The sequence below is a fragment of the Macrobrachium rosenbergii genome, chromosome 56 (genome assembly GCF_040412425.1).
Source record: "Macrobrachium rosenbergii isolate ZJJX-2024 chromosome 56, ASM4041242v1, whole genome shotgun sequence".
NCBI classification, from domain to species: domain Eukaryota; kingdom Metazoa; phylum Arthropoda; class Malacostraca; order Decapoda; family Palaemonidae; genus Macrobrachium; species Macrobrachium rosenbergii.
Genome location: NC_089796.1, coordinates 27171859 through 27243947, shown reverse-complemented (window position 1 = coordinate 27243947; position 72089 = coordinate 27171859). Strand labels below are relative to the sequence as shown.

Below are 72089 nucleotides of genomic sequence, written 5' to 3'. Positions count from 1 at the left end.
CTCATGCTAACTGTATGCTGTAAAACTAATTTGTTTATCTGGCCAAGCATACTGCTTTATCTAGCCCAGGTTACTACAAGTCACTTTTAAGGCTATAGACTACATAACAAAGTACAGTAGTAGTAGTAGTAGTAGTAGTAGTAGTAGTAGTAGTTGTAGTAGTAGTAAAATTAGTAGTAGTAGTAGAAGTCAATTACTAAATTATAAAATTATTATATGTTTTTGCCTTAAAAGCAACTCCTGAATGTTATGCCACTCAAGCTAACTGTATTCAATAAAACTCATTTGTTTATCCAGCCTAGGGTAATGCTTTATCTAGCCTAGGCTACTACAAATCACTTTTAAGGCTATAGGCTACATAAAGTAGTAGTAGTAATTTGTTATTATATTGTAAAAATCAGTTTTTAAAAGTAAATTGTATTTTTCCTAACCATACAAACTAACGGTCCTTTACATTAGGAATTGCTTACGGCGAAGCTGGACACGGCCGTTAAACTCTTGAGCAAGGTGGTTAGGCAGTAACTACCGCCAGGTAGGCAGGAATACCTGCCTGCCCGGATGCAAACACTCCAGTTTGCCTTTCGGCTAAGGTTCAGATTGAGGGGTGGCATGAGGCGGGCATAAAAATGTAATGTAAAGGACCTCAGGTTTGTATAGTTAGGAAAAATACAATTTAATTTTAAAAATTGTGATTTGTTCCGACATGATATACAAACCATCGGTCCTTTACATTAGGAAGACTCACTGGTTGGAGGGAGGAATCTGAGTGAGTCTCTTAAACTGACTGGAGTTCTGCACATCTGGGCTACTCCTCCCAGTTGAAAGAGCGAGGAGGAGTATCGTGCCTCTGGCATATTGATCGGAGTGTAGGAACTGCAAGATCAAATGTCAGATACTGGACCTTTTCGCATGAGTGAGGATACGTAACTCATACGAAACAGGCTGGGAAGAATCTAAGAGTCGGAGGCAGTAAGGAAAACCTGAGATAGGGTTTTCCTTATTGCCAGTCTCTTCTTCCTCCCCTTCCTAGAGGAAGGAGCGGAATTGCTTCTATGATTCTAGAAGAAAAATAGAACGGGTGCTCGATGTGTAGTCTTACCACATCAGACGCCAGATCCAGCAAGTGTCGGTTCGAGTCCTATTCTCACCCTGGAGGAGAAGTAGGAGGACGAGGAAGGAGGAGGACGAGAAGAGGCCAGTCACTCTCGGTACCCTTCTCACTTCCAACCAACACCTTAGGCGAGATGCTACTTGTCCTCTTGAAGGAGCTAGGTAAGAAAACACAACTTGTTGAGCAGCCACCACAGGACCAAGAAAAAAAGGTTTCAAGGGCCTGTGGGCAAGACCGAAGAACGAAGACAAGAGTGTGGTCTATGAGACCATATCTTGTTTCCAGACTGACAGAAACTTCCGGAATGCGAGGGATGGACCAAGCCATTGACTTAGTGAGCTGTCGGGTGGAGAGTACCAGTATTGTCGTCACCAGCTGCCAAGTACCTTCTTCGATCGCTTCACGAAGCCAGGAGATAGATGTGTCCTAGACACTTCTTCCTTGGGAGAGATAGTACAGTACTAGTGAAAACGTCAACGACATCCAGGTTAGGAATGTGGAGCCTTTTCGGAAAGTACCGCAGCTCCCTAATAGGACAAGGTAACAGCTGATCTAGATAATTGATACAAAGTCCAAGGAGGAATGGAACAAGAAGGACTCGAACCCAACAAAAGATGCCGATGGATTCAGAGTCCAATTATGACATCCAAGGAGTCGAGGTACTGATCCCCTTCACCTGTTCTTCCATCTTCTACGCCAAGGACAGAACAAGATGAGAGATGGTCCTAAGAGGGTACATCTGTCTGATGACTCACACAAGGGCGTGCAGAGCATGGGACAGTAACCCTAAACAAGAGTCACATGCCACCCAGGGAACAGTTCCCTGGGACAGCAAGACCGAAGAAGTTTCTCATGAGTAGCTAAATCTTGACTGAGGAGAAAAAGGCTACTTCAGATAGAAGACTAGGTCGCAAGGGCCTACGTTGTTCACAACTGAAACGGAAAGAAGCAACCCTCAGCAGAGAAGATGAGGAAGTCCAGACTTGAAGAGTCCAGACTTGAAGAGCAACTCTGACCCAAGAAGAAGTTCCGTCAACAACACCAACCAGCAAAGACGGATCCAGTCCCTGGAACAATGTTGCAGTGGACTTCAAGAGATATTCAGCTATATCCGTTGCCATTCAGCAAGAAAGCCTAAGCTTGCAAGGAAAGCTGGAAAGTCTCCCAGTCCTGAACACAGAGGGATGTACTGCCTGAAGAACTGCTTCTTGTGTAGCTGCTACAGGAGGCTGGGTCAAGGAGAACTCTTCTCGATGCCTTGGAAGTAGAGCTATCAGGTCAGATGAAAGGCGAAGTCTTCCAGCATTTGTCTGTAGCTCGCAATGCTTGTGAAACCCTAGCGAAACCGACAAATAAGGAGGGAAAAACGTAGATATCAGTTTCCCAACAGACAGCATGCCTCACCATAGCGGCCCATGGGTCTGGTACAAAGGAGCGAGAAAACTACTGACTTTGTTGTGCCAGGAGGGAAACAGAAAGACAGTAGGGATCTCTCATTCAAGCAGTCTCTTCGTGAATCTTTGTGAAGAAAAGAGTGAAGAGCACGTTCCATCCCAATCACTCAAACCCAAGGCCGAGGTCACCTACCAATACATTCCCACCCGGAATGTATCTGGCTAATTGAGCTACCGAGTGCGCTATAGAACACTCGAGTACCTGCAAATGTTGACACATGAAACAGGAGGAAAAAACAATTCCCTCTTGTTTGTTGACGTATGCCACTACTGTGGTTTTGTTGTTCAACAAAACCACTGAGTGTCACAAATCTCATCCTGAATTCTCTGAAGGCCAAAAGGCTGCCTTGAGTTCAGGATGTTGATGAGAAGGTACTAATCATCTCGGTCACACACCTTCAAGGCAAAGTCTTACCAGTGTGCACCTATTCTAACATTGGTGAATCTAGGAGTAGACACACGACGTGAGGAGAATATGCAAACACATTCGAAGGTTCCTTCTATCAAGCATTAGCCTAACTCTTTCCTCATACTTTGAAGAGGAAAGAAGGATGGAGGAATGGAAGCAGACCTCCTTCATTCTCCAACATGGGGAAGCGTCTGCAAGATGACAGGATACCAAGACGATTAGCTCTAGCCGGGCTGGCATTCCCGAATCGGGTGCACAGGAGAGGGAGCGGGACTGAAGTTTGACGAAAAGAATTGCCGAGACCCAAGGGAAATAGATACTTCTCCAGAAGGAATCCATTCCCAGGTCTTGGCAATGTCGCTGCCAGGTTCAGAGACTCGACAAGTATCATTTCATCCAGGTATCTGCAGTAGGAGAACTTCTGCCCAGTCCATACTTCTTTCTCTTCCCTTCTGCCCTCCTTCCTTATAGGAAAGAGGGTGGAAAGAAAAAGTGTTATGCTCACTTTACTAGAAGGGAAGCAGGGGGCTATGCATTTCCGCAATCTTCTTCCGAAGCCTGGGACTTCTTAGGAACTGAGGAGGGCTGGCTGGAACTTAAGGTCGAGCTGAGATGACTAAGACCCAAAGGTCTTGGCCATTGTCCAAAGGACAAGGCAGTGCCCTGGTACAAATCTTCATTACTGCGGTATCTGGCTAATCTCTGAAAGATAAAGGCAGAACCAAGTAAAGGTTCATTCCTAAGGGTCAAGCCAACTTGGGGCTTACGAAACCAGAGATCCAAATTAGGACAAAGTCCTTCTTGGAACCAGAATTGGCCACAGATTGCCGCCTGGTGTAGGAAGAACCTCCCCCGGACAGGACCAGTCTCTAGAAGGCAGGGTTCTCTCCAAGAATGGTCGTATCCGAGGAGAGAAAGCCTAAAAGTGAAGGATCGTGGATCCATCAAGAGACTGTCTGGAGGAAACCAGCAGGTGTCCTCCAAGATCACCGCCTCTCGTTGCGGAAGAGAATACCCTTCACGGCAAGGAGAAGCAGAGAGAACCCAGTCTGGATGAAGCAGAGTCAGAACAACCTGCAGTCAGCAAGACCCCTCCGAGGCAAGAAGAATTCATACTCTGTCAAGGCAGGGGAGGAGCTTGGTGTCTCGACCTGAATGAACTCCTTGTCCGAAGAAAAGTATTCATCTGGTCGAGAACACTCTCGCAAGCAAGCAGTGGCCCCCGAAACTCTCTGCCCCTTCAGGAACTGCAAGGGTTGCAAGTGATTAAGATTATTCATGGGGGAGCCACAGTCCTGTCCCGGGGATCCTAGCGCCGACAAATTGGCACTGAGTTCTCTGAGAAACGAGGGCAATCGCAACTTGAAGAGGAAGACCCTTGCTGCTTCCCAAACGTGAAACTCCTGTGCCTCTCTCTCCCTGGAGGGAGACCTTGACACATCCCAGGAAACCCTCCCCGGCTACCTGGTTGTACTAAAAGACAATCGACGGACCGACATCAAAAGCACACAAGGCAGCCAAACTCTGAAGAAAGACAAATTCATCAAAGCTCTCTCTGTTCGTCTTGTGCCTCTTGGAACAACCGAGAGGAAAAGAGAACAGGTCAGGAGAAAGAGTACCCCAATCTGTCCTGCCGGTAAGACCAGCAGGAGAGGCGGACCGTGAGCGATAATCAATCGTAGACTATTGCCACACGGGGGAAGAGCGCTTGTGCTGTAACTTTCCTGGGAAGAGCAGGAAGTTCACTCGAACAGTGCCAAGAACCCAATTTGGAAAAACTGAGTGGGGCCGAGCCAAGCGATCACGCCAACTCGATGCAGACTGGGTGGTAAGCAGGGAGGCAAGCAGGGCAGGGTGAGCCAAACCAGTCTCGTGAACGCGACCAGGGGCTGGGCGGAGCGAGCAAGCCAAGCCAAGCCGATCGAGCGAACACAATCACAACTGGATAGGGCAGAACTCGTCTGCTGCGAACTAGTGCTAATTTCCCGAACTCTAAACTTCTTCGAGAAGAAGGTTCAAAGGGGAATTCTGTGTCTGCTATCCTGCATGCTCGAACCCTAAGGTTCAAGACACGAGGATGAAACCTGGCCAAGCAACCAAAGCAGCTGGCAGGCAGTATCGAGACACCTGGGCGTCTCGGCACCGAGACACCCAGGTCTCAGCACTTTCTCTTGTCCTGTGCCTCTTGCTAGGAGAGCGCTCATGATTCATAGAATTCCAGTGCCCTATGAGACTCCCAAAAATTGGGAGCGGCTGCTTTCGGTTTCCCAAGAAATTGAAAAGAGCCAGGCACAGAACCAGTCTTAGATGCAGACTTCTAAGACTGGCAACGACGGCATGGCACTCTTGAGGCCGCACTCTCACGGTCCCCGAAATGCCAGACCCTGGAGAAAGCAAATCGGTTCCTGCTTGAGGCAGAAAGAGCCAACAAGAGAAATCTGCCTTCCAGAAGAGAGGCAGTCCCTTGGAAATCACGCAGGACTCCCGAAGGGAACCTCTTCTCTGCTTCTTCTGGTGTTCAAACTGATAGGATTGAGACACCAGGCTGGGAACCCGACTGAGCCCTGGTAAGCACTCGGGGAGTGCTTGAAGCGCTGGCAGGAAGAGCTGAGACATCTGGGTGCCTTGGCCCTTTCTCTAGCGCTGCTCCTGAACTGGGTCGGGGAAAGTACTCCCCAGACCAGATCGGGATACTTGATATTCCACAGAATCTCAAGCACTTGGAGCGGCTCGCAAACAAGCGCCCGAAGTAGCACCTGTCTTAGAGGCAGAACCTCCCGAAACACAAAACCCAGGTGTATGCAAATCGGTTCCCGAACCCAAAGGTCAGGAAAAGCCAACAGGAGAGCCACTGCTTCCTCAGAAGGAGGCAGTCTCTAGACATCCAAAGGACATCAAATGAGAAGAAGCAGCCTTCCTTTCCTTTGGCCGACAGAGATCTATCTGATTTCCCGGGATCCCCTCGAACCTAAGGAGAGGAAGGGAAGAGGTAGCAGAAGATGAAATCGAAGATAAGCTGAAGAACATGGCAGCTACCTCCACAGGGCGACTTCCTTCACCTTCACTCCGACATCTTCTACATGATGGTGGACACGAAACATCGTAACCTCCAGGGAAGCTAGGCAGGATCACATTGGAAGTGGCCCAGGACATGGCCACCAAGAGAAGCAGGAGGCATGATCAGGACAGCTGATGCAGGAGCTACGGAAGGAGTTTGGTAGGCAGGAGCTACGGCAATGGCCAGTAACGTCACATGAACGTCACCATCAGCGACAGGAACAATCAGGACAGCTGTAGCAGGAGACCATGAAGGGACACCCAGAAACTTGTTGTCAAGTCAACAGGAGTAATATCACAGGAAACACAGCAGGAGCAGACAGGCCACAGATACACCAGAGGCAATGCCACAGCATACATGAAGGCCAGCAATGACAGCGATAGATCTACATTGGCGGGAACAGAGTCAGAACAATCCCGATGTGGATCTACTGTACGCCATTCCAACCAGGTACTGTGGTCGATCCCGAAGCAAACACTGTATGAATGTCGGGACTCCTTCAGGCAAAGATATCCCAACTGAGATATCCAGCCAACTACTGCTATGCCTATGATGCTCAATGTCAACCTGAAAGAAAAAGCAAAGATGATTAGGAGAGGGAGACTCCTTTCGCTCCAAGAGGAACTGCCCTACGCAGCGAGAGGAGGCCCCTGAGAAGAGGTCACCCAACCACCCGCGCCCACCCCTACCTTGAGGTCTTCGCCCAATAAGCGAGTGAAGAGAGCAAAGGAGCCAAAGGAGAGATAAAAAAAGAACTTACAGATGAGAGAAGGAAGGAGGGGAGGCCTCCAAGGGTGCCATGGAAGTGAAACTTACCGACGACGCCTGCAACCTCACCCACCCCAACTCTCTATAGTGCATGCGGCAAAAACAACACTCAGCACAAGTAGAAAGGAAGTGGTCATGCCCTTGTACATGGAGGGCGGGAGCCTAAGAAGGGGAGTGAACTTGTTACGTCCCAATCAATGAAGGGGAGCGAAGATATTACGTCCCAATCTAATATATCCAAAAGTACAGGGGAACACCTTCATTATCTAAATAAAGGGCTACTGGAAGAGAAGCATTACCACTCAGTTACGCCCCTCTAAATATGCCCTTGGGAAAACGACCTATGCAAGGCTATCACAAATCGTGGGTTTGTATACTAATAAATATCAAACACATGTAACATATACACAAAAATACAGAAAGATCCCACCAGGATAATAAAGAGCTTAACGACAGTTAGGCTAGGAGATCAGAAAACATGTCTGCAATGCATGACGGCCAAAAGCAAACTGGAATGTTTACGTCCAGGCAGGTGGGTATTCCCGCCTACCTGACGGTAGTTACAGCCTAACCACCTTGTTCAAGAGTTTAATGGCCATGTCCAGCTTCGCCGTAAATAATTCCTAATGTAACGGACCTATGGTTTGTACATCGTGTTGGAACAAATAAGCATGTGAAATCTTCGTAAAATAAGTGTTCACGGCAATTTTGAATCCAATATGGCGTCCCCCAAAATGCTGATGCACCCTGAACAGCACTTGGACACTTCCTACCCAGCGCTCATTTAAGGGTGCACTGAACACTAACTGCATGTATATGTAATGTTTATTGACATTACTCAAGATTTTACTTATAATCGGCACAATAAAATAACAATTTTTAAAGTAAATTGTATTTTTCCTAACTACTGTATACAAACCCGAGGTCCTTTACATTAGGGATTACTTTCAGGCGTAGGCTGGAAATGGCCGTTGAACTTCAAACAAGGTGGTTAGGCAGTTAACTACTGTCCGGGAGGCGGGAGTACCGCCTGCCCGGATGTAAACATTCCAATTTGCCTTTCGGCCCAGGTATCAGATTGAGGGTGGCATGAGGTGGGCATAAAGTGTAAAGGACCTCAGGTTTGTATAGTTAGGAAAAATACAATTTACTTTAAAAATTATTTGTTCCGACACAATATACAAACCCTCGGTCCTTTACATTAGGAGACTCACTGATTGGAGAGAGGAATCTGAAAAAGTCTCTCTGAACTGACTGGAGTTCACCACCTTGTCTTCCCTTCCTGGTCGTGAGAGCGAGGAAGGGAAAAACTGCCTCTGACAAAAGATCGGGTTGTAAGAAACAAAGGATTAGTTGTCAGACTTCTGGGTCCCTTTGCATGAAAGAGGAAACGTCAGTTCATGCAAAGTAGGCTAGGAAGAATTTGACGTCGGATGACAATAAGGCAAATACAAGCATTGGGTTTGTCTCACAGTCATGGTCTCCTTCCTCCCCTTGCAAGAGGAAGGAGTGGGGTTGCTTCTATTAACCTGAACGGAAAAAAGAACGGGAGCTCCCGTTATGTGCTTACCTGCCTCAATCGCCCGGTCCAGCTTGTAACGGCGTGTACGCTCCCTGCCCGTGAGAAGAGAGCCAGGATGGGGAGAAAGAAGAGAGGCCAGTCACTCAACATTCAATCTCCCAATCACAACCGTACAACATGGGCGAGATGCAACCTGTCCCGTTAGAGGAGCTGGATAAGCTACACAACTTGTTGAGCAGCCACCACAGGACCCAAGGAAAAAGTGTCAAAGGACTTGTGTGCAACATCCCAGAGGTAGAAGGAGGTGAAGGTAGTCTGTTGGGACCACACACCCGCCTTCAGCACCTGTGATACTGACATATTCTTCCGGAATGCAAGGGACGGACCAATGCTGCGGACCTCGTGAACTCTCGGACGAAGCGTACCAGTGTCATCTTCTCCTGCAGCAGAGTACGCTCTCCTTATCATCTCACGAAGCCAGAAAGAGATGGTGTTCTTGGACACTTCTTTCTTGGTCGAGCCAGTGCTAACGAAGAGTCGTTGACACTCAGGCCGGAGGTGCCGAGTCCTCTTCAGATAGCGCCGCAGCACTCTAACAGGACACAGTAGCATCTCGTCTGGTTCATTACCTACAAAGTCCTCTAGGGAGGGGATCGTGAAGGACTCGAACCGTGCGTCAGGGACTGAAGGGTTCTGAGTCTTCGCTACGAAATCCGGGATGAAATCGAGCGTAACTGATCCCCCATCCCCTCGAGTGTTTAACATCAAAGGAAAGTCCGTGAAGCTCGCCAACTCTCTTCGCTGATGCCAGGGCAAGCAAGAAGACGGTCTTGAGGGTCAGATCCCTGTCTGACGACTCTCATAAAGGCTCGTACAGTGCACGAGTCAGGCTCCTTAAGACGAGAGTCACATCCCACGCAGGGGGCCTGAGATCCCTGGGTGGGCAAGACCATTCGAAGCTTCTCATGAGTAGAGAAATCTCAAAGGAGGAGGAGATGTCTACTCCTTTCAGCCATAAGACTAGGCCAAGTGCGGCGCGGTAGCCTTTTACAGCTGAAACGGAGACAAGCTTCTCTCGGCGAAGGAAGACGAGGAAGTCCGCGACCTGCTGAACAGTAGCTCCTACCGGAGAGATACCCCTTCAACGACACCAACCACAGAAGACGGACCACTTTCCCTGGTATACCGCTGCGGAGGATCTTCTGAGGTATCCTGCCATCTCTGTTGCTGCACAGCGCGAAAAGCCTCTCGCTGGCAAGAGATGGTGGATAACCTCCAGCCGTGAAGACACAGGGAATGCACTGCCAGGTGGAATTGCTCTGCGTGAGATTGACGCAGAAGGTTGGGCCAGGGGGGGATCTCTCTCGGTGCCTCGGAGAGGAGAGCTAGCAGGTCCAGGTACCAAACGGCCTGGGGCCATTTGGGTGCCACCAGAGCCATTCTGAGATTCGGGATCATCATGACCACCCGCGAATCAGACAGAATGGGGAAAGGCGTACGCGTCGAGATTGTCCCACGGGTGTTGGAACGCGTCCTCCGCAGCGGCCCATGGGTCTGGCACGACAGAACAGAAGACCTGGAGCTTTCTGTTGTGCCGGGTGGCGAACAGATTGATTGCTGGACACCCCCACAGGTCGAACAGCCTTTCCGCTACTTCCTGATGGAGGGACCATTCGGTCCCTACCACCTGGCTCTGGCGGCTGAGCTTGTCTGCCACGACATTCCTCTTGCCTGGAATGTACCTGGCTGACAGCTCTACCGAGTGAGCCATGGCCCACTCGTGCACCTGCATCGTCAACTGATGAAGCTGGTGGGACACCAGTCCCCCCTGCTTGTTGACGTATGCCACTACCGTGGTATTGTCGCTCATCAGCACCATGGAGTATCCCATCACTCGATCCCGAACTCCTGGAGGGCCAGGAAGGCCGCCTTGAGTTCCAGGATGTTGATGTGAAGGTGCTTGTCGTCTCGGTGCCACATTCCCGAAGTCAGCAACTCCTCCGAGAGTGAGGAGGAGCGTCCGAGAACAGAAGCATGCAGGGGGGAGTATGCATACTCCTATCAAGAGGTTCCTGTCGTCCAACCACCAGTGAATGTCCTTTCTCACCTCCTCGGAAAGAGGAATGAGGAAGGACTGGGGGTCTTGGGACTGGGACCAGACTCCTTTAGTCTCCACTGGAGAGACCGCAGGTGAAGACGCCCGTGAGGTACTAGTTTCTCCAAAGACGACAGGTGACTGATGACAACTTGCCATTACCGAGCTGGTTGCTCCTGCCGTGACAAGAACAGCTGTGCTGCCTGCCTGAACTTGCTGATACGAGAGTCCGAGGGAAAGACTTTCGCTGCCACCGCGTCTATCAGCATGCCCAGGTACTTTGTCCTCTGCTTGGGGATGAGATCTGACTTCTCCAGATTTACCATGATCCCTAGATCCCGGCAAAACTCGAGGAGACCATCCCTGTCCTGTAGCAACTGCGAGCGAGAGCTTGCCAGGACTAGCCAGTCGTCGAGATACCTCAGAAGACGTATCCCGTGCGAGTGGGCCCAAGCTGACATGAGAGAGAATACTCTCGTGAACACCTGGGGAGCGGTTGAGAGCCCGAAGCAAAGTGCCCTGAATTGGAAGACCAACTCCCCGAGGACAAAGCGGAGGTACTTGCGAGAGGACGGATGGATGGGTATCTGGAAATACGCATCCTTCAAGTCCACCGTAAGCATGAAGTCGTTCTCCCTGATGGAGGCCAGCACAGTTTGCGCTGTTTCCATCGTGAACCAAGTCTGGCGAACGAAACAGTTCAAGGGAGAGAGGTCTATGACCGGTCTCCATCCCCCTGAGGCATTCTCTACGAGAAAGACGCGGCTGTAAAAGCCTGGAGAATGGTCCGACACGACTTCTACAGCACCCTTGCTCAGCATGGCTTGCACTTCTTGCTGTAGTGCGATGTCCTTCGACGAACCTGAAAGATATGTTTGGAGATGGACCGGAGAGTAGGTGAGGGGAGGCCGAGACTCAAAGGGTAGTAGATATCCCTCCCGAAGGACATCCACTATCCAGGTCTCGGCTCCGTGTCGCTGCCATGTTGCCCAATGGCTCGACAGGCAACCCCCCCACCTTCGGCAGCTTTTGGGGGGGAACGCCGCCCCTAGCGTTTCCCCTTCTTCTTACCCTTGCCCCCTTTACCGGCTTGGAAAGTGGGCTGAAAAGGGCGGGAGGGACCCCCCTTCTCGGGGCAGAAGAAGGCTGGGTGTTTCCTCGGGACCCCTTCAAGACTGGGACTTCTTAGGGGCCGAGGAAGAGTGCCAGCCTGGCCCGAAGACCTGGCTGCAGTGGGGTGCGAAGACCCGGAGGTCTTGGCCACTGCCTGATGAACAAGCCGGTCGCTGTCATCGGCACGGCGCTTGTCCACCGCGGCATCCACCAACTCTCTAGGGAAGAGAGAGGAGGAACCCAGCAACGGTCCATTCCAAAGGGCTATAGCTAACTCGGGACCTACAGACCTGGCAAAGCGAGAGAGAACGGCATCCATCCGCTTTAGAACAAGGTTCGCCCACAGGTTTGCAGTCTGGTGGGCGAGGTAGGAAATAGCCCTACCTCCAGACTGGCACAGTCTCCCATAGGCGGGGTCCTCCCCAGGTACAATAGCGCCTGAGGAAGCAGGTACCTTCGATATTGTGAATGACCACAGATCGAGCCAGGAGACTGCTTGGAAGGCCGCCATGGTGGTGGCTTCCAGGGTTGCAGCTTCTTGCTGAGAGAGGGATATGCTCTCTGCAGTCAATTGCTGCAACAACAGACCCAGATCGAAACGAGTCAGGTCCGGGTCAACCTGTTTGGTCAGCAGCGCCCCTTCCACTGGAGCATAGAAACGCTTCTGACGAGGCAGAGGGGAGGAAGAAGCTTGTCGAGCGGCTCGATCGAAGGGAACTGTCTTGCCCAGACACAAGACTGTTCACCTGGTCGAGTACCCCTGGCAAGCGTGGACCACGGCAGCCCCACTGAAGCCTTGGGTTCCTTCTTGGGTCCCCAGAAGGATTCGAGGCGTGACGGACAATCCACAGACGAGAGGCCGTGGTCCCTTCCCGAGGTCATTGTGCTGACGAATCAGCGCGATAACCTCTGCAAAAGTTCTCTGTATTTCGGGGTGTCCGCATCCTGGGGCAGAGGACCCTCAAGTCCCCTCCAGAGTGCGGTCCTCCCGAACTACTCTCCCCTGCAGGAGGGAGAACCTCGGCAGACCCCGTGGATCTTCCTGAACTACACGGGTGTAGGACCTGGTCGAGCCAAGGACCAAGCCAGGTGCGTGCCCCAAGCAGTAGAACTCTGAGGAGAACACTCCCCAGAGCTCCTCCTCTCCGACTCGCGCCCCCTGGAAGGAACCGAAGGGGCAGAGGGGACAGGCAAGGAAGATCGGGTGCTCCCACAGCTTTACTAGCAGAACCAGCAAAGGCAGTGGGCCGAGAGCGGTCACCAACCCGCGGTGATGACGAGCCCCCGGGTCGAGGAGACTGCTTCAGCCCAGGTGAAGCGATCTCCCGAGGAGAGTGGAGCAGCTCGCAAGAGCGCGCACTCGCCTTTCCCGAGCCAGGCTGGCTGCGCAGACGTGGCCGGGGGCCGGGAGGAGTCGAACGCACGGCTGACTGGCATGAGCTTGCACTGTCCTCTGGACGCGCCCCAGTCTTCTTCGAGGCAGGGCCTCTCGGGAAGACTGAGCAGGGGACTTCTTCCCTGTTTCTCCATGCACTCGGCCCCGGGGCTGAAGCATTATCCCGAACCTGACTTGGCACCTGGGAGGAGTGCCAGCAGGAAGAGGAGGGGCACCTGCATGCCCCGGCTCTTTCTCTCGTACCACGCCCTGGTCTGTGCGGCGAGAAGTTTCTCCCAGTATCAGACTGGGGTACCCGGGTCTCCTTGGGGACCTGGGTACTGAGCAACTCGTGAACGAGTGTCCGACGCGGACTCCCTGGCCTTAGATGCAGGAAGTTTCTTAGGCACAGCGGGGGGAGTGCCAAACTTGGTCTGCACGCCCTTGGCTCCCGGCGCCCCTGGCCCGGAGGCTGGGGCAGCGGTTCCCTGATCCGAGGATCGGGAAGAGCCGACGAGAGATCCCACTGCCTTCCCTGTGGAAGGAGGCAGACCCTTAGAAGTCTTGGTGCGAGATTTCTTGGGGGGGGGGGAGAGGCAGACTTCTTCCTCGGCTGCGAAGCCTCGGAAGGAGAAGCGGAAGAAGCAGCAGACGAAGACGACAACGATGACGAAGATGAAGATGAAGACGACGATACCTTCCTAGACCTCTTCTTCTTCTTCTTCACCATCTGCTTCAGGAACGCCATCAAGTCCCCAAGCCAGGAGAGCGAGGCCGCAGACTCAGGAACAGCAGGAGGGGCTGCAGCAGAAGACACATCCCGGGCAACGACGGCAGAGCTCGGGCCAGCATTTGCCTGGGTAGAGAGAGCTGCGCGTTGGCCAGGAACAAAAGTGGGCGGGGCTGGCAATGCAGGCGCCACCCCTCCCGCGTGAAGATTCAAGTCGGGCCGTGCCAGGGTCGATGGAATGGGGATGGAAGCAGACGAAGGGCCGGGCTGGAAGGTCAGACGAGGAACAGCATTCAAGACAGGCCAGGGTCAGCAACAGGGGCAGCGACAGTCACATAAGGATAAGATGACATCATCATGTAGGCGGGGCCAGCACGCGTGAATGGAGCCAGGAAGCCAGGAGGCAACGGAACAGCGTGCTGCACCGCAGGTAACGCCGACACTTGGGTGTCCAGATGCGATGCAACTGACACCGGCATCTGGGCAAACCTCGAATAGGTGACGGATGTAGTGGTGACTGTCGTTGCCAAGTGGGTCATGACTGGAGCGGGGGGCAGGGGAGCCAATCCCTCCAGTGACGAGCCAGGTAGGCCCAGGTGTAGCCAGGATGAGCTTGGAATCTGTGTCTGGCTATCCAGTCCGGAACCTGAAGCAAAAGTCGGGTCAATACAAGAAGCCTCTACTCGCTCCGGAGGAAAAAACTCCCTTCCGGAACGGGAAGAGACCTCAGAGAGGATGTCGCAGTCTAACTCTCCCCCGCGCCCTTCCACAAACGACGAAACGTTAGAGGAAGGGGAGGGGGAGTCGTCACCCGAGGGAGAGGGAGCAAGCAGGGGAAGTTCGCCGGGAGGGAGAAACGAGCCCGACACATTCGCCACCAATGGAGTCGTCGGGGGCGTATTTCCCTCAGACGACTCCTTGGTAGGCTTATGACGGTAACGTCTCCTCCCCCATCGAACTTGCCCCATTGCTCGGAGGACCACAAACAACACTCACTACAGGGATCGTCGCGTGAACACACACGTCCCCTGCAAGATGTACAGAGGGCGTGTGGGTCCACGTCGACTCAAGATCTAAATGAATTACATTTCTTACCCCCTACCCCGGGACACACACGCTGGGGATAGGAGGGTTTAGCTGATTTCTCCATGATAATGAAAAAAACAAGAAAGAATTTCCCACCAGAAGAGAAGAAGTATAGCTGTCAGGCAGAGAGCGACGAAGAACAACATCCGAACCGCTACGACGCCGAAAGCAAATTGGAATGTTTACATCCGGGCAGGCGGAGCCTCCCCGGACAATTAACTGCCTAACCACCTTGTTTGAAGTTCAACGGCCGTTTCCTGCCTACACCTGAAAGTAATCCCTAATGTAAAGGACAGAGGGTTTGCATATTGTGTCGGAACAAACAACATTTTATTGCCTATACTATTAAAAGTATGAGACTTGGAATTCCTAGGTAGTCATGCTGTTGAACTCAAAATTCATTGTTACCTTGTAATCCATGGTTTTATCCCTACTGACATCACAACTGAAATGCCACAGTAATTATTTGATTGTAATTATACACATTTTGTTCTTAATTCACTCAAAATAACAATTTTTGAAAGTAAATTGTATTTTTCCTAACTATACAAACCCGAGGTCCTTTACATTAGGAGATACTTTCAGGCGTAGGCTGGAAAACGGCCGTTGAACTTCAACAAGGTGGTTAGGCAGTTACTGTCCGGGGGCGGAGCACCGCCTGCCCGGATGTAAACATTCCAATTTGCCTTTCGGCCCATGTACAGATTGAGGGGTGGCATGAGGTGGGCATAACTGTAAAAGGACCTCGGGTTTGTATAGTTAGGAAAAATACAATTTACTTTCAAAAATTGTTATTTGTTCCGACACAATATACAAACCCTCGGTCCTTTACATTAGGAGACTTACTGATTGGAGGGAGGAATCTGAAAAAGTCTCTCTGAACTGACTGGAGTTCACCACCTTGTCTTCCCTTCCTGGTCGTAAGAGCGAGGAAGGGAAAAATCACCTCTGACAAAAGATCGGGTTGTAAGAAACGCGAAAGATCTATGTCAGACTTGTGGGACCCTTTGCATGAAAGAGGGAAACGTCAGTTCATGCGAAGTAGGCTAGGAAGAAATGACGTCGGATGACAATAAGGCAAATACAAGCATTGGGTTTGTCTCAAAGTCATTTACTCTTTCCTCCCCTTGCAAGAGAAAGGAGTAGGGGTTGCTTCTATAACCTGAAAGGAAATAGAACGGAAGCTCACGTTATGTGCTTACCTGCCTCGATCGCCCGGTCCAGCTTGTAACGGCACGTCCGCTCCCTGCCCGTGGGAAGAGAGCTTAGGATAGGGAGAAGGAAAAGAGGCCAGTCACTCAACAAACATCTCCCCAATCCTTACCGTACAACATAGGCGAGATGCAACCTGTCCCGTTAGGGGAGCTGGATAAGCTACACAACTTGTTGAGCAGCCACCACAGGACCCAAGGAAAAAGTGTCCAAGGACTTATGTGCAACATCCCGGAGGTAGAAGGAAGTGAAGGTAGTCTGTCGGGACCACACACCTGCCTTCAGTACCTGTGGTACCGACATATTCTTCCGGAATGCGAGGGATGGACCAATGCTGCGGACCTCGTGAGCTCTCGGACGAAGCGTACCGGTGTCGTCTTCTCCTGCAGCAGAGTACGCTCTCCTTATTGTCTCACGAAGCCAAAAAGAGATGGTGTTCTTGGACACTTCTTTCTTGGTCGAGCCGGTGCTAACGAAGAGTCGTCGACACTCAGGCCGGAGGTGCCGAGTCTTCTTCAGATAGCGCCGCAGCACCCTAACAGGACACAGTAGCATCTCGTCTGGATCATTATCTACGAAGTCCTCTAGGGAGGGGATCGTGAAGGACTCGAACCGTGGTCAGGGACCGAAGGATTCTGAGTCTTCGCTACAAAATCCGGGATGAAATCGAGCGTAACTGATCCCCATCCCTTGAGTGTTTTACATCAAAGGAAAGTCCATGAAGTTCGCCAACTCTCTTCATGGACGCCAGGCAAGCAAGAAAACAGTCTTGAGGGTCAGATCCCTGTCTGACGACTCTCTTAAAGGCTCGTAAGGTGCACGAGTCAGGCTCCTTAGAACGAGAGTCACATCCCACGCAGGGGGCCTGAGATCCCTGGGTGGGCAAGACCGTTGGCTTCTCATGAGTAGAGAAATCTCGAAAGAGGAAGAGATGTCTACTCCTTTCAGCCGCAAGACTAGGCCGAGTGCGCGCGGTAGCCTTTACTGCTGAAATGGAGAGAAGCTTCTCGGGCGAAGGAAGACGAGGAAGTCCGCGACCTGCTGAACAGTAGCTCTGACCGGAGAGATACCCTTCGGACGACACCAACCACAGAAGACGGACCACTTTCCCTGGTATACCGCTGCGGAGGATCTTCTGAGGTATCCTGCCATCTCTGTTGCTGCGCAGTGGCGTGAAAAGCCTCTCGCTCGCAAGAGATGGTGGATAACCTCCAGCCGTGAAGACACAGGGAATGCACTGCCAGGTGGAACCGCTGTGCGTGAGGTTGACGCAGAAGGTTGGGCCAGGGGGAATCTCTCTCGTGCCTCGGAGAGAGAGCTAGCAGGTCCGGTACCAATTGGCCTGTGGCCATTTGGGTGCCACCAGAGTCATTCTGAGATTCGGGGTGATCATCACTCGGCTGATTACCCGGCGAATCAGACAGAATGGAGGAAAGGCGTGCGATCGAGGTTGTCCCACGGATGTTGGAAAGCGTCCTCCGCAGGCGGCCCATGGGTCCGGCACGACCGAACAGAAGACCTGAAGTTTTCTGTTGTGCCGGTGGCGAACAGATCTATCACTGGGCGCCCCACAGGTCGAACAGCCTTTCCGCTACTTCCTGATGGAGGGACCATTCGGTCCCTACCACCTGGCTCTGGCGGCTGAGTTTGTCCGCCACTACATTCCTCTTGCCTGGAATGTATCTGGCTGACAGCTCTACCGAGTGAGCTACTGCCCACTCGTGCACCTGCATTGCCAACTGATGAAGCTGATGGGACACCAGTCCCCTGCTTGTTGACATATGCCACTACCGTGGTATTGTCGCTCATCAACACCACGGAGTGTCCCATCACTCGATCCTGGAACTCCTGGAGAGCCAGGAAGGCCGCCTTGAGCTCCAGAATATTGATGTGAAGGTGCTTGTCGTCTCGGTGCCACACTCCCGAAGTCAGCAACTCCTCCAGGTGTGCGCCCCATCCCTCGGTCGATGCGTCCGAAAACAGAAGCATGTCCAGAGGGGGAGTATGCAGGGATACTCCTATTAAGAGGTTCCTGTCGTCCAACCACCAGTGGAGGTCCTTTCTCACTTCCTCGGAAAGAGGAATGAGGAAGGACTGGGGTCTCGGGACTGGGACCAGAGCTCCTTTAGTCTCCACTGGAGAGACCGCAAGTGAAGACGCCCGTGAGGAACTAGCTTTTCTAATGACGACAGGTGACCGATGACGACTTGCCATTGCCGAGCTTGTTGCTCCTGTCGAGACAGGAACAACTGTGCTGCCTCCTTGAACTTGCTGATAGAGTCCGAGGGAAAGACTTTGCTGCCACCGTGTCTATCAGCATGCCCAGGTATTTCGTCCTCTGCTTGGGGTGAGATCTGACTTCTCCAGATTTACCACGATCCCTAGATCCTGGCAAAACTCGAGGAGACGATCCTGTCCTGTAGCAACTGCGAGCAGAGCTCGCCAGGACTAGCCAGTCGTCGAGATACCTCAGAAGACGTATCCCGTGCGAGTGGGCCCAAGCTGACACGAGAGAGAACACTCGTGAACACCTGGGGAGCGGTCGAGAGCCCAAACAAAGTGCCCTGAATTGGAAGACCGACTCCCGAGGACGGAACGGAGGTACTTGCGCGAGGACGGATGGATGGGTATTTGAAAATACGCATCCTTCAAGTCCACCGTAAGCATGAAGTCGTTCTCCCTGATGGAGGCCAGCACCGATCGTGCTGTTTCCATCGTGAACCGAGTCTGGCGAAGGAAACAGTTCAAAGGAGAGAGGGTCTATGACTGGTCTCCATCCCCTGATGCCTTCTCTCGAGAAAGATCCGGCTGTAAAGCCTGGAGACTGGTCCGACACGACTTCTACAGCATTCTTGCTCAGCATGGCTTGCACTTCTTGCTGTAGTGCGATGTCCTTCAACGAACCTGAAAGATAAGTTTGGAGATGGACCGGAGTGTGGTGAGGTGAGGAGGCCGAGACTCGAAAGGGTAGAGATATCCTCCCCGAAGAACATCCACTATCCAGGTCTCGGCTCCATGTCGCTGCCACGTTGCCCAATGGCTCGACAGGCACCCCACCTTTGGCAGCTTCTGGGGGAACGCCGCCCTAGCGTTTCCCCTTCTTCTTCTTACCCTTGCCCCTCTACCGGATTGGAAAGGGGGCTGAAAAGGACGGGAGTAACCCCCTTTTCGAGGAAGAAGAAGGCTGGGTGTTTCCTCGACCCCTTCAAGACTGGGACTTCTTAGGGGCCGAGGAAGGGCCAGCCTGGCCCAAGACCTGGCTGCAGTGGAACGAAAGACCCGGAGGTCTTAACCACTGCCTGGTGGACAAGCCGGTCGTTCTCATCGGCATGGCGTTTGTCCACCGCGGCATCCACCAACTCTCTAGGGAAGAGAGAGAGGAACCCAGCAACGGTCCATTCCGCAGAGCGATTGCCGACTCGGGACCTACAGACTTGGCAAAGCGAGAAGAACGGCGTCTCTTCGCTTTAACACCAAGTTTGCCCACAGGTTTGCAGTCTGGTGGGCAAGGTAGGAAATAGCCCTACCTCCAGACTGGCACAGTCTCCCAAAGCAGAGTCCTCCCAGGTGCGATGGCGCCTGAGGAAGCGGCTACCTTCGATACTGTGAAGGACCACAGATCGAGCCAGGAGACTGCCTGAAAGGCGCCATGGCGGTGGCTTCCAGGGTTGCAGCTTCTTGCTGGGAGAGAAACATTCTCTGCCGACAATTGCTGCAACGAAAGACCCGGATCCAGACGAGTCAGGTCCGGGTCAACCTGTTTAGTCAGCAACGCTCCTTCTATTGGAGAGTAAAAGCGCTTCTGACGAGGTAGAGGGGGAGGAAGAAGCTTCTCCGAGCGGCTCGATCGAAGGGAACTGTCTTGCCCAGACACAAGACCGTTCACCTGATCGAGTACCCCCTCGGCAAGCGTGGACCACGGCAGCCCCACCGAAGCCTTGGGTTCCTTCTTAGGACCCCAGAAGGATTCGAGGCGCGAGGACAATCCACAGACGGCCGTGGTCCCTTCCCGAGGTCATTGTGCCGACGAATCAGCGCTATAACCTCCGAAAAAGTCCTCTGTATTTCGGGGGTGTCCGCATCCTGAGGCAGAGGACCTTCAAGTCCTTCCAGGGTGCGGTCCTCCCGAACTACTCTCCCCGCAGGAGGGAGAACCTCGGCAGACCCCTGAGGATCTTCCTGAACTACACGGGCATAGGACCTGGTCGAGCCAAGGACCGAGCCAGGAACATACCCCCATGCAGTTGAACTCTGAGGAGAACACTCCCCAGAGTTCCTCCTCTCCGACTCACGCCCTTGGAGGAGACCGAAGGAGGCGGAGGGGACAGGGGAGGAAGATCGGGCGCTCCCACTGCCCTTACTGGCAGAACCAGTAGAGGCAGCAGGCCGAGGGCGGTCACCAACCCGCGGTGATGACGGGCCCTCAGGTCGAGGAGAACGTTTCATCCCAGGTGAAACGGTCTCCGAGGAGAGCGGAGCGGCTCGCGAGCTGAGCCGCGCGCGCCTCCCCTGAGCCAGTCTGGCCGTGGGCGCGGCCTGGGACTGGGAGGAGTCGAACGCGGCTGGCTGGCTGGCGCGAGCTTGCGCTGTCCTCTGACGCGCCCCAGACTTCTTCGAGGCCGAAGCCTCTCGGGAAGACTGAGCAGGGGACTTCTTCCCTGTTTCTCCATGCACTCGGCCCCTCGGGGCTGAAGCATTATCCCGGGAACCTGACCTGGCACTGGATGGAGTGCCAGCAGGAAGAGAAGGGGCACCTGCATGCCCCGGCTCTTTCTCTCGTCCCACGCCCTGGTCTGTACGGCGAGAAGTGTCCACCGTAACAGACTGGGGTATCCTGGTCTCCTTGGAGACCCGGGTACTGAGCAACTCGCGAACGAGTCCGACGGTCTCGCTGGCCTTAGAAGCAGGAGGTTTCTTAGGCGCAGCGGGGGAGAGTGCCGACCTTGGTCTGCACACCCTGGTTCCCGCTGCCCCTGGCCCGGAGGCCGGAACAGCGGTTCCCTGATCCGAAGATCGGGAAGAACCAACGAGAAACCCACTGCCTTCTGTGTGGAAGGAGACAGACCCTTCCGAAATCTCAGTGATAGGTTTCTTAGGGGAGAGACAGACTTCTTCTTCTTCGGCCGCGAAGCCTTGGAAGAGGAAGAGGAAGAAGCAGCAGACGACGACGACGATGAAGACGAAGATGAAGACGACGACGACACCTTCCTAGACCTCTTCTTCTTCTTCTTCTTCACCATCTGCTTCAGGAAAGCAGTCAGATCACCAATCCAAGAAAGCGAAGACGCGGACTCAGGAACAGCAGGAACAGGAACAGCGGAGGGGCCACAACAGCAGAAGGTGCAACCGGGCAGAGACGGGCGGAGCTCGGACCAGCAATTGCCTGGGCAGCGAGAGCCGCGTGTCGGCCAGGAACCGAAGTGGGCGGGGCCAGGGATGCAAGCGCCGCCCCTCCCGCATGCAGATCTGGTACGGGCCGCGCCAAGGTCGCTGGAAAGGGAACTGAGGCAGACGAAGGGCCGGGCTGGAGAGACAGACGAGGAACCGTATCCAAGGCCAGGCCATGTTCAGCAACGGGGCAGCAACAGTCACATACGGGTGCGATGGCGTCACCATGTAGGAGGGGCCAGTCGCGAGAATGGTGCCAGAAAGCCAGGTGGCAGGGGAACAGCGTGCTGGCCCGCGGATGACGCCGATACCTGGGTGTCCAGATGTGAAGCAACTGAAATCGGCATCTGGACAAACCGCGAAAAGGTGACAGTCGTGGTAGTGGCTGTTGCTGCCGTGTGGGTCGTGACTGGAGAGGGGGCCATGGGAGCCAAACCTTCCAGAGCCGAGCCAGGTAGGCCCGGGTGCAGCCAGGGTGAACTTGGTATCATCGTCTGGCTATCGAGCCCGGTACCTGAAGCAAAAGTCGGGTTAATAGAAGAAGCCTCCACCCGCTCCGAAGGGAAAAACTCCCCCTCCGAACGGGAAGAGACTTCCGAGATGAAGCCGCTGGTCCAACTCTCCCGTGCCCTTCCACAAACGAAGAAACGTAAGAGGAAGGGGAGGGGAATCCTCACCCGAGGGAGAGGGAGCAAGAAGAGGAAGTTCGCTGGGAGGTAGAAACGCAGACCCGAAACATCGGCCACCAACGGGTCGTCGGGGCGTATTTCCCTCGGACGACTCCTTGGTAGGCTTACGACGGTAAGATCTCCTCCTTCGAACTTGCCCCATTGCTCGGAGGACCATAAACAACACTCATTACAAGTAGAGTCGCGTGAACACACCGCCCCTGCAAGATGTGCAGAGAGCGTGTGGGTCCACATCGACTCTAGATCTAAAGGAATTACACTTTTTCCTCCCACCCCAGGACATACACGCTGGGGATGGGAGGATTTAGATGATTTATCCATAACACAAAAATGAAAAAGGAAAATTCCCACCAAGAATGATGAAGAAAAAAAATGCAGTCAGGCAGAGAGCGAAGAACAACGTCCGTGCGCTCGACGGCCGAAAGCAAATTGGAATGTTTACATCCGGGCAGGCGGTGCTCCCGCCTCCCGGACAGTAACTGCCTAACCACCTTGTTGAAGTTCAACGGCCGTTTTCCAGCCTACGCCTGAAAGTATCTCCTAATGTAAAGGACCGAGGGTTTGTATATTGTGTCGAACAAATACCACTTACAATACAAGAGAATGGTTGCTTACAACACTTTACCCCATCAAAGTAGTGAAACTGTGGTGGGAACAATTTTCCAGCCTTATTGTACATCTGGCTGCCACTACATCCGAGAGCGGACGACGCATTAGTGAATCGTTCATCATAAAAATGTTGTATTTTGTTGTTATGGCTTTTCATTGATTTAAGTCCATATTACTGTGTAAACTTCTCTGACATGTAATGAGTACATAATGTCACCACTTTGGCAAAAATGCTAAAAAGTTGAGTATGACAATTTATCTAGTATTGGTACAAGAGTCAAGATGCCATGACATCAAAATACAAGACTGAAATAAAGGTTTTAAATCCAAAGTTATTACTTAAAATACCATTATATTTGACAAAACTTAGACTATGTATGTCATATATATATATTACACTGTATGTAATATATACAGTATTAATAAATAAAAAATATGATAAGAAAACGCATTGAAATTTGTCTCAGGAATCTGGTTTGTTCCAAAAACAGTGAATATTTTCAAATAAATTATAATAAACACGTAATACATTTACTCAATTTATAACCTTATTCTGGTCTTTAGCTACCTAATTTTTTAAATATCTAGCGCTCCAGCGTCCCGAAAATTCGCTAGAGTTCCCCATCCATGGCTCAAAGGCTGCCAGCATTTACCACTGATGTCAAGGAAATGGTACCAGTGTCTATGGATACAAATATTTTGCAGATTTAACACAGGAAATGGGCAGTTTGTTTACACAATTGATTCAGCAAATGTCGAGACAGCATCACTCGTCTGCTTTTAAGGTGTTTTAAGTGAAACTTCTGAGAGCATCATGGCCGGTAAGTTACCACCGTGCACGGCTAAACCTTGATGAACCTCTGTTTAATCGGAAATGTGCCATTATTTTATAATTTAGGAGAAAACGGTTGATAGGAGCGCAGAGGTCTTGGCATGCTGTGTAGAGGGGGCACAAAGTCTCACTGATGCTGATGGGGGTGCATTCAAATGCATTTTCTGGAAGTGTTCAGAGCACGGGGGAATTACACAACATGTCACAGCCCGATGATTTATCTTGCATTCCAGGACAGCCAGCATACAACTTCTGAGGTTAATTACAAGTTAATTACAGTCGACCGACAAAAATAATGGTAAATTCCTGATAAGCAACCAAAATACTATAGGAAAAATCAATTTCCCAAGTAATACCCCATGTGGGCATATTGCTTGGTTCTACCTGTACCTTTAGGCCTATCACAGTAAATCTATGATGTCGGAAACATTAATTTCAGCCAATCGAGAGGTTTCTACCCAAAACCTGCGTTGGTGAGCGGACAGATGAAATGAAACCGACCACAGGTACGGAACCAGAGGGCCCGGTAGTAGGCTGGTCTTAAGTTTTACTACTAACCTAAAAATACGGGTTTACAGAGTTCCCACCATGGCGGAGACTACATTAAGCTATGATGACATTATTTTGCCAATAGGTAGCTTAACCAAGCGCCTGTAACGGAAATAAAAGAAAACCCCAATTTCACCAGGTCTACGCCTGAGTTTACCTACTCACCCTGAATTCTGAACCATGCTGAAGGGTAAGCTGTCAACACCCAGGCTGACTGTACTAAGAATGTTATTAATTCCTCATACGAGATCTACCATCTTGTTAAAATGTACTCTTACACAATTATCAAAGTACTTGAACTTTGAACGGATTGTTGCCTGACGTCTCGTCAGCTGATAATAATAGTAGTAGTAATTCGGGACACAATTTAAAACGGCTCCTTCGCCCTTTCTAATTTGCCTTCTACTGTGCTTGCTTAGATTTTCTATGGTACTATATGCGTTTCCTAATTTCCCATATTTTCGTTTTATTTTCTGCTTAGATCTATAAAAAATAGGTTACTAGCTATTAGTTTAGCTTTATCTTCATGGCATAGCTACTGCACGAAACTAAGCCTATTCATAATATAGTACGCTGGGCAATAACGTGAAAAAATGTTCCAAATTTGCATTTACTTTCCTCGGTGGAAACATTAGGTTTATTTCTCCTTCAACTTTTCCTCATTATTTAACGCTGTCGTGCTCATTCTAGCCCTCCTAATCAACATTGTACTTTCGGTGTTATCCAAGTTTATTCTTTAGCTTGCCCTAATTTTTATTATTTCTTTCCAAGTTTTTCACTAATCTCCTAAACCTTACTTAAAATTAAGTCTGACTCCTTCAAATAATCCTCAATTTGAACAATTCAAAATATTTTTTTGTACCTGTAATGGTTCAAGGTTATCTCATAATTGAGACTTCCTATTACTGTTGAGATTACTCTTCAGATACGATGGCATTACTAGCCCCTTCTCATACAGCTTCTCTATCGTCACCTGCTATATCTTTTACTTAAGAATGAATTAGCCATGTTTTTCATCTCTTTTCCTTTAATCTGAACCATTTTCAGTAGTTCTCTTGAGTAATCTTCATATATTAATGATTGAAACACCTAGGTACTTTATGTAATGTTATATTCTTATTCCTTCATCGCATGGATGCATTTACTTCATCGATGCTGTATCATCGCTGAACATGAATAAATTAATTGTAACTTTGTCATAAATGAGCTACACTCATTATCTTGTAAGGTGTCAAAGAAACGAGCAGGTAAAAGTTACTGCTACTTTATTACAGATCCAGCCAGTTTATATAGCGGCCGACTGACGCCGGCCCGCGAGAGACAATGGAATTGACTGTGACCTGAGGTCGAAACAATAAACAATAATATGCAGTGAACGAGTATAAATTACAATTGTGGTGAAACTTTAAAGTTTTAGGCCCACATTCGGTACGATTTCATTCAACCTTAAGCCCTCCTGCCCTAGCTTTGAATGAGACCAAGTTACAGTGCTGAGGAGTTTACTAACTTACTTAAATGTACCATGAAGTCAAGAAACATTATATTCTTTCCAACAAAGTGCAGTTGAGAAACAATCAACTATATTTCCTGCACCAATTCTTTTTGGGTGATGCCACACGGGTTCACAAATACGCATTTAAAAAGTTTAACACATATAATTAATATTTAAAGGACACAACAATCATCCAAGTTACATTAAGAAGCAAGAAAACATTAACATATTACTGCAAAAATTGACAAAACGTTACGTTACTTCGATAGAGGAAAACATAAATGGCCAAAAAAAAGGGGGATTTCAGAATATTCTTATGAAGAAATTACTGCAATGGCGACGACAGTTCACGAGGTGATGGGGCTGGATTTTACGAGAATTTCTTCTACAACTTGGCTTTCTGGAGTTTGCTGCGAAACAGGCAGAGCATCATGTTCTCACCCTGGAAGAAAACTCGGGAGCAGTACATTGGATAGCACAGTTGTCACATCTACAAAACTACAGGGTTACGTAACAAACCATCAACTAAAACACAAACATTAAGTTGTTTAATCGTAACCCAACATACAAAAAAAAAGGGTTTCGTCCAGAAGGCAAGCTTAAACTACTGGCATGTGCCCTCACAACAAGAAAATAACATATACATTGTCCACAGGAAGAAGTTTGACAACACTGCAATCTGATGTCATCTAATTTTATAGAGATGGATAAAATTTGCGAGAAAGGTGTTTTACTACTTTAAATATTAATGTACTAATTTATACAAACTCATTGCTATAGTTAATATAATAAAAAGCTTCTTCTGTGGAGCAAAACAATCACATCAACGTATTTTTTCATAGAAACTGTGAAATACATCAAAATAAGTATTTAAGAAAACTAGGAAATTTTATTCAAGGGGAATAAATGGCAATTTTTGACATTCTCCCCCAAGAAAGAATCATAATTAGAAGTAATCACAACTGCACCCAGGAGCGAATTGAATTGAATAACGCTATGCAGCTGTGACCATCTTAACACAACAAAATTTAAATCAAATATACATTTTAAAGTACATCCATAATTTCCTTCAGGAAATGATTAAATCCTTTCTCTCTTGATCACAGCGGATTGCTGCTGCACGCCGAGGTCTCGTACCACTCAGAGGCACACTATCTGGCTCCTGAGTTACGACACCATCAAATTCCCTCTCGGGTAATTCCAGAAGTACGAGCTTTGTGATTGATCTCATGTATAGTTTATTATTCACTCTCACTTCTACAGACCTAATCACACCATCAGACGATGGAAACAGCTGGGTAACCTTACCCAATGAGAGGAGGGATCTATAGCCTTTCCCAGATGATCTTCTAAGTCTACCATCACTATGTCCCCAACTTTCACATTTGCAGAGAGATAATCACTAGAATTAAAATGTCCCTCTCTCAAGGACACTAAATAGTCTCTTTTCAAGAGTTCTCAAATTTTCTTAGCACTGATGATAATCTAAAATATTGTTCTCTAAGATCACTTGAACTCATGAAATCTGGGTCATCAGTTGCTGAATTGTTAAGAGGAGGGGAAATACAAATATTTCGCCCATAAAGTAACATGGAGGGAGTCAAAGCCTCACAATCTCGATCAGAGGAGAGATAAGTCAGTGGTCGAGAATTTATCACAGCTTGAAACTCGACAAGTAGAGTTCTCAACTCTTCAAAGGATACCCGTTTGTGATATAAGGCTTTGGACAAACATCCCTTTAGAATTCCAATAGGGCGTTCATAAAAGCCTCCAGACCAGGGGGCTCGCGGTGTAATGAACTTCCAATTAACACAATTTCCTTCAAGGTATGACTTTACCTCTGGTTCATCCATAATTTCCTTCAGGAAATTATTAAATCCAACAAAATTCCTACCATTGTCAGATATAATCAGACTCGGCAGAGAATGATATGCTACAAAGCGTCGAAAAGCCAGTAGGAAATCGGAAGCAGTCATGGAATGAGTCAATTCAAAATGAACTGCCCTGCTCGTAGTACAGGTAAATAGACATATAAAGACCTTCTCCTCCAAGCCAGTCTCATGATCAAAAACATTAATAGCACCAGTATAATCAACTCCTACTGATTGGAAAGATCTATCATATCTCACTCTTTCTGTGGGTAATGGTGGAGGAGGAGGCAAACACAACCGTTTCTTGGTTAACTTCTGACACAAAACACACTTTGACAGAATTGATTTGATAACTTGTCGTGCTTTCGGTACCCAAAAAGTTTCTCTCAACAATACCAGTACAGAATTGACACCACAATGGTGATGATGTCTATGCAAATGTTCAACTATCAACACTGTTAAATAACTTCTGGAAGGCAATAACATTGGGCACTGAGTATCATAAGACATGGAAGCGTTTTTCATGCGACCCTGAGACCTAATTAGATTTTCCTCATCAACAAATAAGATCAACTGATTACAGAAATTCTTAATATCCATGGACACTCCATGTGAATTCTTATCACAGAGGTACATTCTGGTAGTAGAAAAATGTTGCCTCTGTTCAAGGAGGACAAGTGCTTTCATTTCGTTAACAACAAACTTAGAACCTTTACTGCATTTATTAAGAAAAAGCAATATTGACCTCATGATACGTTTAATCTTACTTAAATTACTGTAACGTGGGATGTCAATTAATGGGGTTGGAGGGTTAACAAACTTAGGTTCTGAAAGAATTTCATTAACATGCACAGTTTCTGTAGCTAAAGATTGGGGATAATCACCAGTTAAAAGCCATTTAGGGCCATTCCACCATGAGGAATTTTGCGCTAAATCTTTACTAGTACTAGCTCTGGATAGAATATCAGCTGGATTATCCTTAGAGGGGGTATACCATGTAAAGGGAAACTTGAATTCATTAATTTCAGTGACTCTGTTTCGTACATAGGGAATTTTACTATTATTGTTCTTCACCCAACAAATAGAAACCATGGAGTCACTCCAGAGAGTGCAAGAACTCAATCTCAAATCATCATTCTGCATTAATCTTCCAGCAAGTTTCGCACCCAAGGACAAGGCTGTCAATTCCAAACGCGGAATAGTCTGTTTAGGGTTTGGTGCAACTTTACACTTACTGACCAGTAAACTGCTTACACTTCTCTTGAAATCAATCACATAGGCAGCAGCTCCATATGCCTTGTTAGAGGCATCACAAAATACATGTAAGTGGGAACATTCAGGATGTACAACAAACCTAGGAAACTTTAAACTTTCTACATTTCTAATACACTTGCAAATTTCATCAAACCTTGAACATAATGATTCTGGCAAAGGGTCATCCCACCCGTAGTCACTCCACAAACATTTAAGAAAATATTTACCTCTCACCTGTATTGGTGACAATAATCCTAGAGGATCAAACATTCGAGCTATTACTGATAAAACCTTTCGCTTGGTTAAAGGTCCTTCATACTCACAATTTACTTCCTTCAGTGACATCTCATCTTGTGTTAGATACCACTCTAAACCCAAAACGTTCACTCTTTCTTTGATAACATCTATGGTTCTGTTAAACTCTGAATCATTACCGACCCATTCTTGTAGAGGCATATTAGCATCTTCAAGAATCTCATTTATTACTGGATACTCATCCATCAAGACTGACACATCCTTGTAAGTTTTACTAAAATTATCTACATAGAAATTCTTCATCAGAGATGATGCAAGGGGATTATCATGTAAAGATAAATGATGCAAAAGGGTTTGCTGCAAGAGAAAGGGGGAGCATGTAGCTCCAAAACAAACTACACAAAACCGGTAAGTTACAGTAGACTTCAAATCGGAGGATCAGTTATCCATAGAAATCTGCAATAATCACGACAGTCAGGTGAAATGCCTATCCTTAAAAAGGCTTTACTGATATCTGAAATCACAGCTACTGGGTTTGTACGGAAACTCAACAGGGCATCAAAAAGTTTAGTAGTTAATGAGGGACCAGTTAATAAACAATCATTTAAGGAAAGTTCTCCTTTAGCCTTGGAAGAAGCATTAAAAACTATTCGAATGGGAGTTGTTTCTGAATCCTTCAATACAGCATGGTGGGGTAAATAATGCCCTATAATAGGGGAGCCTGAGGGAATTAATTCTATAAACACAGACTGAACGTAATCTTTGATAATCTTATCATAATGAGCATACAAGGAGGGGTCAGATTCGAATTTATGTAGCGAGGAATTTAATTGACCAATGGCTATTCTATAGTTAACAGGCGGTCTACTTTCATCTTTAAATGGCAAGGAAACTTCATACTTATTGTCAACCCTTTTTACTTTATCCATAAAACACTTAACTGATTCTCTTTCTTCAGGACTAATTTCAGATTGACGAATACCAACACTTTCTAAATCCCATAATTTTCTAACTTCACAACAAGAATTAATAGGGATTTCCTCTACTTCTATTCTTGAACATACATTTGATGTAGTAATCTCATTAGATTCTACATCGTCATAAGACCAACTAGGAAGAGGTCCAAAAATTAGTGCACCACCAGAACTATTCAATATCTGTATTCCAGAGCAAATTTGACTGTTGTGAATGAATTTTCCATAGTAATCAGCTCCAATGACCAATTCTATACCATTCACTTCATCTGAATTTAAATCATTATCTGCTAATTTTATGCCTTTACTCGTCAAGAACGCAGCTGACTTACTTAAACCTGGAGAATAAATTCTGAATTAACTCTATCGAATGCAATGGCATTAATGACAGTACGAATCTTACCTAGTCTCACCACAACTCTTACTATATTACAATTGACTTCCATGGCATCACTGCCAAATGGTTTTACCTTTAAGGCTGCTGTTGCTATGGACGGTAGACTAAGCTTATGAGCTAATTCCTTTGCAATAAACGTTCTTTGTGCACCAGAATCAAAGAGTGCTCTCCCAAAGGAACGATGTCCATTCCCTGACACAATTACATTAGCAGTAGGAAGAGCAGTCGAAACAGAACTCTTATTAGTCTGAGAATGATCAATACCCAAAGAAGCAGTCATAACTACTGGGAATCACCTTTACTTACAGCACCTTTAGAATCATTATGAGATTTCCCAGAATTAACATTTGACTTACTAACATTAGTACTATTTACACTCAACTTTGGTGGAGCAGGATTAACAGGATTTTCTGTTTTCTTACAAATCATCGGGTAATGAGGCCCATCACATATATTACATTTCGGTTTGTTTCTACATTCAGAGAATAAATGACCTCCTTTGAGGCAAGCAAAGCACAATCTTAAATATTTAACTCTGTCCCTTCTACTATCAATGGTTTTGAAAGTCTTACAATCGCGAGAGGCATGGTTCGATGAGCAAAACACACAATTATGGTAAGAACTACTATTACTAGGCTTACTGTTACTTTGTTGTGCTCTCTGCACGTTTTGCACATTTGAGGGAATCACTTTAGAATAGTTACCCTGATCACGGTTTCTCTTATTAGAATTCTCACCTTCGTAACAAAATTCCATTAATTCACAAACATATTTCAAACCTGAGGAAATTTGCTTTAAATCAAGAGACATACTATTATGTTTATTAGCTACAGCCTTACGTGTTTCAGGTGATAATTTCTCGCATATTATACTAGAGAAAATGGGGTTCATGGCCTCTACATCTAAATTCAATGTGTTCATTTGTAAGATAATCTTCTCATATTCCAATTTGAACGTGTTCAAATCCTCTATTGTATGACTGGGAGGGACTAAATGCGTTAACTTGGACATAAGTCTACGTTTCAATTTGTCCTTATTATCATACTTCTCCTTAAGGGTCTGAATAGCTACTGAATAATTGGCATTAGTGACAGGCAAACCTTCTATGGCTTTAAAGGCGTTATCCTTTAAACTAGCTCTAAGGGTAGAAAACTTAATCACATTGGAAATATCCCTACGATCGTGAACTAAACTGTTAAATATATCCCAAATTGCAAGCCATTGTTCTTCCCCACCGCTAAATTCAGGTATCTTAATTGCTGGGAGTTTAGGGGGAGGGAGAGGGTTAATGGGAGCCGAAGGAGGAGGCAAAGCGGGCTGTTGATTTATATCTCCCGTGTCAATCTCGCTCATAGTTTTCTGTGCAGTAGCAATAGCTTTCCTTACACATCTAGTTATTGCTCTATAACTTCTACATAAACTATCATATTCACTATCCTGTGAAATAATCGTCACATTCTGTGACCAACTATCTTCAAAACGTCGTAGACCCTCAATAAGACAACGTTCATACATTACAAGGGTCGATTTTGGTGTATCAGTATCACCAATGCAGTTATCTGTCTCATCAAGCAAGTCTTGTAAGGAAATAATTTCCCTTTCAATAACTACCCTAATCTTGGAATCCATTTTCTTGTTAATGGATCAATAAGAAACTTGCTCAAATATCAAAATGTATGGCAAATTATCTAAACCTGATTGAAAATATAACTAATCTTATTCATAGGTCGAATAACATTCACTGAATGATAGATAATTTGACCACGTGCTCTTCATCACTTCACAAAATAAATCTGGTCACGAAAACCTAAGTTCAAAATAGCTACGAAAATTCAACAAGAATTTCTTCACAGAGTAATCACTAAATACGAACAATAATGTTCCATAAACAATAGATTACTTGGCAAAACACTCCATGTAATCATCACTTCACAAAATACATCTGGTCACGAAAACCTAAGTTCAAAAATGGCTACGAAATTCAACAAGAATTTCTTCACAGAGTGATCACTAAATACGAACAATAATGTTCCTTAAACAATAGATTACTTGGCAAAACACTCCAAGTAATTCAATACCTTACCCTGCTCACCAAATAACTTTGGACACGTGCCAGCTACACTAAAATGACTTTATAGCCATCCATCACCAACGTGAACTTTATCGTAAATTATCTTTAACATCCAAAAAAATCCTTTGTGAATCGTTATGGCATCCGGTTCGTTCGAAGGACCAAAGCAAAGTACTACTATAACTAGCAAAGAATGTGGTGAAACTTTAAAGTTTTAGGCCCACATTCGGTACGATTTCATTCAACCTTAAGCCCTCCTGCCCTAGCTTTGAATGAGACCAAGTTACAGTGCTGAGGAGTTTACTAACTTACTTAAATGTACCATGAAGTCAAGAAACATTATGTTCTTTCCAACAAAGTGCAGTTGAGAAACAATCAACTATATTTCCTGCACCAATTCTTTTTGGGTATTGCCACACGGGTTCACAAATACGCATTTAAAAAGTTTAACACATATAATTAATATTTAAAGGACACAACAATCATCCAAGTTACATTAAGAAGCAAGAAAACATTAACATATTACTGCAAAAAATTGACAAAACGTTACGTTACTTCGATAGAGGAAAACATAAATGGCAAAAAAAAAGGGGATTTCAGAATATTCTTATGAAGAAATTACTGCAATCACGACGACAGTTCACGAGGTGATGGGGCTGGATTTTACGAGAACTTCTCTAACTTGCCTTTCTGGAGTATGCTGCGAAACAGGCAGAGCTTCATGTTCTCACCCTGGAAGAAAACTCGGGAGGAGTATATTGGATAGCACAGTTGTCACATCTACAAAACTACAGGGTTACGTAACAAACCATCAACTAAAACACAAACATTAAGTTGTTTAATCGTAACCCAACATACACAAAAAAAAAAAAAAAGGGTTTCGTCCAGAAGGCAAGCTTAAACTACTGGCATGTGCCCTTACAACAAGAAAATAACATATACATTCTCCACAGGAAGAAGTTTGACAACACTGCAATCAGACGTCATTTAATTTTATAGAGATGGATAAAATTTGCGAAAAAGGTGTTTTACTACTTTAAATATTAATGTACTAATTTATACAAACTCATTGCTATAGTTAATATAATAAAAACTTCTTCTGTGGAGCAAAACAATCACATCAACGTATTTTTTCATAGAAACTGGGAAATACATCAAAAATAAGTATTCAAGAAAACTAGGAAATTTTATTCAAGGGGAATAAATGGCAATTTTTGACAATTATTATTATTATTATTGAATATTATTGCTGCTTCAGCTGCATTTATTTTGTAAAATGAAGACTTTTTCTATTTTCCTTATTGCGGACTTCTCTTCAGTGGAGGTGCGTGCTAACAGCTCGCCTATATTTATCATTTCATGGGGAAAAGTCAAAATCTGGATTCTGCTTCTTTATATATTCTATACAGTTGGTTCTATACAATTGTTGCCGCGACGCATTTCGACAGACTCTTCTGTCATTCTCCAGCCAGGAGCTAGTAGAGGACTGGCAGATTGCATAGGTCCTTCTGAATTTATACACGGGCTTCAGCGGGGTCATGGATGGCGAATTCTGATTGGTTGCAGTCAGCAACTTCAAGCCAAATTTCTGCGGTGAAGCTCGATCCTGACAGATCTTCGCAACCTGGGAATGTCATTCATTCCAGCGTTCCCATTGGCCTGCCGTTGCGTGGTGTCATGCCGGCTGACATCATCAGTAGTTTGGCTGCTATTGGGCTGCGGATGAATGATGTCATTATCTACTCTTTCTGTCGTAGTCGGGGATTGTCTCGAAGGGCGCCTCGCTCATCAGGGCATCTCCATTCTCAGGGTTGTCGTTTTCAGGTATTCGTTGGATATGGTGGGTGTTCTGCATTATTCTTCTTAAATTCGTGGGTAGGAGCGATGCTTCCTGCTTCGTATTCATTGTTGGTTTTCTCTCGGCAATGAGGAGCGCCTCTAGCAGGCGCAGACGTCGAGGGTCGGTGGCTCTCCCAATTATACTTATATTTTGTATAATACTGTCGCGGGAGATGGAAATATTGTGAGTAGCACGGGCGTGGTTCATGATGGCACCCTCCTGGGTGTGGCAGGAGATCCTTTTTGACAGACGCATCGTGGTCATTCCAATATAAGCGCCGGGGCATCCTCGGACAGGACATACAAATTGGTAGACCACGTTCTTCTGCTTGAGGGGTTCTCTTGCTGGCGGAGAGGGGTTATTTTTCATCACCAGATCACGGGTGCGGCGGTTCTTATAATAAATTATAAGATTTATTCTCTTACTGTCTTCGGTCGGGGTGACGTTTTCCATGACGATTTTCTTCATGGAGTTCTCGTCCTCACGGTACTGGGGATGCATCCAGGCCTTATAATAGATCTTTATGTCATCTTGGGGGGCAGGTTGTGTGTTCTCACCGTTGTACCATTTTTCCAGGCCAGTTCGAATTTCTTTGTTGATGAGTTTGTTGGTGAAACCATTGTTCACCAACATTTGTGCAGCACGTTCGAATTCCTTGTTGGTGTCCTGCCAGGTGGAGCAGTGGGAGGGGCCCTTTTAATGAAGGTCCTGACTGTCGTGTTCTTAAACCTGGCAGGGCACTCGCTATCCCCATTCAAGCAAAGTCCCAAATTGGTGGATTTTGTGTAGACTGATGTCTTCAAGTTCCGTTCAAACCTTTGTGACCATAACGTCGAGGAAGGGGAGCCGGTCGTCTGTGCTGAACTCGACAGTGTAGTTCAACACACTACATTATTGGAAGGTCAGACGAAGGGCTTCAACCTCCTCCTCGTTGTCTGCTTGAACGAATACTCACAATATTTCCATCTCCCACGACAGTATTATACAAAATATAAGTATAATCGGGAGAGCCACCGACCCTCGACGTCTGCGCCTGCTAGAGGCGCTCCTCATTGCCGAGAGAAAACCAACAATGAATACGACGCAGGAGGCATCGCTCCTACCCACGAATTTAAGAAGAATAATGCAGAACACCCGCCAAATCCAACGAATACCAGAAAACGACAACCCTGAGAATGGAGATGCCCCTGATGGGCGAGACAATCCCCCGACTACGACAGAAAGAGTAGATAATGACATCATTCATCTGCAGCCCAATAGCAGCCAAACTACCGATGATGTCAGCCGGCATGACATCACGCAACGGCAGGCCAATGGGAACGCTGGAATGAATGACATTCCCAGGTTGCGAAGATCTGTCAGGATCGAGCTTCGCCGCAGAAATTTGGCTTGAAGTTCGCTGACTGCAACCAATTAGAATTCGCCATCCATGACCCCCCCGCTGAAGCCTGTGTATAAATTCAGAAGGACCTATGCAATCTGCCAGTCCTCTACTAGCTCCCGCTGGAGAATGACAGAAGAGACTGTCGAAACGCGTCGCGGCAACAATTGTATAGAACCAACTGTATAGAATATATAAAGAAGAAGAATCCAGATTTTGACTTTTCCCCATGAAATGACAAATATAGGCGAGCTGTTAGCACGCACCTCCACTGAAGAGAAGTCCGCAATAAGGAAAATAGAAAAAGTCTTCTACAAAATAAATGCAGCTGCAGCAGCAATAATATTCAATAGAACCTGTTTAAAAGAGGGTCTGCTGCCAAATTATATTATTATTATTATTATTATTATTATTATCATCATCTTGTACATTAATTTCCTTGGCTGCCTTTCTGTGTGTGGGTGTCTGTGTGTGGGTGTATGGGCGGAGGCTTCTGGTGCTGAAGACAGGTTCACATGATCCTGGAGTCTTTAAGACTTCAAGGAGACACAGATATGGGCATGGGTATGGTACAGATATGGGTATGGATACGGTATGGATATGGGTATGGTTATGGGTATGGTCATGGGTATGGTATGGATACAGGTATAGGTATGAGTATAGGTATGGGTATGGGTATGGGAACTAGCAAATGCGAGCAATAGCGAGCATCTACTAGTATTAGGATCTTTGGTTGTTTTATGGGCGTTACGGTAGTTTGTTTGTTTGGCTAATCCTCCCCCCCTCCTCTTATTTTCACAGGAGTGTTTACGTCTGTGTTGGCGTGGCGCCAACCTCTAGTCAGGTTCGGGCAGCAGTAGCGAACAGGTTGTTCTCTTGGGGAAGAGAACTTTTGAGTACCAGCAGCAGTTCGACTTTGAGGACGTTTCTTGGGCAGCCGATGTTTGGGCCCAGGCTGGAGCAGCGCACCAACGAAGATGGTTGTTTGTTGGCCGCAGGTGGAGACCCTGTCGGCAGTTTTGGCTCGGGTGCAGTGGCCCCGTGTCCTTTGTATTTTGGCGAGACGGCAGCAGGACGTCGTGATAATACGGCCTGTTGTCGTTAGTTGGTGGACTTCGCTGGAGATGGCTTTTTTTTGTATCGACTGCTGCTGGTACTTCTTTTTGATATAAAGTAATATTGCTTTATTTTTTGTGTTTCATCGTGGCCCGGACCTGGCTCATTTGTTATGGCCTTTTTTTTTTTTATAGATTTTTATTAAGATTTAATATTAATAAATCTATTTTTATAGCAAACTCCTGTATTTTTGTTATTCCTCCTCCTTTGTGTGTGAGCTGTCGATTAGCCAGAGCAGCCCCAATAATATTTCCATCTAGATCCTGTGTTTTCAGCCCCAATATTATTTCCATCTAGATTTGTGTTTTCTTACAAGAGGAAAAAGAAATATTTATTATTACAACCCAATCAAATATTAATTAAAGAACAACTTTGCACTGTACAAACAAACAGGACAGGATTGGCTCTGCTCTGGTTGTCATAGAGTTTAACTAATAGCACCAACAAATTGGAAACAGGAAAGAAGGTTGGTTATTTCCTTAGTCTTACAAAAAAATTAATATATACAATTACACTAAAGACAATAACAGGCCTTGATATAATTTTTTTTTAAATAAATCAATAAAGGTTTAATAACGAGACTTGAAGGAAAAAATACACGGTCAGAAAAATACACCAGGCTAGGATCTTTGGTTCACGTACAAAAAAAGTTTTATACTCTTACTCGGCGCCACTAACCCCTGGTGGAGTTTGTTTTATCGTCATTTGGCTAATCCTCCCCCTCCTCTAACTTATTTTCACAGGAGGGAACAATGTTGATTCCCTTTCACGTCAATATGTTGGGCGTAAGGTCGCCAACCTTTAGTCAAAAGACAGGTTCCAGTCGTCGCAGGTGACCGAAAGGACCTGCAAATGCAGCCGGCAACAGGTTGTTCTCTCTGGGGCCAAACCGAGGGGAGGTGCAAGTAGCGAACAGGTTGTTCTCTTGGGGAAGAAATTTTTGAGTACCAGCAGCAGTTCGACTTTGAGGACGTTTCTTGGGCAGCCGATGTTTGGGCCCAGGCTGGAGCAGCGCACCAACGAAGATGGTTGTTTGTTGGCCGCAGGTGGAGACCCTGTCGGCAGTTTTGGCTCGCAGTGGCCCCGTGTCCTTTGTATTTTGGCGAGACGGCAGCAGGACGTCGTGATAATACGGCCTGTTGTCGTTAGTTGGTGGACTTCGCTGGAGATGGCTTTTTTTGTATCGACTGCTGCTGGTACTTCTTTTTGATATAAAGTAATATTGCTTTATTTTTGTGTTTCGTGGCCCGGACCTGGCTCATTTTGTTATGGCCTTTTTTTTTTTTTATAGATTTTTATTAAGATTTAATATTAATAAATCTATTTTTATAGCAAACTCCTGTATTTTTGTTATTCCTCCTCCTTTGTGTGTGCGAGCTGTCGATTAGCCAGAGCAGCCCCAATAATATTTCCATCTAGATCCTGTGTTTTTCTTAAGGGCCGAAAATCTCTCGGTTCTTAACATTGGCGACCGTGTGACAGGATTGGCTCTGCTCTGGTTGTCGGAGTTTTCACCACATTGGAGGAGGAGGTTGGTTATTTAAAAAAAAAAAAAAAAATTGTAATTTTTTTTTTTGTCGGGGAGGGAAGGTATTAGGATCTTTGGTTGTTTTATGGGCGTTACGGTAGTTTGTTTGTTTGGCTAATCCTCCCCCCCTCCTCTTATTTTCACAGGAGTGTTTACGTCTGTGTTGGCGTGGCGCCAACCTCTAGTCAGGTTCGGGCAGCAGTAGCGAACAGGTTGTTCTCTTGGGGAAGAGAACTTTTGAGTACCAGCAGCAGTTCGACTTTGAGGACGTTTCTTGGGCAGCCGATGTTTGGGCCCAGGCTGGAGCAGCGCACCAACGAAGATGGTTGTTTGTTGGCCGCAGGTGGAGACCCTGTCGGCAGTTTTGGCTCGGGTGCAGTGGCCCCGTGTCCTTTGTATTTTGGCGAGACGGCAGCAGGACGTCGTGATAATACGGCCTGTTGTCGTTAGTTGGTGGACTTCGCTGGAGATGGCTTTTTTTTTGTATCGACTGCTGCTGGTACTTCTTTTTTGATATAAAGTAATATTGCTTTATTTTTGTGTTTCGTGGCCCGGACCTGGCTCATTTGTTATGGCCTTTTTTTTTTTATAGATTTTTATTAAGATTTAATATTAATAAATCTATTTTTATAACAAGCTCCTGTATTTTTGTTATTCCTCCTCCTTTGTGTGTGCGAGCTGTCGATTAGCCAGAGCAGCCCCAATAATATTTCCATCTAGATCCTGTGTTTTTCTTAAGGGCCGAAAATCTCGGTTCTTAACATTGGCGACCGTGTGACAGGATTGGCTCTGCTCTGGTTGTCGGAGTTTTCACCACATTGGAGGAGGAGGTTGGTTATTTAAAAAAAAAAAAATTTGTAATTTTTTTTTTTTTTTCTGTCGGGAGGGAAGGTATTAGGATCTTTGGTTGTTTTATGGGCGTTACGGTAGTTTGTTTGTTTGGCTAATCCTCCCCTCCTCTTATTTTCACAGGAGTGTTTACGTCTGTGTTGGCGTGGCGCCAACCTCTAGTCAGGTTCGGGCAGCAGTAGCGAACAGGTTGTTCTCTTGGGGAAGAGAACTTTTGAGTACCAGCAGCAGTTCGACTTTGAGGACGTTTCTTGGGCAGCCGATGTTTGGGCCCAGGCTGGAGCAGCGCACCAACGAAGATGGTTGTTTGTTGGCCGCAGGTGGAGACCCTGTCGGCAGTTTTGGCTCAGGTGCAGTGGCCCCGTGTCCTTTGTATTTTGGCGAGACGGCAGCAGGACGTCGTGATAATACGGCCTGTTGTCGTTAGTTGGTGGACTTCGCTGGAGATGGCTTTTTTTGTATCGACTGCTGCTGGTACTTCTTTTTGATATAAAGTAATATTGCTTTATTTTTGTGTTTCGTGGCCCGGACCTGGCTCATTTGTTATGGCCTTTTTTTTTATAGATTTTTATTAAGATTTAATATTAATAAATCTATTTTTATAATAAACTCCTGTATTTTTGTTATTCCTCCTCCTTTGTGTGTGCGAGCTGTCGATTAGCCAGAGCAGCCCCAATAATATTTCCATCTAGATCCTGTGTTTTTCTTAAGGGCCGAAAATCTCGGTTCGTAACAACTAGTTATTATTATTATTATTATTATTATTATTATTATTATTATTATTATTATTATTATTATTATTATTATTATTATTATTATTATTATAGACTTACACACATGAGAGAGCCATATTCCCATTACAGTAACACAACCCAAATCTAGTATATTGAACAATTGCATTAACATACGAATCTAAGCATATAAGAAAATACACAAATGCATAATATTGCATATATATATATATATATATATATATATATATATATATATATATATATATATATATATATATATATATATATATACTTCATGACTTTCGTTTGCCCATTTTTGTCCCTTATCTTGACCTAATTCCTCTTCTACCTCGTCTTTGATGTTGAAGACACAAAGAGAGAATGAATAAAAGGAGGAAGAGGAGGATGAGGATGAGGATGAGGATGAGCCGTTTCAAAGGAAGATCCAGCCTATTATTACTACTCATGCTACCGTACGAGAGAGAGTCTGTTTCGACTATGAAGAGGAGCTGATATATAGCTAATATCCTTTTATTTACAGATCTGCTGATGAAATTGGAAACTGAAAACAGGAAAGAGGTTATAATAAAAGAATCATGGCTTTAAAGAGACAGAAAGACTTAAACAGACACAAAGAAAGGAGGAATAAAGAAGGAGAAGGAGGAGGAGGATGAGCCGTTGCAAAGGAAGAACCAGCCTATTAATACTACTACTACAACTTCACCCTCGGTTTGTTTACGTTTCTTCTTCCTTAATTGAGGGACGTTGACATTTCTTCTCCCTTATTTGAGGCGAAACGTCTTATTTCCGCCTCGTTTTCGTCGCGACGACGCCGGAAATGCGTCGCAGTGACGCATTTTGACCTTCTATAGTTATCTCTTGACCTCTTTTAAACAAAAGACGTCGGTTTTGCGTCGCGGGACGGAAATAAATAAGGGGTTTTCAGACGTAAGTGAGGCACACTTGGTCTCGACCTTGTGATGTACGAAGAAGCCTCCCTCGGGGGATCGATGTAGAGGGGGTTATTTAATCCAAATTTAGGTGTTTTAGGGAAATAGGTAGGTATCAAGGGTCCAATGGGGGCGAATACCCCTCTTATATAACTGAAATTGCCATAATTCCATCATACGTGGTCATGACCTGGTGATGTACAAGTATTATTAAAATTGCCCTAATTCCATCATCGGCTGGTCAGGCTAGGCTAGGCCACAGGGGAGACGTCCCAGCCTAACATAACTAAGGGTGACCCTTAAAGACGTTAGTTGTTCTCATTCCTCCCGTGGCATTTGTCAGCCTAGGTTGAGTATGATCACCATTTTCTGCAGAGGAGAGGATCCCCAGGTCGCCTCAAGGAGTGCCAGATTGGCTATGATTGGTTGCCAATGTACCTTAGGCTAGAACACCTTATACAGCCTAGGCTAGGTTACCCGATGTAGCCTAGGCTAGGCTGCCCTACATAGCCTAGGCTAGGCTAGGCTACCCTATATATCCCAGGCTAGGCTAGGCTACCCTATATATCCTAGGCTAGGCTAGGCTAAGGTTGTGGGAGTTTTGCATGATATTGTATCTGCGGGAAGTTTTGGTTTAGTCTCTGTTCCCTCGTATTTGTATATTTGTCATGTTTTCCTGTAACTCCTCTCTCTCTCTCTCTCTCTCTCTCTCTCTCTCTCTCTCTCTCTCTCTCTCTGCAGCTTGATTTCCCTTTTAGCGCCCCCTTGGGTTCATTAACGTCTGTTGACTCTGTCCGTAATGAGGGTTTTCAGCTGAAGGTTGAATGGAAGGGAAAAGGAAAATGGTATCCCTTCAGCTGCCCTGGCATTAAAATGCCCTCTTTCATTTTATTGACCAAATGTCCTTGACAAATGTTTCTCTTTGGGCCTGCACCACACTTCGCTGCCCATATGGCAGACTTCTTGTTGACCACAAAGCTCAATGCAGCATCCTATTATAGGAAGCAGGGTATACAGTTAGGTCAGTTGGACTGTTCATTTGTCCTTAATGACGTTCTGAAATAGAATGACAGTTAAACAGGTTTAAAGGAGACTGTAGTCACATGAAACATCAATTATTTTACTTATGGATATATAGTGTGTTTCCTTACGTCTGTAAGGCATTATGTATTGATTGTTATTGAGGAAAACATTAATGCCTGTATACTAATGTAAGCCTGATACACTTCTTGTATATTTATAATGATGTTTCTTTATCTTGCAGATAATTTGTGACGCACCAAATGCAGACTTGGTCAGAGGTCCTTAGAAAGTGAAGTTGAAGTACTTCATCATCAAGAAGGAAGTGTGTCTCTTGGTTTTGTTGGGAACGTGTTAACACTGCTGTCCATTTTATTATTCTGTAAGTATTTAAAAGATTATTTGTACGTTTATGAGTACTGTCGTTCATGTATGGTTTAAAGTTTAACTCTTGAGGTTAGGAACATTCTAATTGTTTAGGCTTAGCTCTCTTGGCATCAGAATTGGAAAAAGAAAAATCATTTGTTACCAAGGATACGAACCACCTCAAAATCATGTTATGTGGGAGTACAGGCAGAACCAGAAATTTTTTACCATAGTGAATTTGAGAACTCTTACAGGAAATAAACCAAAACAGAATACTTGCTCTTTATGTCAAAGTAGTTTTTTTCTCATTCTGAAAGTCTCAAAATACACATCAGACATCATACTGGAGAACAAGCCATTCACTTGTTCTGATTGTCCAAAAGTTATACACGTTTGAATAGCCTGAAATTACACATGAAAATTCATACTGGGAGACTCTGGCCTTTCATTTGCACTGAATGCCAGAATTTTTGAGAAAGGGTTTTATCATTCCTCTCCTCTCAAAGTACAAATGAGAACCCATACTGGAGAGAAGCAGCCATTCACCTAGCCGAAGGAGTTTTTCTCTATCCCATGTTCTTAAAAGGCACATGGAAACTCATACTAGATAGAAATGATTTATGCATATGCACTGGGTGTCCAAGTAGCCTTTTCATTAGAACCACCTCAAAATGCACATGCAATTTGTATAAGCAAAAGGTCATTCTTCTGTAGATAGATTTATAAGACTCCCAACTCATGAAGGAAAGATGCTGTTCATATGATTGTCAAAATTAGAGTAAGTTGGGAATTTGTGGTAAAGGCAGAAGCTGCTGCTTGAATGTCAACCAACGTTGGCCCGAATAACATTGATTCCAAACAGAATCCAAGGATGCCATTTTATTTCTTTTGAGACAAATTGTGTCCAGATGGTCATTGCATTGTGATATTTGTTTTCCCAGAGGATGCTTATTTTAGAGTTGAAATGAGCACATACTGTACTGTAAAACATGAAATTACTTTGAATTTCAAATTCTGTTTTTGTAATGAATGGTGCTATTCAGAACATGTTTTTCTCAGTTTTTTTTTATTTTATTTCAGAGTATTCCAAACGGAGGAAAATTTCAAGAGATCCTAACTAGGATTTGAGTATTGTAAATGGAACATCCTGTGGAAATGCCATTAATCAAAAAAGAGATGCAGAATTTGGAGGAGGATCATCCTGAAAACACAGATGAAGACTCTTTATTTGCAGATCCCTTCTTAGAAGTCAAGGCAGAACCAGAATTTTTTGAACATAGTGAATTTGATGTGAACTGTTCATCCCAATCTATTAAGTACGAGGACAACTCTCCAAGCTGTGATGATGAAAGTGGAAAGGTCTGCATTGCAGAAGAAAATAGACAACTGGTTAGAACAAAAGAATTTTCAAAGCGAAGCAACACAGCAGGGAAGCGAATAACTTGTGCTGAATGCCAAAGGACATTTTCAAAGATGTCCCACCTGAAATACCACATGAGAACTCATACAGGTGAGAAACCATATACTTGCTCTACATGTCAAAGAAGTTTTTCTAATCAAAGTCGTCTCAAAAGACACATGAGAACTCATACAGGAGAGAAACCTTATAATTGCTCTATATGCTGTGAGAACTCATACAGGTGAGAAACCATATACTTGCTCTATATGTCAAGTTTTATTTTTCTATCAAAAGAAAACTCTCAGAAGACCTTTACATCAAAGATGAGAACTCATAAAATTTTTTGAGAGAGAAACCTTATACTTGCTCTGTATGTCAAAGAAGTTTTTCTGAACAATGTGATTTCAAAAAACACATGAGAACTCATACAGGAGAGAAACCTTATACTTGCTCTACATGTCAAAGAAGCTTTTCTCAGCAAAGTAATCTCAAAACACACGTGAGAACTCATACGGGAGAGAAACCGTATACTTGCTCTATATGTCAAAGAAGATTTTCTTCTCAAAGTACAAAATTTCAAAAAAACACATGAGAATTCATTTTTTTGGAGAGAAACCTTATACTTGCTCTTTATGTCAAAGAAGTTTTTAATATCTTAAAAGTTACCAAAGTCAGAACACACATGAGAACTCATACAGGAGAGAAACCTTATACTTGCTCTGTATGTCAAAGAAGATTTTGAATATTACTCAATTCAAGTTTTTCGACTCTCAAAACACACGAGAAATTCACACTAGACAGAAACTGTATTCAAAACTTGATCTTTGTCCAGGTTGTTTTTCTAATTCTGAAATTCTCAAAGTACACAAATTATGACAAATGGAAATCATTGTGATGAGTCCGGACATTCTCAGTCCTAATGTCAAAAAACAGTTGGACAGTTTCAAGTTCTTTTAAAATTATTCATGAAAACTTTTTTCCATAATATTTAAAAAAAAACTTTTTGGCAGTTTAATGTACTGAAATTTTAGCCAAAAGATTTTTAGTATTCCAAAAAGTTGGCTCTCAAAAACCTTATGTGAACCCATATTGGAGAGAAGCCATTCACATCTCATGAATGCTAAAGGAGATATTGTGAATCAAGGTGTCTCAAAAGGTGTGTGAAAACTCATACTAGAAAGAAGTTGTATATACTATAAGCACTTGGTTCCCAAGAGTTTTTTTTCATCAGGTCCATCTTAGAATGAATGTGTTAACTCGGAAAAAAGATGTCAGTCATTCTACCACACAATGTTCAAGCAGTTTTTCTCTTGTAGGTTCATAACATACGTGAGAAGTCACGGAGGACAGACATTGTTCTTTTATACTGCGTGTTATATTTTTGTCTTGTAATCTCCAAATCACAGTCATTGGTTCTGAATGCCAAAATAGTGTTTTCTAGTGTCAAAATGCTCAAGCAAAGCCATTCATCAGAGGTTTTGTTCAGTTGTACTGACAGATTTATTAAGGGTTGCATTCCAAATCTTATTGGGAAGTCTGCAAAATCTATAAAAAAAGCAACAGCAACCTAAGGGACTATAAAAAGTAAAATGCTTATTTACATTTTTAGGATCCAATTAAAATTTACGTGGAAGTTTTTCTGATTCTGTGTTGTAGACAGTGCTATTAAGTGTGTTTGTTTACTCCTTTTTTTTATATTTTATTTCTGAGTATTCCAAACAGAGGAAAATTTGATCTAATCCTAGCCAGGATTGAGTATTGTACATAGAACCTCCTGTGAAAGTGGAAGATGGAAAATCATTATCATTGTTCTTTTGTAATTTCTAAAGAAATTAGTTTTGTCGTTGACCGGAATTTTTCTTTTGTTATTAGGATGTGTGTGCACTTGTAAAAAAGACAAATGAATATTTCCTCTTTGTCAGTCTTAGTGGAAGTACAAAGATTGAGTTCTTCATTAAACTTAATGAAAATCAGGTGTAGTTTTATTTGATTATTTTTATATTCTTGCCCATATTCTAAAAGAATGAGATAAAGCTTCAGTAGATCCTGGACACAGTAGAACAATTTCTGTTTTAAGTAACCAGTCAGAAGTGAAGAAATTTTGCTTTGTAAATGACTAAAGTACTGTATCGTTCTGATTAGGTTAAACCTTTTTTGCTTATTTCGGCCCTCTGGTAACGTTACCAAAGAACTCTAGTCTTGCAATGTATTTGAGACTTCTGTCAGTCATAATGTGAGATTAGGGTCAATGAAACTCTTTGCCAAAGATGGTCTTGACCTCTGAATGAGTTAGATAGAAAGTCGTCAGTTCCTGTGGTCATTTTCAGGAGGCAATTTTGCTTTCATGTTAGTGAACTTTGAGAGAGATAGTTTAGTTATGAGTGAGATTCGAGAACTTTCTCTCAAGACCTTTTGGTGTCAGATTCAATCCTCTGGATATAGATCAAGCTTTTTTAGAGATTATTTCGACGAACTTTAAGCAAACGGACGATGTCTTAAAAGCGTCCAGTAAGCAGACGGTTGTTGAATACTACATAGGCTTACTATGTAGACCTTCTATATATATATATGAATACCACATAGGCTTACTACTGTATGTAGACCTTCTATATATATGAATACCACATAGGCTTACTATAAAAAATAAATTAAAATAAAATGAAGTGTAAATTGTTTTTATATATAATGATTTGATTGTAGTAATTTGTTCATTGGAAAAAAAGTTTTTGTAATAATAAGTTTTTATTGGTTGTAGTCTCCTTAAACATAATGTACAAGGCATCACTAATACATTATAAATATACAAAATATTGTATTTTCATTATAAATATTACTCACTTTTAATGTAATATACATTATAAATATACAATTACTGTACGTATTGTATTTTCATTATAAATATTACTCAATTTTAATGTATTTTTATACAATGATACAAAAGATCCTGTAATATAACTATAGCAATTCGTTGTATAACTGGAATCATTATTATATTACATAATAATATATAACTAAAATCATTACATAATATACACCATTAAGACTCCAATATACAAATATTATAAATGTCTCTCGCACACTCCATAATCTTATATTAGCCGAGTTTTATCTTTTCTTCATAATGAGAAGAACAACGAGTTGAGAGAGAGAGAGAGATCAGGGAATATTTATTCAAAGACTTCACATACCTCTTATTACATAAAACTGATACAGAAAACAGAAAGGCTTAGAAATCAGTCTATTTAACAGACAGCTTAATGATTAAAACATATATAAAATATGATACGATCTGTTGAGCACAGACATAAGTTGCAAAGACTAAGTAGCCTAATCTCTGTGGCTGTGAAATCCTTGAATGTGTTCTATATTTTGATAAGTCACAGAGTCTGTTAAATAAAGAAAAACATTATATTACAGACAGCACTTGAATGTTTTCAAGATTTATAAGTAACTGAGTAAATAATAATAATAATAAAATAATAATAATAATGATATTATAATAAAATAAAGCTCGATAAAGCGGAAAAAGTTACAAAATATTAATATTCATAAAATCCTGAGGCTAATTTACCCCAGCTTTTAGGCACTGGGCATTACTGCCAGCACCAACTGGCAAAGTAACCATTACTGGCTGTTACCTGCTCGGTTCCTAAGCCCACACCAGGATTCAAGCCTAAGGGAACAGTTCGTGAGCAGCACCTCGACTTAGACACTCTGGGGAGGGGGCCTGGCTTTCTGATAAGCGACAGAGTCTGTTTAGTGACAAAGAAAAGACATCATAGCATAGAAAGATCGCTCAAGACCGTTTCCCTGAGGACACCTCTTCTCTCTCTCTCTCTCTCTCTCTCTCTCTCTCTCTCTCTCTCTCTCTCTCTCACGAACGCTCCCCAGCGTGAATGCGGGCGTGCGTCCTTACGTGACTCCTCTGTGCAAACGCCTTCCCACAGACACTACACTTGTATGGCCTCTCCCCTGTGTGAACCCTGATGTGAGCCGAGAGGTCAACCTTCCACGGAAAGGCCTTCCCGCAGGCGTCGCATGTGAACGGCTTCTCCCCCTGTGGTGGTGACAAGGTGTGCCGCCTGAGAAAACTGGTCATGTGGGCGAAGGTTTTTTACACTCCTTGCACGTGAAGGGCTTCTCCCCGGTGTGCGTGCGCATGTGTCCGGTGATGCCGCCCTTGTGGGAGAACGCCTTCCCGCAGATGCCGCAGAAGGGCTTGTCACCGGTGTGTACCCTCACGTGCCTGGTCAGGTCGCTCTTGTCGATACACACCTTGCTGTGCAAGTTGCAGCTGAATGGTCTGACCCCACTGTGGACTTTCAAGTGCTTGGTGAGGTAGCTCCTGACGGCGAAGGCTTTCCAGCACTGACCGCAAACAAACACCTTCTCCCCCGAGTGGATTCTCATATGGTTGATGAGAAATGAAAAGGCTAAATTCCCACAGGCTGAAACATCTCTAGTGGGGTTATCATTTGTCAATCAAAAATCTTTTACACTTCCCCTACTTCTCAACTGTGAGTTATGGCATGCAGTTTGAGGGAGTACCTGTCGCCAAAGGCCTCTTCACAATACCTGCAGACGAACGGCTTCTTTTTCTCAGGGACTTCCACCCGAGTTACGAGAGGAACTTCAAGTTCTTCACTAGGGTGTCCCTCCTCCTCCTCCACACTGCCGCTAAGAACGTCATTCTCCATCTGTACTCCGCACGAGCACTTCGTATCAGCATCAAAGACCTCATTCGTTTCTGGCTCCGCCTTGAATTCCACAAGTGGACCTAAAGACAAGGAGTTGTTGCTGTTTTCATGACCAACTGGAGAGTGTGATAACGGATCTTGCATCTCGCTCTTCCAAGGCAATACTGACACAAGTTCTGACGTCATTTTAACCTTCCTGGTTGCATTCAGTGCCACGGAGAAGGCAGATGTCAAGTTCCACATTTCAGGACGGATTCTTAAAACATACTACACTTTTTTCACTCAAAAGTGTCCCCTTTAGACTGGTATCATTCCTATCAATGTCTATCATCATTACAAAATATTTCTGCCAAGAATCTAATCATCTATACGAAGAGACTGCGACTTTTTTAATGCATAACCATTAGTCACTCAAAACTGGTTTCCTTTCTTTTCTGTATATAATTTTAAAATGGGTTATGCGAGACTTGGAATATAATCCAAGATTATACGCATAGCACAAAGGAACTACTGTACAATGCAATAACTGCTTTTTCTTGGGGTTACAACACAGCAACACCTTACATCTAAAACTGAATTTCAACAGAGAATTTATAAAACTATAGACAAATAATTCGACATATTCGCGAAAAAATTCAACTGGAAGAGCTGGAGAATTCCCTGATGGCTAAATGGCTAATTTCAGCTACAGAAATCCATCTTCTTCCCTTTCTAACATACTTGATGATTAGAGAATTCATCGCTTATACTTCTACAGGCAGGAGACCACTGCAAGTACAGAATGCAATGCACTATTAGAGAAAACTGCACGACACAATGAGAGAGGGACATCCATGCAAAACCAGATGGTAAACATTAAATCAAAGTGATCGATTCCCAAAAGTTTTTCACTCGTGCAACATAAGAACTAATGAAGGTTATTGAGACAACTTCATGAGTTGGTGATTTTAGATCCATATATACAAATCTCTTATTTTACTTAAGCCTCAAAAACTAGTAGGTGTAGCGAACAGTGATTTTAGCTATCTACACGCCAACTGGGGTGTATATTGCATGGCACGGGGCTATGTGTACCTTTAATCTATACTGTGCTATTTTTGGTTACAGGGCAGATGATGAAATTTATCACATCTGTAGAGAATGGACTGTCTTTTCTCTTCGAGGAAGAAGAGAGACTTCTACGAGAGACTGTGGGCCTTCTTGTGGAGCACAGTCTTCTGAGCCTTCTTCCATTTCCCACAGTGAGGAGGAGCAGGAGGAGGAAGAGAAAGAGGAAGTCGCAGACGAGAAAGATGAATGGTGCTTGTGCTGCTTCGACCTTTTTCTTTCTTGACCATCAAATATGGAGTTGAGGCAGGAATCCTCACTAGGAAGGGAGCAACAGCAGGGACAGAAACAGCAAATGATTCTGTTTTCAACCCCAAGAAGCTGTCCCTCAGGGTCTTTACTAACATCATGGTCTTTGCCAGACACCATGGAGAAGCCACCAAAGCAGGGGATGAATTGACATCCATTGTAAGTTCCCACCTTGTCAAGAGCACAGCAGATGGTTTGGTCATCAACCTCGCGATCTTTTCTCCCTAACGGACTGGACAGCCAGAAAGGGGAACACCCAGGAACAGTCCAAGGAGCAGTCGAAGCAGGAGTTATTGAAGGAAATCCCTGAAAGGCACTTGATACTCATCCCACAGTCGTAAGTAAAGGGAAAACAAAAGCCAGTGCCAAAAGAGTAAAAGATCTTCAACGACGATATTCGGGTGAAAAATGCAGCAGCGTAGGCATCTTCACCCTGGTGGGGTCGAAGAAAAAGTGAATGCTAACAGTCAGGTCACCTATGTGGATGGGACTCCCAACCCTTTGTCCACCTGCCGCTGACTGACTACCTGGTTGCCAAATTTCAATAACCAAAAGCAAATGAAAGATTTCCAGTTTGTACTCCCATAGGAATGAATAAATGTCCTAATTAATATGTTCATCGTGTTCTTATCCAATAAAAATATCCATATTTTTTTCTACAGTTTTACTCATATTTCCAAACGCCTATTTTTCCTACATTGCCAAAGTTCAGTGGGACAGTGGCTGTCGCATCTATGGCATAATAAAGTTATTGTAAAAAATGTAGAATTTTATACTATCCTCAGTGATTCAAACTCAATGAAAACTAAGGAAGACAATTCATAAGATCAATTTGGGGATCTGATCAGTAAGACCCCATGTCCTAGGCCAGGCTTAGGGTAAGTTAAGTTTAGTTCATGAAGATCTGGCTACACAAAGCCCAGCACTGCGGCACTCTCAGCCAGCCACTCAGGGCTTAAGACACTTTAAAAGAGGGAATTAGAGTGGCTGGACAACAAGACAAGAAGGAAGCAGGAGCAGAGGTCAAGTAAAAGGCTACATGAAAAGGAGATAAAAAATGGCTACAGCTAGGGACCAAAGCAGCCCTTAACCCTTGTCAAATGCATTATCTGTGCCTTTGATCTCTGCAGTGGGCTCGACTAATCATTGGGAAATCTTCTCCCATTCACTTCTCCCTTCCTATAAGTCTTCCTGCTTCCTAAGTCTTCCTAAGATCGATTGACTACTGAACTCCTCTTCCTCATAATCTTGCTAATCTACACCTCCCAACTTCTCTTTTAGGATGTTAGGGAGGTCTGGTGGCTTTGTGGCTCTTGAGCACCGCATTCAAAACCATCCCAGTCGTAGATATAATGCAAGGGTGACTATGCCAGCCCTATTCTTGATGGAATATTGGATTTAGGCCAATGGCCAAGCACTGGGACCTAAGAAGTCATTCAGCACCGAAAGGAAAATAGATAGTAAGAGGTTTGAAAGGTGTAACAGGAGGGAAACCTCGCAGTTGAAGATGAAACAATTGTTAGGGGAGGGTGGAGAGTCAGATGGAAGAAGAGAATATGAACGGAGGTACAGTAAATGAATGAAAGAGGTTGCAGCTAGGGGCCATGGAAGGGACGCTGCAAAGAACCTTAAGTAATGCCTACAGTGCACCTCACATCCATTCTCGGTGGGACAAAACTCAGGAGGGCCTACCCTTTTTAATGAAACAAAGTCCAGTTTATTATTAAATGGAATCAGGCCCTGATAATTTTCAAGATCATATTCTTTTATTCCTGACCCTTAATATTCTTTGATACTGATTGCCTCCCAAAGTTTTCCCTTCTATCAGGAGAACTTAGTAACATTTTTGACGGCCAAAACACTCTCCTTCCAACCAAAAAAAGCCATGGTGACAACTCATGGTGATTTGTTAATGAAAGTGTATGAATATATGATTTTTGGATTACTATTAAGAACTAGATTAAACTCTGAGAATCTTTTGATGCATACTTTGTGCAAAAAAAGCCTTCTGAAGCTTTTAACATCAAAATGATTTGAAATTAAGTAAAATTTTGCTGTTAGTACAAGAAATTTTGACCTCCAGTTAGGGACATTTCATCCCAAAAAACTCAATGTCATGGCTCAACACAAACATCATTAGGCAAAAGAAAAACTTTTGGCATTTCTGTCCTGAAAAGAAGGATTCGCAACTATAAATCCTGGGGAAACCTCAATGAAAGTATTTGTGGTTATTCCTGAGACCAATATCAAAAGATATGGTAAGAATCTTTTAGTGAGGGCAGTAAGCTACATCAGTTACCTCTCCATCAAACCTGTAACCCTGTTTGGGGAGTTTTATACAGCAGAGACCTTTGTGATTTGAATGAAAGAGACATCCTAGGAAGATGCCCTAAAGATATGCTAGCTGTAAAGTTGGATCTCGAAAGCAATAACCGCAATGGCAGTTTTTGGTCTCTTCAAATTCCTCAGAATGTTTCAAATGCTTTGAGTATGGTCATGTCAGTGCAAACTGTAATGATGCCAGATGCTATATTTGTTCTGCTTTGATCAAATTTTTTAAGACAGTGTCCTGTGTTTAAACTTAATCAAGACAGACTTGAAACAGCAGAAAATGAATTTACTTTAAGTTTTGGCAGTAGACAGCACCTGAGGAGGGTTCAAAGGCCCCTGCAGACATTTTTTCATGGTTGTCATTGTTTCTGCTGCTAACATGCAATCTTCCTCAGAACTCCAATTACAGATCACCCAATTGTGTGTAATGTTCTAGAATCAGGATACCCTGATACAAATTTAAGATTAAAATTTGGATGTTAAATGGGTCAAGATAAACTTCAAGGCCAAGTTCCTTCTCTGATAAAAAGTCTTAGGATCTACTCACATTGAAAATAAGGAGACTTATGGAAGGTCAAATTGAAATCTATATAACACTTTATCCCTTCACGTTTGATAAAACCCACATCCATTAAAGAAAACTGCTCTTTCAGGTCTTGTCAAAATTTGGATTCTAGTGGTCTAGAAGATATCGACACTTATGAAACTTCTGGCAGTTTCAAAAAATGTATCTGTGGATGATGCTGTGAATTAAACAAATTTCTGTCAACAGAAAATCAGACAGATGAAAACTACAAGGCTGAAGTCAGGCTGTGGCTATCAAATAGTTATTAATTAGAGAAACCATTGGCAGTCTGGTGACATCTCTATCTTCCCAAGATGTCCATTTACAAAAATTTAAATTTCAGAATGGAACAGAATATAGAATTTCTCTGCAAAGGCCTAACTTACCTGGGACCTCTAGCCAGACGATTGAAGCTGATGAAACAGAATTTGACAGTAAAGAGGTTTGATAAGTTGTTTATCCCTAGAGGAAAATTTCTCCTAAGCAATTTAAAGTTGTGAATCGATTGTTAGGATTGAGCTGGAAGGACTTGACAGGTTCGAAGAGAGGCCATGAATGGAGAAATAACAACAGTTAAGGGGAAGATGATTTGTCTTATGATGATTGAGTTTGATGGGGCTTCCCATTCGATGCTGCTGCCAATACATGACGTTTTCATTTGGAAAAAAGTGGAAACCTTAAAATGGTTTCTGTGAATTTGCATGAGATCAGATTCAGTCAGGCAGCTAACATATAAACAATGTGGAATGTTGAAGCCCCAGAGGCTGGGATAGTGGACGTTTTTTGTTGTCTCTCCTCCTCCTCTCGATCTCACTCATGCACAAACCTCCACGGAAGTGGACTAGTTTGCCAGTGTTCGTAATTTGATTGTGAATGAGAACTGTACGTAAACCTGTTTAAAACTCAAATTTATGTAGATCATGTCTCTGCAAGTCCAAATAAATGTCTCCTGCTGGTAGTGCAAAGAGCAAGATTTCCATCACTTTAGAGCAAAAATGAAAAGTATCAATCAGCAAGCCACTGCCTAGGCAGTTCCTGTGTGATAGCTACCAGTGGCATCTTCATTGATTTCAACAGCATCCACCATCAAAAAGAAGAAACAGATAATGGATGTTATAAAAATGAGGAGTTTAGTCTTTTTCCAATAATTATAACAAAACCAGAAAAGGATAACAGCCTTTTAAATCTGGAAATGGATGAGCAATTACTGGTCAACATTGGCTACCTAGCAGGACCAGATGTGGAATCAAAACATTATGCCACTTGAGCTTTCTTGACCATCAAAACAGAAATTCTTCATCTTGTTTTCAAATCGCAGGCCTAAAGAAAAGTGCTGAGTCTGATACCCACAACACAGACCTTTTATTATCAAGATTGTCTCTTTCTCATTTCATAAACCAAAAATGATGGAATTTCCATAGTTTTAAAATCAGTGATGAAGCAGCAAGGGGTGATGAACCATCACTAAATTTATGGTTTGCCAGAAAAACAAACACTAAAACAAAGAACAGAAATAAAATTTTTAAAAAGTAAATTGTATTTTTCCTAACTATACAAACCCGAGGTCCTTTACATTAGGAGATTACTTTCAGGCGTAGGCTGGAAACGGCCGTTGAACTTCAAACAAGGTGGTTAGGCAGTTAACTACTGTCTTCTGGTGGGGTAATGCCTGCCTGGATGTAAACATTCCAATTTGCCTTTCTCCCAGGTACAGATTGAGGGGTGGCATGAGGTGGGCATAAGCAAATGCCTCGGTTTGTATAGTTAGGAAAATACAATTTACTTTAAAAATTGTTATTTGTTCCGACACAATATACAAACCCTCGGTCCTTTACATTAGGAGACTTACTGATTGGAGGAGGAATCTGAAAAAGTCTCTCTGAACTGACTGGAGTTCACCACCTTGTCTTCCCTTCCTGGTCGTATCAGGAAGGGAAAAACTGCCTCTGACAAAAGATCGGGTTGTAAAAACGCAGGATCAGTATGTCAGACTTCTGGGTCCCTTTGCATGAAAGAGGAAAACGTCAGTTCATGCAAAGTAGGCTAGGAAGAATTTGACGTCGGATGACAATAAGGCAAATACAAGCATTGGGTTTGTCTCAAAGTCATTTCTCCTTCCTCCCCTTGCAAGAGGAAGGAGTGGGGTTGCTTCTATAACCTGAATGGAAAATAGAATTTGGAAGCTCCTGTTAAGATGCTTACCTGCCTCGATCGCCAGATCCAGCTTGTAACAGAAGTTTAACTGCCCGTGGGAAGAGAGCTTAGGATGGGGAGAAGGAAGAAAGAGGCCAGTCACTCAACAAACATCTCCCAATCACAATGGCACAACATTTGCGAGATGCAACCTGTCCCGTTAGAAGCTGGATAAGCTACACAACTTGTTGAGCAGCCACCACAGGACCCAAGGAAAAAGTGTCAAGGACTTGTGTGCAACATCCCGGAGGTAGAAGGAGGTGAAGGTAGTCTGTTGGGACCACACACCCACCTTCAGCACCTGTGGTACCTCATCCCTTCCCCACATATTCTTCCGAATGCGAGGATGGACCAATGCTGAAATCCCACCTCGTGAGCTCTCAGACGAAGAAATACTACCTGGTGTCGTCTTCTCCTGCAGCAGAGTCGCTCCTCCTTATCGTCTCACGAAGCCAAAAAGAGATGGTGTTCTTGGACACTTCTTTCTTGGTCGAGCCAGTGTACTAACGTCTGATTCTTGTTTGACACTCAGGCCGGAGGTGCATGAGTCAATCTCTTCAGATAGCGCCGCAGCACCCTAACAGGACACAGTAGCATCTCGTCTGGATCATTATCTACAAAGTCCTCTAGGGAGGGGATCGTGAAGGACTCGAACCGTGCGTCAGGGACCGAAGGGATTCTGAGTCTTCTACGAAATCCGGGATGAAATCGAGCGTAACTGATCCCCATCCCCTCGAGTGTTTTACATCAAAGGAAAGTCCGTGAAGCTCGCCAACTCTCTTCGCCGATGCCAGGGCTAAGCAAGAAGATGGTCTTGAGGGTCAGATCCCTGTCTGACGACTCTCTTAAAGGCTCGGATGGTGCACGAGTCAGGCTCCTTAGAACGAGAGTCACATCCCACACAGGGGGGCCTGAGATCCCTGGGTGGGCAAGACCGTTCGAAGCTTCTCATGAGTAGAGAAATCTCGAAAGAGGAGAGATGTCTACTCCTTTCAGCCACAAGACTAGGCCGAGTTACCCTTCATTCTTCAGCCTTTACAGCTGAAACAGAGAGAAGCTTCTCTCGGCGAAGGAAGACGAGGAAGTCCGCGACCTGCTGAACAGTAGCTCTGACCGGGAGATACCCTTTCGATTTACACCAACCACAGAAGACGGACCACTTTCCCTGGTATACAAATGCTGAAGAGGATCTTTCTGAGGTATCCTGCCATCTCTGTTGCTGCGCGCGAAAAGCCTCTGCTCACAAGAGATGGTGGATAACCTCCAGCCGTGAAGACACAGGGAATGCACTGCCAGGTGGAACCGCTGTTGTGAGGTTGACGCAGAAGGTTGGGCCAGGGGAATCTCTCTCGGCACCTCGGAGAGAGAGCTAGCAGGTCCGGATACCAAAATGGCCTGGGGCCATTTGGGTGCCACCAGAGTCATTCTGAGATTCGGGGTGATCATCATACGGCTGATTACCCATGGATCAGACAGAATGGAGGAAAGGCGTACGTGTCGAGGTTGTCCCACGGATGTTGGAACGCGTCCTCCGCAGCGGCCCATGGGTCCGGTGACAACAGAACAGAAGACCTGGAGTTTTCTGTTGTGCCGGGTGGCAACAGATCGATGGCTGGATGCCCCACAGGTCTTGCAACCTTTCCTATCTTCCTGATGGAGGGACCATTCGGTCCCTACCACTGGTTCTCTGGCGGCTGAGCTTGTCACCACTACATTCCTCTTGCCTGGAATGTATCTGGCTGACAGCTCTACCGAGTGAGCCATGGCCCACTCGTGCACCTGCATTGTCAACTGATGAAGCTGGGGACAACACCAGTCCCCCTGCTTGTTGACATATGCCACTACCGTGGTATTGTCGCTCATCAAACCACGGAGTGTCCCATCACTCGATCCTGGAACTCCTGGAGAGCCAGGAAGGCCGCCATGAGCTCCAGGATGTTGATATGAAGGTGCTTGTCATCTCGGTGCCACACTCCCGAAGTCAGCAACTCCTCCAGGTGTACACCCCATCCCTCGGTCGATGCGTCCGAGAACAGAAGCATGTCCGGAGGGGAAGTATGCAGGGATACTCCTATTAAGAGGTTCCTGTCGTCTGTCCACCATGGAGGTCCTTTCTCACTTCCTCGGAAAGAGGAATGAGGAAGGACTGGGGTCTCAGGACTGGGACCAATACTGTCCTTAGTCTCCACTGGAGAGACCAGGCAGTGAAGACGACTGCCTTGGCTTATCAGTTCCAATGACAGACTTCCTTAGTGACCGATGACGACTTGCCATTGCAAGAGCTTGTTGCTCCTGGAAATCGAGACAGGAACAACTGTGCCTGCCTCCTGAACTTGCTGATACATGAGTCCGAGGGAAAGACTTTTGCTGCCACCGTGTCTATCAGCATGCCCAGGTCTTTGTCCTCTGCTTGCCTGAGATCTGACTTCTCCAGATTTAGGTCATGGATCCCTAGAAAAAACTGGCAAAACTTCGAGGATCCTCCCCATCCTGAAATAGCAATGGATGGATAAGAAACAGCCTGCCCCAGGAGCTAACTGGTCGTCGAGATACCTCATGGACAAAACCCAATCAGAATGTAGTGGGCCCAAGCTGACCCTGAGAATAACACTGAGAACACCTGGGAGACAAAGTCAGCTGTGCATCCTTGCCCTGAATGGAAGACCGACTCCCGAATGAAAGGAAAACTGACTGCGAGGTTAATGGATGGGTATTTGGGAAAATAATTATGACCTCAAGTCCACCTGAAGCATGAAGTCGTTCTCCCAGATGGAGGAAAGCACCGATCGTGCTGTTTCCATCCTGAACCGAATCTGGCAAAGGAAACGGTTCAAAGGAGAGAGTCTATGACTGGTCTCCATCCCCTGATGCCTTCTCTACAAAAACATCCGGCTGTAAAGCCTGGAGACTGGTCCGACACGACTTCTGGGAGCATTCTTGCTCAGCATGGCTTGCACTTCTTGCTGCTAACAATCAGTCCTTCAAGACGAACCTGAAAGATAAGTTTGGAGATGGACCGAGAGTTTATGGCAGAAAGGGGAGGCCATTTGACTCCATCCTCCCAGTATCAGATATCCTCCCGAAGGACATCCACTATTTCTCGGCTCCCTGTCTGCTGCCACGTTGCCCAATGGCTGACAGGCACCCCAGCTTTGGGAGCCCTCAAGGGAATCTCAGCGTTTCCCATGACTTCTTACCCTTGCCCCCCTCTATCCGGATTGGAAAGGGGGCTGAAAAGGGTTTGTGAGTAACCCCTTTTTTGAGGAAGAAGAAGGCTGGGTGTTTGTTTTTATTTACCCCTTTGAAGACTGGGACTTCTTTGGGGCTGATAAGGCCAGCCTTTTCCCGAAGGTTTGGCTGCAGTGGAACAAGACCCGGAGGTCTTAAACCACTGCCTGGTGGACCTTCAATAGGTTCATTTATGTTGGCATTTGTCATGATGAAGACCAGGACTCTGACAGGGAAGAGAGGAGGGAACCCAGCAGTGGTTATTCCAGAGCGATTGCCGACAGTAGGGACCCAGACCAAACACTAAGCGAGAGAACGGGAATCTGGGGCACCAAGGTTTGCCCACAGGTTTGCAGTCTGGTGGGCAAGGTAGAAATAGCCCTACCTCCAGACTGGCACAGTTGTCCCAAAAGCAGAGTCCTCCCCAGGTTAAGACTGAGGAATGTTTGGCATACTGTGAAGGACCACAGATCGAGCCAGGAAACTACAGAAAACTATGGCGGTGGCTTAACTGGGTTGCAGCTTCTTGCTGGGAGATCCCCACATTCTCTGCCAACAATTGCATAATATTTTTAAAGACCCGGATCCAGTACGAGTCAGGTCCGGGTCAACCTAGGTATCAGCAAGATTTCTTTGGAGAGTAAAAATTGAAAGGTGATAAAGAAGCTAATCAATAAACCGTCGATCGAAATTTATAAATAAATTGGGAGACCGTTCACCTGATCGAAGTTCTGTTTGGACCACGGCAGCCCCACTGAACCTGGGTTCCTTAAGGACCCCAGAAGGATTCGAGGTTGAAGAAAGTCACCTTCCGTGGTCCCTTAAGGTCATTGTGCTCCAAAATCCATTCCCATCATACTGCAGTCAATCTGTATTTCACAGAAAGAGCATCCTGGGGCAGAGGACCTTCAAGTCCTTCCTGGGTGCGGTCCTTTATACTATCTCCCCGCTGAGGGAGAACTGTGCCAGACCCCTGAGGATCTTCACTGAACTACACGGGCATAGGACCTGGTCATAAAGGACCGAGCCAGGAACATACCCCATGCAGTTGAACTCTGAGGAGAACTTAGAGTTCCTCCTCTCCGACTCACGCCCTTTGGAGGAGACCGAATTTAGGGACTCATAGGAGGAAGAAGAGGTTTTATCTGCCCTTAAAACCAGAACCAGTTCAGGCATTCAGGCCGGAGGGACCAACCCGCAGTGATGACGGGCCTACTCAATGTCTGATATTTTCATCCCAGGTGAAACGGTCTCCCGAGGAGATGGCAGAAGTCATTCAAGAGCCAGTCATCTAATTGTCCTGAGCCACCTCAGGCCATTTCTCCATGGCTGGGACTGGGAGGAGTCTGATGCTGGCCAAGCTTCTACTGTTCTCTCAGAATGCCCCAGACTTCTTCAGGCCACAGCTCGGGGAGGACTGAGCAACGGACTTCTTCCCTGTTTCTCCATGCAATATTTTGAAAGGCTGAAGCATTATCCCGGAACCTGACCTGGCACTGGATGGAGTGCCAGCAGGAGAAAGTCTTTCCCCTAAGCTCTTTCTCTCGTCACGACCTGGTCTGTTAGGTGTCCACCGTAAGAGACTGGGGTATCCTGATCTGGAGACCCGGTTCTCCATCAAATATATTCCTTGGCATGTGAAATTAAATGAGGTTTCTCGCAGCGGGAGAGTGCTATTATCTGATAAACTTAATGCTGCCCTGGCCCGGGGCCGGAAACCACTGCAAATTAGAATTTTAGAAGAACCAGAGATAAATCATTAACTGAAGAAAAACCCTAGAAATCTCAGACCCCAGGTTTCTTGAAGGATCTTTTCTTCTTCTTCATCATCAAAGCCAGATTTGTAAGATCATAATCAGATAGACATCAAAAAATCTATTAAAATATTTCTTTTGACTCTTCTTCTAAATGGTCTTCACCATCTGCTTCAGGCAGTCAGATCCAATCTGGAAAGCGAATTGTCTCTTACAGCAGGAACAAAAGCGGGAAAAAGCAGAAGGTATTTTTGCCTGGCCTCTAAGTCTAGGATCCCAATTTTGGGCCAAATCTTCTACGTCGGGCGGGCCTGGGATGCTCAATGCAGATCTCCTTTGCCGCAGGTCGCTGGAAGGGAACTGAGGCAGACGAAGGGCTGATGGAGAGACAGACGCTCAACCGTGATCCATGTCAGGCCATGTTCACCAACGAATGGCAGCAACAGTCATCATTATCAAGATAACTTGACGTCACCATGTCAAAATACAAAAAGCCAGTCGAGCAAATATGCCAGCCAGGTTGGGGAACAGCGTTGGCCCGGAACAACATAATCCTGGGTGTCCAGATGCGCTAACTGAAATCGGCATTTGGACAAACCGCAAGGTGACAGTTGGCCACTGTTGCTGCCTTGAATCAAAGATTTTTATTGAAGAAAACCTTCCAGACCTACCTGGTGCAGCCAGGGTGAACTGTGGTATCCTGGTCTGACAGTGGAGCCCATGCTGAAGCAAAGATTTTGGTTGAATTTTAACATCCACCCGCTCCAGACATCCCTCCAACGGCAAAAACTTCTGTGACCATTTGGACAAGAATTGAAATGGTCAAATTTGAAAAGAAGTTTTAAAAAGATACAAATTTGTGCAATTTATATATTTCCTAAATCTATTTATATCATTTACATAATTTTATTATTTATCTAACTCTTTTAAAACTACTTACTGATGTCTTGGGCCCCTGCAAATATTAAGACCAGGTGGGTCTGTTTTAAATCTGTTAAGCATTTTTTTAATATTGCACCCATGAAACCTGGGTAAAAGTAAATAATTGTGTGTGTTCCAGTATAAAAAAAATTTTTATGTTTCAAAATGATGTTCATTCATCAAAGCACTGAATGACCTCACTGGTCCCAGTGAAAAGAAATAAACTTTACTTCATTTCTTTTGGACAGATAACTTAGGATGGGAGGACTTCAAAATGTTTCGAGATCAACATGAATGGTTCTTAAAAGAACCATGTTCAGATGTAGATCTTCAAGATGCAGTCACTGGAATCACTGAAGACTGAGAGTCCAAGCGTGTGGCAGTGCCGTTGTTGGACACAGGCTGGGCCACACAAACCATAAATCATCCTATCAAACATGGTTTCATTCTTTGTCTAAAATCACACCAGGGACACCTTTCATCAACACTCCGTACAACATGCACCCACTCTCAAGAGAACGGAAGTTAGCCCTGAGGTTCCTCCTGAGGATTGTGCCTGTCCCAATCGGGAATGAATGAATTGGGCAAAATTAAATGACTAGCCACATGAATCATGGCCACCTATTTTATGCTTTATTTCAAGATTTCTACCATTTTTTCTTTCCAGCATTATAGGTTGGGTAACATAATCAAGGTTAGGTTGCATTTTCTGAAATGCCAACTACAGATTATGGGGAAATAAGGAGGAGCCTTAGGTTGCTGCATCACCTTTCCAGCTATATTTTGGTCTTGAATTTTAAAGCATAAAAGACAGATAGCCTAGATTATAGTATGATTTTTATATTAAGGATATAAATGTGACTTAGACTACGAGCATAAATTATAAAGTATATTACATAATAGTAAAATTATGATCCTAGTCAGTGCGATCTAGCCTAGGCTACCCCTTAACTGTAATGAGCTTTGCACATATCCCCTCCAAAGCCCAGGACCTCCCCAGGTAACACCTGACGTCCCAAACAGATCGACAGAACTAACTCGCTGTTCCAACACGTCATTTTCGGGCACAGGCTACGACCCGACGGAAATAACCTTAACCTAACCTTTCCAAGACTGTCGTAGTCTGAACTAGCCTGAAATTACCTTCCAAACCTGACTTAGGGCACTGTGCCCTCACCTGGCCAGGAGAGAGAGAGAGAGAGAGAGAGAGAGAGAGAGAGAGAGAGAGAGAGAGAGAGAGAGAGAGAGACTGGCCTAGGCTACCCATCTGTGGCAGTGGGTTCAAATCACCAACGCCTACCCTTACCTTTATCTAACCTAACCTAGGGCACCAGCATTCCCCCCTAAGGGTCCTCCCTGCCCATAAGCATTCAATAGCCCCATAGGAGGGTAGGGAAATTAGCGGCCTGCCTTAACATTTCATGAATTTTGGGTGAATAATTATGGTGTAAAAAATTGTAAAAAATAAAAAAATACATCTGAAATCGTTTCCATAAATATATAATGAAATATTCAGCTGTAAAATATATATATAAAAATATGCAGGGTCATATCTACACCGTCAAGAGCCACTCACCCGTTGCCTATTTAACCTCCTCCCACGCCGTTATAACACTTATTAATCCTCTTTTCGAAGCACAAATAAGTATATTCAAGTATAATCAAGTACACTGTAAGCTTAAATAAGCTTTTATCAGCTTATTTACGGAGAAATAAGACGACATAAGACACCGTCTTCTCCTCATTTCACAGAGGAATGTAAACAAACCGACGTCTGAGTCTTCGGGTTTTCGCGCCTTAAAGAAGACATGGCGGCGTTTGGCGCCTTTTTCCAGTATTGTTTCTCGAGTATTTCACGTAAAATTAACATTATTTCGGCATATTTAAATACTAAAATATCATTTTAACATTTTAAAAAATTATTTTCATATTTTGAAATAATATTTTGATATATAATGTACTGTTTTGATCGATTCTGTCTAAAAAAAAAAAGCGGAATTAAAAAGACATTTTTTGAGATACAATACGATTACTCCTGTCAAAGATTTTAACATTTTACGGAACATTCGAGCTCAATTTTACATTTTTCGGAATATTTTATATAGAAAAACATTATATTATGTTATTTTAACATTTTATTAATATATATAATATTATGTTAATCGATTTCATACGGAAACGAAGCAAAATCATCCGGTCTCTTTTGAGCCAAAATACGACACTTCAAATGCGCTCGTTCAGCGTCTTGTCTTCAGAACATTTGACATAAATATGACCTTATTTCGCGATTTTACAAAATCAGCGACATTACACTTACAAAATCGGCATTTATATATATAAAAAATAATATATTACTATATTATACACTCATTATTTGCACTCTGGTCTTTCGAAGAGTGGTCGATTGCGGTTCCCTATAAAGTGGACGTTAGTGTCAAGGGTTCATTTACTAACACTCGTGTGGTCGACACGAGGGGAACACAGGGTGTTCTTGGTCGGGGTTGAGGCTCCCTTTCCATATCCATATAATAATAATTATAATTACGAGTATGATGTGATAATGTAAGGTTTAAAGAGGTGTTTAGGATGGGTGACATCAAGGTATAATTAATTAATATTAATGAAAAGTTTGGTTACCGGAGTTGGTTAAATGTTCAGGTTGTTATAATACTATATATATTGTATATATATATATATATATATATATATATATATATATATATATATATATATATATATATATATATATATATAGAATTATGGCTTTACAGAGACAGAAAGACTTAAACAGACACAAAGAAAGGAGGAATAAGAGGAATAACGAAGGAGGAGGAGGAGCCGTTGCAAAGGAAGATCCAGCCTCTTAATACTACTACTACAACTTCACCCTCGGTTTGTTTACGTTTCTTCTTCTCCCTCAATTGAGGGACGTTGACGTTTCTTCTCCCTTATTTGAGGCCAAACGTCTTATTTCCGCCTCGTTTTCGTCGCAACGACGCCGGAAATGCGTCGCAGTGACGCATTTTGACCATCTAAAATTATCCCTTGACCTCTCTGAAACAAAAGACGTCGGTTTTGCGTCGCGGGACGGAAATAAATAAGGGGTTTTCAGACGTAAGTGACGGCGCTCGTGGTCTCGACCTCGTGATGTACGAAGAAGCCTCCCTCAGGGGATCGATGTAGAGGGGGTTATTTAACCCCAATTTAGGTTTTTAGGGAACTAGACAGATATCAAGGGGGCAGATACCCCTCTTATATAACTTAAATTACCCTAATTCCATCATATGTGGTCTTGACCTGTTGATGTACAAGCCTCCCTCATGGGATCGATGTAGGTGCCTGATTTAACCCCAATTTAGGTGTTTTAGGAACTAGAGCGGCGAATACCCCTTGAAATATATTAAAATTGGCCCATCATAGGCTGGGTAGGCTAAGCTAGGCACAGAATAGCCCAACCTGAAAAAGGCTAGTTGTTGTTCTGGTCGCCTCAAGGAGCGCCAGATTGGGTATGAATAACCTAGGCTGGGCTATTATAACCTAGGCTAGGCTGCCCTAATTCACATAGGCTAGGCTAGGCTAGGCTACCCCTATGGCCTAGGCTAGGCTACCCTATATAACCTAGGCTAGGCTCCCTATAAACCTAGCCCAGGCTAGGCTAATAAGTCTAGGCTAGGCTAGGCTTCCCTGATAACCTAGCTACCCCTATAAAGGGCTAGGTTAGGGAGAGTTGTTCTGACGTTTCTGCCTAGTTTTGGCTAGTTTCTGTTCCCTTGATTTATGTATGATTGGTTTCCTCTCTATAACTCTCTCTCTCTGGGATACCTTATATCTCTCTCTGCAGGGCTAAGCAGCCTCTTGGGTTTATTAACGCAGTTGACTGTCCGTATGAGGTTTCTGCCTTGAATGGAAGGAAAAGGCCCCCCTTGGTATTAAAATGCCCTCTTTCATTTTATTGACCAAATGTCCTCTGACAAATGTTTCTCTTTGGGCTCAGCACCACACTCTCTCTGCCCATAGACAGACTTCCTGTTGACCACAATGCTCAATGCAGCATCCCATTATAGGAAGCAGGTATACAGTCAGGTCAGTTGGACTGTTCATTTGACCTTAAAGATGGTCTGAAATAGAAGGACAGTGAAACAGGTTTAAAGGAGACCTGTAGTTAGGTGAAACATCAATTATTTTACTTCAACAGCCTGAGCAACGTTTGAAGTGGCGACTGGATATATTGTATTTGCTTTACTGTGGAAAACTTTAATGCCTGTATACTAATGTAAGCTTGATACAATTCCTGTATATTTATAATGATCAGTTTCTTTATCTTGCAGATAATTTGTGATGCACCAAATGAAGACTTGGTCAGAGGTCCTCAGAAAGTGAAGTTGAAGTACTTGATCGTCAAGAAGGAATTGTATCTCTTGGTCTCATTGGGAACGTGTTAGGACCGCTGTCCATTTGATTTTTCTGTAAGTATTTAAAAGATTATTTGTATGTTTATGAGTACTGTCGGTCATGTATGGTTTAAAGTTTAACTCTTGAGGTTAGGAACATTCTAATTGTTAGGCTTGGCTCTCTTGGCATCAGGATTGAAAAAACAAAATCATTTGTTCCCAAGGATACGAACCTTTGTCTGTTAGGTGGGAATACAGGCAGAACAAGAATTTTTTTACCATAGTGAATCTGAGAACTCTTACAGGAAATAAACCACTTACTTGCTCTTTATGTCAAAGTAGTTTTTCTCATTCTGAAAGTCTCAAAATACACATCAGACATCATAGTGGAGAGAAGCCATTCTGATTGTCCAAAAAGTTATACACGTTTGAATAGCCTGAAATTACACATGAAAATTCATACTGGAGAGACTCTGGCCTTTCATTTGCACTGAATGCCAAAAAGGGTTTTATCATTCCTCTCCTCTCAAAGTACAAATGAGAACCCATACTGGAGAGAAGCAGCCATTCACCTAGCCGAAGGAGTTTTTCTCTATCCCATGTTCTCAAAAGGCACATGGAAACTCATACTAGATAGAAATGATTTATGTATATGCACTGGGTGTCCAAGTAGCCTTTTCATTAGAACCACCTCAAAATGCACATGCAATTCGTATAAGCAAAAGGTCATTCTTCTGTAGATAGATTTATAAGACTCCCAACTCATGAAGGAAAGATGCTCTTCATTTGTTTGTCAAAATTAGAGTAAGTCTTGAATTTGTGGTAAAGGCAGAAGCTGTTGGTTGAATGTCAACCAACTTTGGCCTGAATAAAATTGATTCCAAACAGAATCCAAGGATGCCATTTTATTTCTTTTGAGACAAATTGTGTCCAGATGGTCATTGCACTGTGATATTTGTTTTCCCAGAGGATGCTTATTTTAGAGTTGAAATGAGCACATACTGTAAAACATGAAATTATTTTGAATTTCAAATTCTGTTTTTGTTATGAATGGTGCTATTCAGAACAAGTTTTTCTCAGATTTTTCATTTTATTTCAGAGTATTCCAAGCAGAGGAAAATTTCAAGAGATCCTAACTAGGATTTGAGTATTGTAAATGGAACATCCTGTGGAAATGTCATTAATCAAAGAAGAGATGCAGAATTTGGAGGAGGATCTTCCTGAAAACACAGATGAAGACCCTTTATTTGCAGAGCCCTTCTTAGAAGTCAAGGCAGAACCAGAATTCTTTGAACATAGTGAATTTGATGTGAACTGTTCATCCCAATCTATTAAGTACGAGGACAGCTCTCCAAGCTGCGATGATGAGAGTGGAAAGAAGGTCTGTATTGCAGAAGAAAACAGACATTTGGTTAGAACAAAAGAATTTTCAAAGAGAAGCAACACAGCAGGGAAGCGAATAACTTGTGCTGAATGCCAAAGGACATTTTCAAAGATGTCCCACCTGAAATCCCACATGAGAACTCATACAGGTGAGAAACCATATACTTGCTCTGTATGTCAAAGAAGTTTTTCTCTTCAAATGTACCCTCAAAAGACACATGAGAACTCATACAGGTGAGAAACCTTATACTTGCTCTATATGTCAAAGAAGTTTTTCTGATCAAAGTAGTCTCAAAACACACATGACAACTCATACAGGAGAGAAACCTTATACTTGCTCTGTATGTCAAAGAAGTTTTTCTGAAAAGTCATCTCAAAACACACATGAGAACTCATACGGGAGAGAAACCTTATACTTGCTCTGTATGTCAAAGAAGTTTTTCTTGTCAAAGTACTCTCAAAACACACATGAGAACTCATACGGGAGAGAAACCTTATACTTGCTCTGTATGTCAAAGAAGTTTTTCTCATCAAAGTAATCTCAAAACACACATGAGAACTCATATACTTGCTCTGTATGTCAAAGAAGTTTTTCTTGTCAAAGTAATCTCAAAACACACATGAGAACTCATACAGGAGAGAAACCTTATACTTGCTCTATATGTCAAAGAAGTTTTTCTCTTAAAAGTCACCTCAGAACACACATGAGAACTCATACAGGAGAGAAACCTTATTCTTGCTCTATATGTCAAAAGAGTTTTTCTCTTAAAAGTCACCTCAGAAAACACATGAGAACTCATACAGGAGAGAAACCTTATACTTGCTCTTTATGTCAAAGAAGTTTTTCTCTTAAAAGTCACCTCAAAATACACATGAGAACTCATACAGGAGAGAAACCTTATACTTGCTCTGTATGTCAAAGAAGTTTTTCTCAACAAAGTAGTCTCAAAAGACACATGAAAACTCATACAGGTGAGAAACCTTATACTTGCTCTATATGTCAAAGAAGTTTTTCTCATCAAAATACTCTCAAAATTCTAGTCATACAGGAGAGAAACCATTCATTTGTTCTTATGTCAAAAAGTTTTTCTTTCAAAAGTAATCTCAAAAACACATGAGAACTCATACAGGAGAGAAAACCATTCTTACTTGCTCTGTATGTCAAAGAAGTTTTTCTTTCAACAGTCATCTCACATGAGTCTCATCTGTAGGAGAGAAACCTTATACTTGCTCTGTTATGTCAAAGAAGTTTTCATAAACTCTCTCATGAGAACTCATTTAGAAACCTGAAACTTGGTATGCTTATTTTCTTTAAAATGATCAAAAACACATAAACTACAAACTCAAAAAGTACAAATTTATGTCAAACACAAGAGTTACTCATCTTGAAATCATCTTGCTCTTTATTCAGTTAAGTCTGTTTGGGACTCAAAAAACATTGAGAAATGAAAGCATATTCTTATGTCAATTTTCTGGGTTGACTGAGAAAAAAAAAATTTTTCTTCTTTGTTATGTTCACTGGAAAACAAAATAAAACTTTTTCAGGTAATAATCTTTGTAAAAATCTTCCTTTTCAGTTCCCATTGAAGAAATTTTATCATAAATAACAGCTTGATTGGGAAAATTCTTGTGTTGTTTCAAAATCTCTCCTCAAAAAATTTTTGATTGGAAAACCTGCAGGAGGAGTTTTTCTCTTCAAAGTAGACTCAAAAAACCATAGGATGTTTGATTGGAGAAAACCTTATTTAAATGTTGAACTTTTTCATCACTTTGTCAAAATATTTTGAGAACTTCCATGTAAATTTGTTGAAAAATTTTTCTTTCAAATGGCTGGAATGATTGAATTTACTAGAATGCTAAGTCATCCTTTTCAGCTTAATCAATTGCACAGTTTCATACAGAGATTTACTTGCACGAGTTTTTGACCCTGAAGAGTTATCAATGAAAAATATTTCAAAACTTATAAAAACTCAACCATGGTGTTGTTTTTGTCAAAGTTGTTTTTACATGTTGTTCTCTGTCTCTTTTCTCTTTATTCTTTTTCTCTCTCATTTCATAATTCTCAAAAACATTCTCTTATGCTTTCAATCTAATATTTTCCTAAAAAAACCGGTAAAAAATTACTCTCAAAAGTGGCATGAAAGAACTTTCTGAGATGAAACCTGATGCTCTTTATGTCAAAAAAGTTTTTCTCATCAAAAAACTCATACAGGTGTCTCAAAATATTACATGTCAACTCAAAACAAAAAAACCATCCGTGAACTCCAGCATCCCTAGACGTCAAAGAAGATTTTCTCATTCAATAATCTCAAAACTAGGAGAATGCACACTAGACAAAACTGTTTACTTGATCTTTGTTCAGGTAGTTTTCTAATTCTGAAATTCTCAAAGTACACACTGGAAATCATTGCAGAGAGAGGACATTCTCCAGTCTTAATGTCAAAAATATTGGGCAATTTCAAGTGCTTTGAGATTACTCATGAAAATTCTTAGAGGGCAGTTTAATGTACTGAATGCCAAAAAGGTTTTTAGTATTCCTCTGCTCTCAAAAACCTTATGTGAACCCATATTGGAGAGAAGCCATTCACGTCTCATGAGTGCTAAAGGAGATATTGTGAATCAAGGTGTCTCAAAAGGTGTGTGAAAACTCATACTAGAAAGAAGTCATATACACTATATGCACTTGGTTCCCAAGAGTTTTTTGTCATTAGGTCCATCTTAGAATGAATGTGTGAACTCGGAAGAAAGATGTCAGTCATTATTCCGCACAATGTTCAAGCAGTTTTTCTCTTGTAGATTAATAACATACGTGAGAAGTCATGGAGGACAGACGTTCTTTTACATTGCATGTTATATTTTTGTCTTATAATTTCGAAATCACAGTCATTGTTAATCTCCAAATTGCAGTCATTATTAATCTCCAAATCACAGTCTGGTTCTGAATGCCAAAATAGTGTTTTCAAGTGTCAAAATGCACAATCAAAGCTATTCATCAGAGGTGTTGTTCAGCTGTCCTAACAGATTTACCTGTATTGAGGTTTGCATCCCAAAGTAAGTTGCACTGGACATGGAAATAATTTTTGTCTTATCTGCAAAATCTATAAAAAATTAACCTAAGGGACTATAAAAAGTAAAATCCTTATTTATATTTTTAGGATCAATTAGTTTTTACAAGTTTTCTGATGCTGTTTCAAGATGGTGCTGTTGAGAGCGTTTGTTTTTATATTTTATTTCTGAGTATTCCAAACAGAGTGAAAATTCATTAGATCTAGAAAGAAGTATTGATGAAAAATCGTCAGATTGTCCATTTCTAGAAAGAAATTTGTGTCATCATTGAAGAAATGAATTTTTTCTTCCTTTGTTTTTAAGCATTTCTCTCTTGTAGTTTTCATGTTTTACATAACCAGTCAGAAGTCACGGGCCAGACATTGTTCTTTTATCATTCTGATTAGTTATATTTTTTAGTTTATTTCAATAATAAACTCAAAAAATATTCAGTGATGTATAAAAATAGTTGCAAAATCTGGACAAAGAAGAAATAAATGCAAAGGATTAGTTGTACTCAGACAGATTTATTAAGGTTTGCACCTCAAAGTAAGTTGCACTGGACATGGAAATAATTATCTGCAAAATCTGTAAAAAAAATAAGCAACAGTAACCTAAGGGACTATAAAAAGTAAAATCCTATTTATATTTTAGGATCCAATTACTCTTTTCCAGGAAGTTATTCTGATTCTGTGTTGTAAACTGTGCTATTGAGAGCGTTTGTTTTTTATATTTTATTTCAGAGTATTCCAAACAGAGGAAAATTTGATCAGATCCTGACTAGGACTGAGTATTGTACGTAGAACCTCCTGTGAAAGTGGAAGATGGAAAATCGTTATCATTGTTCTTTTTGTATGATTTCTAAGTTAAGAATTAGTTTTGTCATTGACCGACATGAATTTTTCTTCCTTTTGTTATTAGGCATTATGTGTATGCACTTGTATATAGTTGTTGTAGCCTGAATATTTCCATGAAATGTCAGTCTTAGTGGAAGTACAAAGATTGAGTTCTTCATTAAACATTAATGAAAATTAGGTGTAGTTTTATTTGATTATTTTTTATATGTTCTTGGTTTTAATCTTCTACAAAGAATGAGATAAAGCTTCAGTAGATCCTGGACACAGTAGAGTGACTGTTACTGTTTCCTGTTTTAAGCTAACCAGTCAGAAGTGTGGAGCCACGACCTGCTTTGTAAATGACTAAAGTACTGCATCGTTCTGATTAGATTAAACCTCTTTCTTTGCTTATTTCGGCTCTCTGGCAACGTCACCAAAGAACTCTAGACTTGCGATGTATTTGAGACGTCTTATCAGTCATAATGTGAGATTAGGATCAATGAAACGCTTTGCCAAAGATGGTCCTCGACCTCTGAATGAGTTGGACAGAAAGTCGTCAGTTCCTTTCCATAAAAACCAACGGTCATCATTTCAAGAGGCAATTTTGCTTTCTTGTTTGTGAACTTTGAGAGAGAAAGAGAGTTTAGTTATGAGAAGGAAAATGGCGAGACGGGGCCGCTCAGCAAAAGACGGAAGGCGGATCAAGAATTGCTTGGAGCTGAAAACGCTCCCCCTCTGAATCCGCTGAAGGCACGGAAGCGGCTCCCGCGGCAGGCCAAGGTCAATGCGGAGGACAGAATCCACCAGATCTTTGGCGCTAAGGCAGAGAGAACTGAACAGGGACAGAACGCACCAATTGAGGAGAAGATAGAGAAGACGAAAATGAATGGAAAAACAAATGCAAAAGGAAAGAAGAAGAAAGCGAGGAAAGAGGCCCCTGAAACCCTGTTTCAATTAGTCGATGAAACAGAAAATGGTGTGACTCTGCAACCTCCGAAGCTCTTAGACAACAAGAAGGGACACAAGAAGAAGGTAGAGGAAAAGAAAACGCAGAGAAAAGCCAATGGAAATGAAAAGAAGGAGGAAATGAGAAAGGCCCCTGAGACATTGTTTGGATTCGTCGAAGAAACTGAGAAAGCAGTGAATATTTCTCCGGACAAACCTCAAAAGAGGGTACCCGCCCGCCGAAGCTGCCTGGAGGAAAGCAAAAGAAAGAAGAACCTCCAAAGAAGCTGTCCGGAGGAAAGCAAATGAAAGAAGAACCTCAGAAGGAACTGCCTAGAAAAGGAAAAACCAAAGACGGAAAAGGACTCAAAAACGAAAAACCAGGCAAAAGGAAACCCGCAGTCGATAAGATAAGCGAGGCTGAAGTAGGAGAGCTCCTCATGAAAGGGCAATTGCTGGGTGCAGGTTGCCCAACCCTGGGGAGACGTCTACTCCATGGGACGTCTGATTGAGTATACGATCTAAGCCTTCTCCGATCACATCCCGGAGCATTACCAGAAGATTATAAACATGGCAAAGAATGCAAACCATAAACTTCGACCAACCATGCCAGAGTTGGTAGGCAACTGGAAGCGGCAAGGAGGAAACCCAACCTTCAAAAGAGGGTAAGAGACGCAAAGCCTCAAAGGAATGCAGGAAAGGCTGCAAAAGACAGGCAGTCTTTTTGGAAACATTCTAGAAACACGGACAATTGGTCGGATCTCTAAATTATCTAGACACACGGCTTGCGGAGGGAAGCAGCTACACCGCTTCTAGTATGCCCTGTCCCTTAATGGGAAAATCTTCGTTATGCGGACAAATGTTTGGATGTCTAGGTTATCTAGAAACACGGCTTGCAGAGGGAAGCATCTATACCACTTCTAGTATGCCCTGTCCCTTAATGGAGA

The 72089-nt window shown here is 44.0% G+C and overlaps 1 protein-coding gene and 2 long non-coding RNA genes across 4 annotated transcripts in view; 2 read left to right on the top strand and 1 right to left on the bottom strand.

The window, feature by feature from the left end:
* The window catches only part of LOC136836131 (hydroxysteroid dehydrogenase-like protein 2), a 68674-nt gene extending 44322 nt beyond the window's left edge, over positions 1-24352 (bottom strand). Inside the window, exon 1 of the mRNA XM_067100123.1 lies at positions 24166-24352. Coding sequence (XP_066956224.1) covers positions 24166-24182 — 17 coding nt within the window. The 5' untranslated portion in view covers positions 24183-24352. The remainder of the gene's footprint in view (positions 1-24165) is intronic.
* Positions 24353-40492: 16140 nt separating this feature from the next.
* Positions 40493-46376, top strand: LOC136836549 (uncharacterized). Of its 2 annotated transcripts, none has more exons than XR_010852423.1 (4): positions 40493-40710; positions 41977-42114; positions 43179-45473; positions 45586-46376. It is a non-coding gene; the product is annotated as an uncharacterized lncRNA (long non-coding RNA). The 2 variants fall into 2 exon arrangements; XR_010852424.1 differs by having other exon boundaries at positions 40516-41733.
* Positions 46377-63418: 17042 nt separating this feature from the next.
* Positions 63419-66844, top strand: LOC136836445 (uncharacterized). Its single transcript, XR_010852393.1, has 3 exons — positions 63419-63656; positions 64871-65008; positions 66033-66844. It is a non-coding gene; the product is annotated as an uncharacterized lncRNA (long non-coding RNA).
* The last annotated feature ends 5245 nt before the right edge of the window (positions 66845-72089 follow it).